Raw genomic sequence first — 67,386 nt, 5'->3', positions numbered from 1 at the left:
CTTGCTCACTTGCAGAAGGAAGCCCTGACTGACACTTGGCTAACCGCATGAAGGTCAGAATAGTGCTAGCGTCATTTGATAGGATACAAAGCCAATCTAGGGTAAGAAAACACTTTAAGAGGAGGATTGGGGGAAGAAAAGGGACTTTACAAAGTCAATACTATGATTACGTAAGCAAATTGCAGCATCAATGCTGTGAAATTATGAACGGCACAGGTTTGAGTACTGTTTTAGCCATTAACTGCCAGTGATGAGTTGCTGCCTCCTGTGCAAGCTAATTTATTAATGCAACAGAATAGTTTACCTAGCTATTCTGTGCTAAAATGTCCATATTTCTTGAAGTTAATATATATGAGAATTCATGATAGATCCAGGAAGGAAGCCAATATCTAATAAAATTGTAAATGCTAAACCCAGAGTAGTGGCTTCATGCCTGTAATCCCAGCATTTGGGGGACCAAGATAGGAGGATTGCTGTGAATCCCAATCTAGCCGGGATTACATATTGAAACCCTAAAAGGAATAAATGAATATATTTACCACTGTCACTGTGTATAGTGACAAGGCCTGTAATCCCAGCACTTGGAAAGCCGAAATATAAAGATGATGACAGTCCAGACCTGTCTCAAACAAAAAACAGGGACTGGAGAGATGGGCCAGTGTTTAAGAACATTTACTAGTCTTACAGGGGACCTGGGTTTGGTTCCCATCACCCACATGGTAGCTAGCAAACATCTTTAATTCCAGTTTCCAGGGGATCTGAGAGTCCTATTCTGGCTTCTGAGAGCACCAGAAACACATATAGTGCAATCATATATGCAAGCAAAACACTCCTACACATACAAAATAAAAATAAATAAATCTTTTATTATTGTATTTGGTTGTGTGTGTGTGTGTGTGTGTGTGTGTGTGTGTGTGTGTGTGTGTGTCAAGGACAACTTTGTGTAATTGGTTTTCTTCTTCCACCTTTAGTGGGTTCATGGAATCTAACTGAAGTTGTCAAGATTTTCACAGCAGCCAGGCAGTGGTGGCTCACGCCTTTAATCCCAGCACTTTGGAGGCAGAAGTAGGTGGATCTCTTCAAGTTTGAGGGCAGCCTGATCTACACAGTGACAGCCAGGGTTACATAAAGAAACCCTGTCTCAAAAAATAAAAATTAAGATTTAATTGCTTGGCAGTGGTGGCACACACCTTTAGTCCCCCAGTACTTGGGAGGCAGAAGCAGGTGGAGCTCTGGAAATTCAAGGCCAGCCTTTGTCTACTTTGTTCTAGGACCACCAAAACTACACAGCAAATGCTTTTACCCACTAAGACATCTCACTAGCCCCAGATTATAATTTTTAAAATAAGAGTTATAGCTTTAATAGCAACACTCTAAGATGTTTTCCTGTACTAGGTATTTTAACTCTTATAAAGAGGTTATGCATTAGACGTCTGTTGTAGAATATTAATTTAAGGTGTGTTACTTTTGTTTATGCTTTGGAATATTTGTTTAATGGTGCAATGCTGTGTTTGATTAAATAAAATTCACCTTCAGTCAGGAGGCTGGGTCACCTACTAGCTGACAGGCAGTTGTAGGGAGGAGCCAAGTGGAGAAGGGTTTATAAGGAGGGGTGAGAATGAGCAGGAGGACTTCTTGGGAGACTCTAAGAGGTGAGCTAGGTGAGCTGCTTGGTATTCAGTCTCTCTAGGAAGCAGGATTCTGCCTCAACCTTTGAATCTTGAGTTCTTTAGTGGGACAGATTTAATTAAATTTCCTTAGTAGCTTTGAAAGAGTCGGTACCTGAGGGAGCAGAATTCCCTTAGGCTTTGGCTCCTGCGGCCTAGATGCTGCTGGTGGCAGAGTGACAGTTGCTGAATAGGATAGCCATAGTTTAAAAGGCAGTGACAATCAAAAAAGAAAAACAACAGACTTGTGTTTTCACTGTATAAGAACATGAGGGATGGGGGGCTGGAGAGATGGCTCAGCTGGTAAAAGATGTTTGCTACTCTTTCAGAGGACACCAATTTATTTCTCAGCTCCCACTCAATGTCATAGGGGCTCAAATGTCCCTATGACTCTAGCTCCAGGGTATCTGAGACCCTCTTCTGGCCTTCCTATACACCTATCATGTCCTCAGACACTCAGACATACACAAAGATAGTGAAACAGGGTTTCTCAGCTTGGCTGTCTTGGAACCTGCTCTGTAGACCAGGCTGGCCTGGAACTCAGAGATCCGCCTGCCTCCGCCTCCCAAGTGCTGGGATTAAAGGTGTGTGCCACCACCACCCGGCTTAAAATAAGATTTTTTTTTTTTTTCGAGACAGTGTTTCTCTGTGGCTTTTGGAGGCTGTCCTGGAACTAGCTCTTGTAGACAAGACTGGTCTCAAACTCACAGACATCCGCCTGCCTCTCTGCCTCCCGAGTGCTGGGATTAAAGGCGTGCGCCACCAACGCCCGGCTAAAATAAGATGTTTTTAAAAGGAAAGAATATGAGGTACAGATGTGTCCTACTCAAGATCACCACTAGATCCGTGTAGAACAGAATTAGAATTCTACTCACTGAGCCTGCCTGAGATATTGTTGAGAGAAGCCAGTAAACTTCAAAAGGACGTGTAGACAACATTTAAGACTTGAGGACTTGAAATTTTTTTCTTTTCTTCTTTTGAGATGTGGTCTCAATGTGTAGCCCAGGCTGACCTTGAACTCACAGAGATCCAATTCTGCCTCCTAGGTTCCGGACTAAAGGTGTGCACCACTATACCATGCTTTCAACTTTTAAAGAAATAGATTGATTTTTATTTTGTGTATGAGTGTTTTGCCCACATGTATGTAAGTGGAACTGGAGTGACGGATACCATGTAAGTGCTGGCATCCTCTGGAAGAGCAGACAGCATTCTTAAATCTCGGAGTCATCTCTCAAATTCCTCAACTTTATTTTATTTATTTATTTATTTATTTATTTATTTTTTGGTTTTTCGAGACAGGGTTTCTCTGTAGCTTTGGAGGCTGTCCTGGAAAGAGATTGACTTCCACAGGGGTTCACACACACACACACACACACACACACACACACACACACACACACACGCACGCACGCACGCACGCACGCACGCACATATACTCACACCAATATACAAGGATGTACACCCACATATAAACACTTATACACATGCATACATGATGTGGAATATTACTGTAACTAGGCAAAAGATGTCATACTTTTTTTATGCTGCATTTGTTTAATAATGTAAGGATGTGTTGCTTTGACTGCCTAATGCACTGAATGGTCTAATTAAAAGCTAGATGATCGGGGTGGTGGTGATGGTGGTGCAGGCCTTTAATCGCAGCACTTGGGAGGCAGAGGCAGATGGATTTCTGTGAGTTCGAGACCAGCTTAGTTACAGGACAGCCTCCAAAGCCACAGAGAAACCCTGCCTGGGGGCGGGGACCTGGAATGGCCCTTAGCTAGCTAGGTAGTAGAGGGATAGGTGGGCCTGGCAGGCAGAGGGAATAAGTAGGAGGAGGAATCCAGGCTCAGGTCAACAAGCAGAGAATGAGGTAGAAAGAAGGGGAGACACCCAAGGCCAGCCAGGCAGCCGCCAGACAAAATGAAAGAAATGTAAAAAGCCCCAAGGCATAATGTAGATGAAAAGAAACAGGTTAAACTAAGTTGTAAGAACTAGCAAGAAATGAGCCTAAGCTAAGGCTGAGTGAGCATTCATAGCAAATAAGTTTCCATGTCATGATTTGGAAGCTGGTTGGTGACCCAAAAGAAAGCCTGCTACACACAGACACTAAGTAAAATATAATTTAGAAAAATAAAGTATAGGGGCTGGAGAGATGACTCAGAGGTTAAGAGCACTGACTGCTCTTCCAGAGGTCCTGAGTTCAGTTCCCAGAGACCACACGGTAACTCACAACCATCCTCACAACCATCCATAGTGAGATCTGGTGCCCTCTTCTGGCCTGCAGGGATACATGCAGACAGAACACTGTACACATAATAAATAAATCTTTTTAAAAAAGTGTATATTTTACAATTTATAAAAACAAAAAATGGCACAGTGACAAAACAATACATGTGGAAGCAAACCCTTTGGATTTTATTTTTTATTCTCCTCTCTCTCTCTCTCTCTCTCTCTCTCTCTCTCTCTCTCTCTCTCTCTCTCCCTCTTTTTTTGAGACAGGGTTTCTCTGTGTAGCTTTGTTGACCAGGCTGGCCTCAAACTCTCAGAGATCTGCCTACCTCCCAAGTGTTGGGATTAAAGGCGATGCACCACCATCGCCCAGCATTTTTTATGGTTTTCTTTTCTTTCTTTTTTTTCTTTGGTTTTTTGAGACAGGGTTTCTCTGCAGCTTTGGAGCCTGTCCTGGAATTAGCTCTTGTAGACCGGGCTGGTCTTGAACTCACAGAGATCGGTCTGCATCTGCCTCCTGAGTGCTGGGATTAAAGGTGTGAGCCACCACCGCCCGGCTAGGGTTTTCTTAAGACATTAATTACACATAACAATGTGTTCCAAATGACAGTTCTTGAATATGTGCTGTATTTTGATCCATAGCCCTTTCTATCCCCCTTCACTCTGCTGACCCCTCCCAGCCTTGATCACCTGCACCCTCCTACCTATGGACTTTAAGAGGTGGGGCAGATTGCCAGTGAGCAAGCTCTCCCACCTCCTGACCTTTGGACTTTGACCTAACTTTTACTTTCAAGGCAATCGAGCAGTAACCTTGGGGAAAGGATAGAACATTCCTGCCCCTCCATGCTAATTGGGGGTCATAGTTCCTGTTTAGGAGGTAGCAGGATGATAGGATGTAAGAGTCATGCGTAAAGACCTTGGCAGCTTCTCAGCGTATGGCACACTTGACGGAATCTCCTATTTCAAAGGGGAAAAAACACATGGTGTTAAGTCTGTTAAACAGTGACTAGGACAGATAGGCCTGCCATTCTCTTGTTCTTTGGACTTTCCCCTCTCAATTAAAATTTGTAATTCTGTTTTTTAGACAGGGTCTCACTATCTAGGCCAGGCTCATCTCTAACTGAGGCTGACCTCCTGTGTCTGGTTTACAGTTCTTTGCTCCTGCAGGATGTCAGGTGGTCTAACTGCCGTGCTAGTGTGTAAACTGCACAGGGCAGGGGCTGCTGTTTCACCTCCTCTTGTCCTGGCACTGTCCATGGGATAGCATTTGTTGCTATCCTTTTGTACAATTATCTGTCCCGTTTGAACACATATGAAGAGTCAAGCGTCTTTGCAAGTATCTGTCTTCTCATTTAGTATTCACAGCAGCATCCTGTAATCCCAGCACTTGGGAGATAGAGACAAAAGGATTGGGAGTTCAAGGCTAGATTTAGCTGCATACCAAGTTTGAAACTAGCCTGGACAACAAGAAAGCTTGGGTCGGGGGTGGGGGGTGGGTGGGAGGAGACAGTCTTCACAGCAACCCCAGGAAAGGGCTTTGTTTCCTTTAAATATTTTTTGTTTGTTTTGGAGAGGCCTTTTTTGTTCTAGACACGCACCCTTATCAACTGAGCCAAGTCTTCAGTGCCTCTACCTTTTATTTAATTTTAAAGATTTATTTATTCATTTACTTACTACGTGTAGTGTTCTGCTGCATGTATACCTGTGTGCCAGCAGAGGGCACCAGATCTTATTATAGATGGTTGTGAGCCACCATGTGGTTCCTGACACTTGAACTCTGGACCTCTGGAAGAGCCGGTAGTGCTCTTAACCTCTGATCCATCTCTCTAGCCCTATTTTATTTATTTATTTGGGTTTTTCGGGACAGGGTCTCACTGTGTAGCCCTGGCTGTCGTGGAACTCACTGGGTAGACCAGGCTTACTTCAAAATAGAGACCTATCTGCTTCTGCCTCCCAAGTCCTGGGATTGAAGGTGTTGTGCCACCACTGCCCTGCTATATGTTTTTTTGTAGAAAGGATCGGATCTTATTATGTAGCCCAAGATTACATTAAGCCTGCAATCATTAAGGCTAGATATTTTTTTTTTTTTTTTGTGTGTGTGTGTGTATGTGTGTGTGTGTGTGTATGTTTGTGTGGTGTGTGTGTGTGTGTGTGTGTGTGTGTGTGGTGTATGTGTGTGTGTATGTGTGTGGTATGAGTCTGCTTTAAATTTAAGTGTGTGTGTCTGTGCGGGTGCACTTGCAGAGGACAATTTTTGGTTGTTCATTTCTCCTTCCTCTATGTGGGTCCAGGAGACCAAGCTTGGTGGCCAGTGCTGAGCCATCCTGGTGGCTCCCTTAAGTTACTCTATTCTTCTTCCTCAGATGACATGACACAGTGACCAAAAATGACCAACATAGTCTAAGACTGCAAAGGTAAAACCTGGGGGTAGAGGTTGGAGAACAAAGAAGTTCCAAAAATAAAGGGATTGGCCAGGCATGGTAGTGAATGCCTGTCATCTCAGCACTCAGGGAACTGAGGCAGGAGGATCAAGAGTTCAAATTCTGCTTAACAAGTCCCAGAGATACTGGGGTCTGTAGCCATCTTTTTTCCTTAGCTTTTTGAGACAGGGTTTCTCTGTAGCTTTAGAGCCTGTCCTAGAACTTGCTCTGTAGACTAGGCTGAATTCACAGAGATCCGCCTTCCTCTCCCTCCCGAGTGCGAGTGCTGGGATTAAAGGCATGCGCAACCACCACCCAGCAGCCACCACAACTCTTATGAAGGAAAAACTTTTAATTGGGATTGGCTTACAGGTTCAGAGCTTTAATCCATTGTCATGGCAGCAAGCATGGTGCTAGAGAATGAGCTGAGATCCACAAGACACACCAACCCTGACTTGAGTCTGAGACCTCTCAAAGCCTGCCCTCCCAGTGACCCACTTCCTCCAATAAGACCACACCTACTCCATTAAGGCCACACCTCCTAACCGGACCACTCCCTATGTGTCTAGGAGGGCTATTTTTACTCAAGTCACCACACTACCATTTAAAAAATAGTGTGTGTGTGTGTGTGTGTGTGTGTGTGTGTGTGTGTGTGTGCGCGCGCATGCTGCTGGCCAAAGACACCAGAAAGGGGCGTCAAGTCCTTTGGAACAGGAGTTACAGGCTTATATAAACCACCAGATTTGAGTGCTGGGATCTGAACTGAGTCCTCTGAGAGCAGCAAGTACGATGCCTGCTGAGTCATCTATCTAGCTCCATGGGAAACCACTTTTGTTGTAGAAAAGTCAGTTTGGTGAGGAATAGGGAAGTTAAAACAACCTGAATTGCTCCTGCTGAAGGGAGTGTGTGCTAGGCACAGTGTGAGGCTGAGGCAGAAGGATTGCTACAATCTGAGGCCAGAGCTGGCTACACAGTAAAGCCTAGTCCTGTGTGGGCTACTCTCTTAAAAACAAACGAACAGGGCTGGAGAGATGGCTCAGAGGTTAAGAGCACCGACTGCTCTTCCAGAGGTCCTGAGTTCAATTCCCAGCAACCACATGGTGGCTCACAGCCATCCGCTATGAGATCTGGTGCACTCTTCTGGTGTGCAGATATACATGAAAGCAGAATGTTGCATACATAATAAATAAATAAATAAAAATAGAATAAAAAAAAAAAAACCAAACGAACAAACAAAGAAAGAAACAAAACCAGTTTCTTCATATGTATGGGCTGCAGGAGCTAGTCACTTCATAATGGACTCCAGAGGGCACCCTGTCACTGATGCTTGGAAGAAGGGGACCCCACTAGCATACATAACTTTTAGTTTCATGTCTCAGTTAAACAAACAAAGGCTTGGGAGCCAGGAGAGGAAGCACACACCTATAATCCAGGTATTTCGGAGGTGGAGACAGAAAATCCGGAAAGCAAGGTTACGCTTGTCTACATAGCAAGTACCAGACTAGCCTGGGCTACATGAAACCCTATCTCAAAAACTAAAATTTAAAAAAAATGTTTTTTTTTTTTTAATTAAATTAAATCCTCTGGGCCAGGCATTGAAGGATACACAACCGACAAAGCCTGTTATCAGGCTGGCAAGATAGTTCATCCGGTAATGACCGTTGCTGCCAACCTGAGTTCTTGAGTTCAGTCCCCAGAACCTACATGGTAGAAAGAGAGAGCTGACTCCTACAAGTTGTCATCTGATTTCCACATGTGTGCAATGTCACACATGCATGCACCAATGTACACACACAAAAGAAACCAGACACCTCTGTCCTCACACCAGTGAGGAGAGAGCCACAGAGAATAGCACCCTCTAGAGATAAACGCTAAGGAGTGGTCTGAGGGGTGGGGTTTGTGAGTGGGGGTTGTGTGATTGTGGCCAGGGGAGGTTTCACCGAGAACGGGCCTCTGAAGTAAGGGCCTGAATGCCATGAGTAAGTAAGTGTGGAGATGGCCGAGGAACACCAGTGAGAGATTAGCGCATGGTGAGAGGGGAAGGCAGGAACAGCTGGGCCTGCAACTGCCCGGGTTGCAGATCATCGTGGGACTAACAATTTCACTTTGTTATAGGAGTCAGTGTATTCTAGGCAAGGACTTTCCCACTGAGCTACCCCGATGGACTTCTTTGTTAGGAATTTTATTCTGACATTCACACCACAAAGACATTTGCTCAACTATGTTCATAGCAACATTATTTATAACAGCCAGATCTTGGAAACAACCTACATGCCCCTCAACTGAAGAATGGATAAAGAAAATGTGGTACATTTACACAGTGGAGTACTACTCAGTGATAAGAAACAATGACATCCTAAAATTTGCAGACATGTATGGACAGAACTAAAAAAAAAAAAACAAAAAAAAACCATCCTGAGTGAGGTAACCCAGACCCAGAAAGACAAATTTAGTATGTACTCACTTGTAAGTGGATACCAGACATAAAGCAAAAGATACCCAGCCTGCAATCCACAACCCCAGAGAAGCTAGAACAGATGGAAGCAGATGCATAAATCCACAACTTACCATTGGGCCAAGCTCCTAGAGTACAATCGAAGTGAGGGAGGAGCAATAATATGAACAAAGGAGTCAAGACCGTGATAGGGTCAGAAACAGCTGACCCACGCTAGTGAGAGATCACTGACTCAGATCTGACAAACCAGGAACCTGCATAAGACAGAACTAGGCTCCCTTAAAATAGGTGACAATGGTGTGACTGGGACATTATATAAGGCCACTGGCAGCGGGTCCAAGATCTATATGGAGAGATGCCTTGCCCAGCCTAGACACAGGGGTGTAGGGGATGGAGAGGTGCCTTGTTTCTGCCTCAACAAGATGATAGGGCAGACTTGGTAGACTTCCTAAGGGAGGCCTTACCCTCTCTGAGGAGCAGATGGGAGGTTGGGGTATTGGGGAGATCAGGAGGAGAGGACGGAGGGAGAACTGGGATTGGAATGTAAAAAATAATAAAAAAAGATTAAAAACAAACAAAACAATTTTATTCTTGGGGCTGGAGGGCTGGCTCAGTAGTTAAAAGCACTGACTGTTTTCTGCCAGAGGATCCAGGTTCAATTCCCGGTACCCACATGGTAGCTCTAATTCCAGAGAATCCAATACCACTTCCTGCCTCTTTGGACACTGTGCACACACATGATACACAGACAGACATGCAGGCAAAACAGGTATTCACTTAAAAACAAATAATAAATTAAAAAATCTATTTTATTCTGTGGTCAAACGCCTGGAGGCCCACGGTCTCCGAGGTGACTTTGCCTCCCTTCAGTTTGACTCTGGTGCTATTTCTAGGCCCGTTCCAGCCCCTACCTTCCTGGAATTTAGTCTGTGGGGCTTCTAGCAACAGGACTGCCTGGGGAGACTTGAGATTGACACCCAGAACCACAGCCCTCACCCTCTCCATCATCCACCTTCACAAGTGAGAAGAGCTAGAGTGAGCCATCTGCAAGAAGTGGGGGAGACAGACAGAGAGAGGGGGGAGGGGGAGGGAGGGAGAGAGGGAAGAGAGAGATGGAGAGAGAGGGAAAGAGGGGAAAAGAGAGATGGAGAGAGAGGGAGAGAGATAGGGAGAGAGGGGGGGGGGGGGAGGGAGGGAGAGAGGGAAGAGAGAGATGGAGAGAGGGAGAGAGAGGGAGAGAGAGAGGGAGAGAGGGGGAAAAGAGAGATGGAGAGAGAGGGAAAGAGGGAGAGAGGGGGGAGAGAGAGAGAAGGGGAGGAGGAAGAGAGGGGAAGAGAGAGGGAGAGAAAGGAAGAGAGGAGGTCTCTGAATCTCAGAAGGGTTACACAGGAGAGCTTGGAGCTGGGGGCCACAGGGCAGATTTGAGGAGGAAAGTGATAGCTTAGGGCAGAGGCAGCCCCCTGCCAAAGGCTGCAGTAGGACAAACCTGATCTGTGAAAGAAACAGCAAGGAGGAGGGTGTGGCTGGCAGCCAGGGGTGCGGGAGAAAAGGAAGCAGCAGAAATGTCTTGTTTTATAAAGCAAGTCTTTTGTGAGATTTTATTTCTATCTAGAGTGTGTGGTTGTCTGATTCTCTGGCAGAACAGTTATTGCTCTTAACCAGTGAGCCAGCTCTCCAGGCCCTAGAAATCTATCATTAGTCTGTCTGTCTGTCTGTCTATCTATCTATCTATCTCCCCCCCTTCTCTCTCTCTGGTTTTCCGATACAGGATTTCCCTAGCTGTCCTCAAACTCACAGAAGTCTGCCTGTCTCCCAAGTGCTGGGATTAAAATGTGTGCTACCACCACCCAGCTCCTAGAAATTTCTTAAAATTGTGTCTTCTCTCTCTAGATACAACTCGAGACATCCCTATGATTTAGAAATAATAACAATGCCAAGTTTAAGAAGTATCCCTTTCTGAATATAATTGGGTTTTTTTTTTGGGGGGGGGGAGTTGTTTGTTTTCTTTCAAGACAGGGTTTCTCTGTGTTTAGCCCTGACTGTCCTGGAACTTAATTTGTATCCCAGGCCAGCCTTGAACCTGAATATATTTATGAAGGAATGTTAAGACAAAGACAGAGCTGGCGAGATAGATCCAAGCGCTGCGCTAGCACGCACAAGCGGGTTCAGTCTCAAAGGTTAAATGAAGGGACAGAGATGTGGCAGGAAAGAAAGACTTTCAGTCTAGGAGATAAGCAAGATAGTACACGTGTTCTGTAGCTGGTTCATTCTGCTTACATCATCATGACAGCCTGTGTTAGCTCATGCCAGTTATTCTCCATTGTTAAATATTGAACAGTGTCTGTCTTATCACACACACACACACACACACACACACACACACACACACACACTCCCACTCTCTCTCTCTCTCTCTTGTGTAGATGAAGACTTGTGTCTTGATGGGCAGCTGAAGAAGGCTGAACTCTGGATTCTCATAATCAGCCTTCTCAGGTTCTGAGTGCTGGAAACAGAGGCAGGAGCCTTCATTTCCAGGCTTACATGGATATCTTTGATTGATTTAACCAACTCATTACTGCTATATATTTATTTTTTATTCTTCTTGTGTTGTGCGGTGCTGAAGAGCAAATCCAGGGCCAGGTGTATACAAGGCATTCACCCAGCTGCAAAGATTTCCCCTCCAGCCCGTATCTGCCTTTTCTTTTAACTTTTAGAAGATATATAGTTTGACTTGTTTTTATTTGTGCGATGTATGTATATTTTACACATATGCACAGGTGTGTGCCCCTGTACATGTAAATATAGAGCATTGTTCATCCTTATTATTTTTTTTTTTTTGAGACAAGTCTAGAGCTTGCTCTTTCCTCTAAACTGGCTTGCCAGTGAGCTCCTAGGACCCACTTATCTCTGGGATTATAGATGTGAATCATTGTACCTGGCTTTTATTTTTAATTTTTATTTATTTATTTATTTTGGTTTTTCGAGACAGGGTTTCTCTGTGGCTTTGGAGCCTGTCCTGGAACTAGCTCTGTAGACCAGGCTGGTCTCCAACTCACAGAGATTGGCCTGCCTCTGCCTCCCGGGTGATGGGATTAAAGGTGTGTGCCACCACCGCCTGGCTTGTACCTGGCTTTTAAATGGTGCTGAGAGTTCAAACCCATGTCCTCAGCAAGCACTTTCCTGAGCCACCTCGCTAGCTCATCTCCCCACCCCACAGCCCATCTCCCCGCTCCCTAAACCATCTTCCTTTTTATATTAAATATTTTCTGGAATCAGGCATGGGTTCACGTCTTTAATCCCAGAACTCAGGAGGCAGAAGCAGGTAGAACTCAGCCAACCTGGTCTACAGAGCAAGTTTCAGGATAGCCAGGGCTACACAGAGAGATCCTGTCTGGAACATCCTTATTGTACTGACTTTGAGGTAGCAGATTTAGGAATGATGTTGGAACAGGACTTCTTCCTGGTATGGCCAGAACTGGACTTGAGAGTTGCCTTCTGGAAAATGTTTGATTAACTGCAAATGTTCTGCATGGAGGAGAGAAGACTGACAGGTAACACAGACCCTATTCAAGTTTCTTCAGGGCCTTCCAGATTCAGATGAAACAGACTTGCCCTGGCTCTCACTAAAGGTGGAAAGTAGGTTACCAGCAGGCAAATTTTTACTCAGAAAGCCCAAGGCAGAGCTGTAGGAGATTGTAGGCAAAGTTGTCTATCTAGACTCCAATCAGCTCTGTCCCTCCAGCTGCTCCCCAAATAACCACACAAAGACTTATTAATTATAAATGCTCAACCAATAGCTTAAGTTTGTCTCCAGCCATTCTTACAACTTAAATTAACCCATTTCTATCAATCTATGTGCTGTCCCAGGGCTCTTTTTACCTCATCTATGAACTTCCCATGTTGCTTCTCCTGAGTCTGGCTGAAGACTCCTGTGACTCCACCCTCCTTCTTCCCAGCATTCTCTCTGCCCCCAACATCCTGCCTACCTATCAGCCAATCAGCTTTTTATTAACAATGAGAGCAACAGATCTTCACAGTGTACAGGATTTTTCCACAGTAGGAAATACAATGGCTTTGCTTGGAGAGTCTCTGCAGGAACGTACACAAAAGCTGGCAGAGCACGTATTGGGAACACAGAGGGACTTGTATACATCTAGGGAGGCTGGACTTAGGTTAAAGCCCTTTCAGGTATAACATTCCACTAGACAAAGGTATTATGAAATATAGAAAAGCCAAGTTGATGCAATGCCTAGAGGCTGGTGAGGTTTTGGCATTCCCAAAGGGGATGCACCTTCTGGGCAAATAGGACAGGCCAGTACGGTGGGGAAAGGAAAACAGAACCCAAGGTTAAAGGGAAAGCCTGGGCCAGGTTCTATATTTTATTTATTTATTTATTTATTTATTTATCTTTGGTTTTTCGGGACAGGGTTTCCTCTTGTCTCCTTCTAATTTCTTGGAGCACTGTGGTGATCCCCACACGGCTGTCAGATCCCTCCTGGCCAAAGCTCCTGTGTCATCATGCTCAAGAGTGCAGGGAGCAGGCAAAGCACCTTGACCTGAGTACTGCCATTTTGACTTCAGACTCCATTTTACCTGCAAGGTGAAATAAAGTTCAGGTTTCCAAGCCCTAGGGGAGCTGAGAACTTCCCAATGACTGACCAACCTCCTCCTCAAACCATAGAAACAGTCTGTTACATGTCTTTAGTTCTCTAGAAACAGTGTGGCTTTACCTAACAGCAGAAGGAACAAATGAATCTGATTGGTTGGACTAAAAGGCTTGCACTGTATGTCGGTTGAAAATGATGGAACACTCAAGGAAAGTCCCTAATCTCTAAATCCTGATTGGTGAAAACTGTAACTGTAACTTGGCAATAAATGTTTGTGAAATTGTGCTTATAAACCCAGACTTCTACCCCTGCTCAGAGCTATCAGGAGAAACAAGGCTCCCAAGTCCCTTTCCTGAAGCCCTGATTGATCAATGACCCACCTATGTGGTGATTTAATAAAATCTTTAGAACCCATAATTGTCTCTCTCCTTTGTGGTGCATAAGGGTTGTCAGGGCCTGATGGGGGATGTCCTTCTGTATATATGTTTCTCTTATTGGTTGATGAATAAAACACTCTTTGGCCAATAGAGGCAGGAAGATAGGTGGGGCTAGGAGACAAGGAGAATGCTGGGGAAAGGCAGGGAGGTGCCGGAAGAGGAGCCATGTAGTCCTAAAAGGAGTAGCAGTTCCAGGCATTCTCCAGTAAGCCAAGACCCTGTGGAAATACATAGGTTTATAGAAATGGGTTAATATTTAAGGAATAGCTATCCAATAAGAAGCTCTAGCCATTGGCCAACAGTTTTATTTATTTATTTATTTATTTATTTACTTATTTTTTGTTTTTCGAGACAGGGTTTCTCTGTGGCTTTGGAGGCTGCCCTGGAACTAGCTCTTGTAGACCAGGTTGGTCTCGAACTCACAGAGATCAACCTGCCTCTGCCTCCCGAGTGCTGGGATTAAAGGCGTGTGCCACCAACGCCTGGCTCCAACAGCTTTATAATTAATATATCTTCCATGTATTTATTTGGGGCTGAAGGGCAGTGGGACCTGGTGGGACAAGAAACTCAAGCAACAGGGGCCCATAAAATGGCTTTGCTTCATCTTGGTTTAAAGTCAGAGAGTTCAAAACGATCCTTACTCTTCCAAGGTTACAGTCATAAGACCTAACGGTTTAAACTGTGGCTACTGTAAGATATTTGGTCTTGGTCATGGATGTCTTATCTGCACAACAAGAGACTTGGTGTAAGATGTGTAACCCTCAAGTCCGGATAACAGGAGATTTGGGCTAAGGCCTGGTTACCAAATGTTTGGAGAATTAAGGAAGAAAGTCTTTCTTCCTTGTATCATGACAAAGAATCTTTTGCCATGTTCCCCTTTTTGGTTGGGGTATAAAAGAATGTTGGAGAATAAACTTGGGCATTCAGTATTCACTGGGTTGCCCTCTGACTCTATTCTGTGTCTCTGTCTTTTCCTTAGCATCTTTACCTGACATTTCTCAGTCCACACTCCCGCTCTCAGGTACAAACCGGGCAAGTCGGCTGGCTCTGACTTAAGCCCCACAAAGACAGGTTACTACAGATTGGCACCACAAAGTGGGGCTACTAAAGATGGTACCACTACAAACAGGCTAGGTGTAACAAGAGGAAGTGGTAGGTGGGGAGCATGAGCCAGGACACCAGCTGACTGTAGCCAGCAGCATGCCCACCCACCCCAGGTGCATGCTTCTGGAAAAAACGTTAAACTGGTTTACCCATGGACTGTGAGTGATCAAGCCTGGTGGGACCAGAAGAAATTTAAGAAGGCCCCAGCTGGCTAGCCTGGCCAGAGTCTGGTCAGAGGTCTATAGGCCCCAAGTGTGGCCAGAGACTCCCTGCCTGCCACACTTTGGTTTATGCAAGATTTAAGAGCCACAAAAGAGGAAGGTTCAATATGCTAGTAGATGGACCGGGACTAGGGCAGCCATTAGGCATGGATGCCATTCATTTGCTATTGCTAGTCTTTTAGTTTTAAATTTACTGGTTTTATTTGTATGAGCATTTTTGCCTTCTTGTATGTATGTGAACTGTGTGTGTGGGTGCCTTGTGCCCATGGAGGTCAAAAGAAGGCATCCAGTCTTCTCAAACTAGAGTTACAGATGGTTGTGAACCCTGACGTGGGTGCTGGGAACTGAACTTGGGTCCTCTGTGAGAGAACAAGTGCTCCCCCCACCCCCCAAGGCAGGGTTTCTCTGTGTAATAGCCCTAGCTGTCTGGAATGGAACTAGCTCTGTAGACCAGGCTGCCTTGGAACTCACAGAGACCCACCTGCCTCTGCTTCCTGGGTGTTGGAATTAAAAGCATGTACACTGTTGCCTGGTGCAATAGGTGCTCCTAACCACTGAGCCCCTGTTATTGTTAGCCTTCTTTGTAGACCCCCTCGTCCAGTTCACAAGACACTGGCAACTATTTCTCTGTATGTAATGCATTGTTCTCTTAGTTTAAAAAGAAAAAGATTTATTTTTGGTCCAATTTTAACTGAAATACAGTTACATCACTTCCCCCATCTCCTCTCGCCAACCCCTCTCAGTTTGTTTGTTTCTTTTCCTTGCAGTCCTGGCCCCTAGCTTGCATGCTAGGCAAGCACCTGCCTGCTCTCCCTTTCACTTTTATTTCATTTGAAAATTTCAGTTTATTCAGAGAAGATCTCGCTCTTTTTTGGTAGTGCTGTGGATGGAACCTAGGGCATCATGCATGCTAGGCACGTGGTCTACCGCTGAGCTGTATCCTCAACCCTCCTCTCGCTTTGAACTGGCCAGTCCTCTCTGTAATTTCCAGTTCGAGTTCTAGAAGGAGTCAGCTCATTGGCTGACCAGTCATGGTCACACTTTATGGGGCAGAACCCTTCAAGGTCATCCCAGCTGTGCTGCTCACTCAGGCCAGATAATCCATTGTGTTTGCACCAAGCCACAGGTCCCCGGTGTTAGCTCAGAGCTGTGACTTTGAGGAAAAGCCCTCCAACCCCACTCTCTCTTTTCTTTCTCATTAATTTAATTTAATTTTTAGTTTTGTTTATTTTTTGAGACAGGGTCTCACTATGTAGCCCTGGCTGTCCTGGAACTCTGTAGAACAAGCTGGCCTTGAATTCATAGAGATCCACTTGCATCTGCCTTCCAAGAGCTAAGGGTAGTGTGTACCATGTCACTTGGCTGCTGCTTCTTCTTCTTCTTCTTCTTCTTCTTCTTCTTCTTCTTCTTCTTCTTCTTCTTCTTCTCCTACTACTACTACTACTACTACTACTACTACTACTACTACTACTCTATATACAGTATTCTGCCTGCACAATGGAAGAGGGCAACAGATCTCATTATAGATGGTTGTGAGCCACCACATGGTTTCTGGAAATTGAACCAGGGTCCTCTGGAAGAGCAGCCAGTGCTCTTAACCTCTGAGCCATCTCTTCAGCCCTTGGCTTCTTTTATTTGTTTTTCTCTCTGTGTGTGTCTCTGTCTCTCTCTCTGTCTCTCCCTGTCTCTGACTCTCTGTCTCCCCCCCCCTCTCTGTGTGTGTGTGTGTGTGTGTGTGTGTGTGTGTGTGTGTGTGTATGTTGTATATCTTGGGAAAGATGAGAGTCTGTGGAAAGAAGAACAGAGACACCTCAAGGATGATTTTAGCCTTTTTAGCTGTAGGGGACTCAACCTCTTTAAGAACTGAGACCCTTTTCCTTAGCCTCGGCCTTCTTTATTGTTCTCCAATTTATACCTTAGTCAGTTGATTTCCGTATCCCCAAAGCATCCTAACTAAACTTCCAAAGGGACAATGCGAAATGCAAATTCTCATAAGGAATATGGCAGTGTGCTGCATTTTTCCCAGTCAAGTTTTGCATAGGCTTTGTATGATTGGGAAACTCAGACACGATTAACATATGTTAAACAAGACAAAAGGCAGATTAAGGCTACATGTAGACATTTAGGAGCCAGCTGCAGCTGTGTAGGAGTTGCCCTGCACGTGCACATGGGCACAGCAAGTGTGTGTGTGTGTGTGTGTGTGTGTGTACACTCTCTTCCGCCGTGTGGGCCTCTGGGATGATCTTAGGTCGCCAGGCTTGGCTGTAGGTGCTTCACCTGCTGTGCTGTGTTACTGGCCCTCTTTTCTCCTGTTTATGCACTGCTTGAAGCAAAACCAGGGCCTCACACACATGCAAGGTGTATTAGTCAAGGTTCTCCAGAGGAAGAGAACTAATAGAATGAATAACTATATATATATATATATATATATATGTGTGTGTGTGTGTGTTGTGTGTGTGTGTGTGTGTGTGTCTGTGTTGTGTGTGTGTGTGTGTGTGTGTGTGTATGTGTGTGTGTGTGTATTCATGTGCATATATATGGGTTTTTTTAGAGTGGTTTACAGGCTGTGGTCAAGGTAGTCCAACAATGGCTGTCTACCAATAGAAAGCCCAAGAATCTAGCATGTTTGAGCTGGTTTTCAGTGTAGGCCAAAATCCCAGAGAAGTAGGCTCTAAGGAATGAACTTGCCAGTGAGATCAGGGCAAGCAGGGAAGGACAGCAGCCCCCTTCTCCCATGTCCTTATACAGGCTGCCAGAAGAAGGTGTGGCCCAGCTTAAGCTGCATTTCCTCACCTCAAAAGATCCGGATTTAGGGTGTGTCTTCCCACTTCAAATGATTCAATGAAGAAAAATCCCTCACGGGTACACCAGCCATTTGGGTTTTAATTAATTCCAGATGTACTCAAACTAGCAACCAAGAACTGCCATCACACAAAGCAAATGCTCTTTCACTGAGGTATAGGCCCAGCCTTGGTTTTGCTGTGGTTTTGATTCAGCATGCCACCATGTGTCCATGCTGCCTTTGAACTCACAGCCAGGAGAGCTGGCATCACCAGCGGGTGGCACCATGCTAATGGAGAATTGTAGATCTGATCCGTACTCTCTCTGACTGACAAGTAACAAAGACAAGAGGAACAGTCCTGGTAGTAACAGATTTTGCAAGCATGTTGCCATTTCCTGACTACAACTGTTGACTTCAGTCTGAGCAGTGAGGTCACCCTAAAAGCAGGGCTTCTCAAAGATGCCATTGCCTCACCAGTATAAATCAGGAATGAAGAGTGTAGGTCTACAAATGGGTTTCCAGTCAGGCTGTTCCCTGTGGGCACAGAGCCCTGGCCTGAACACCACAAATAAACAAAAAGCCAGGGCTAACTAAGGTGCTGATCCATGAGCAGCAGCCTCAGCAGGCAGGGTCCAGTGAGTGGCTTGTAGGATTCCTATTCTTGCATTGGCTTTTGATATTCGACCGTAAAGGCTTCCCCGGGCTGCACGTGCCGCAGTCATGTCCTGAAGCAACTGTACTGAAATTCACTTGGGGTTTCTTAATGTCAGATTCTGTTCCAAACAGGTATTCTGGCCAGGTGGTAGTGGCACACACCTTTAATTGCAGTGCTTAGGAGACAGAGGCAGGCAGATCTCTGGGTTCAAGGCCAGCCTGGTCTACAGATGGAGTACCAGGACACTGAGGGCTACACAGAGAAACCCTGTCTCAAAAAGCCAGCACCCCACCCCACTCCAAAAACAGGTGTTTTGTAAATCAATGGCCCATGTGGCATATACAGAGTCCAGAAGAACACCCTGTGTTGGTCTGTATCAAAAGGAATTTGCAGGGGCTGGAGAGGCGCTCTGTCGGTAAAGAGCACTGACTGCCCTTCCAGAGGACCTGGTTCAATTTCTAGCACCCACATGGCAGCTCACAACTGTTTGTGACTCCAGTACCAGAGGATCTGACACCCTCACACAGACACACTTGCAGGAAAAACACGAGTCAATGCATATAAAATAAAAATAAATAAATCAGAAGGAGTTTGCAGAAGTTAGTCTTGGTTACCATCTAAACAAACTTAAAATGTTCCTCACTTAAATTTGTGGTGCATTTTTATACTTTTATTTTTCTAAGTCAGTTAACTGTACTTTTAGAGAAAAGGTATTTTGTATCTGCCTTTGTAACTTCACCACAATAAAAACTGTACGGAAAACAACAACACATCAACAAAACACTGTCATCCCCACCAAACAAATAAACAAAAAGCAAGGGCTAACTAAGGGTTTGACTAGCAAGGGATTATGAGTTAGATCAGTAAGCACAAGATCCTGGGTTCAATCTCTGGTACCATAAAAGAAACACAAGAACCCAGCTTTTTCTTTCTCTTTCCTTGACAGAGCCTCATGGATCCCAAGCTAGCTGGGCACTTTTGATCTGCCTGACTCAGCCCCCAAATGCTGAGATTACAGGCGTGTGCTACCATGCCCAGCTGTCAGAAATCCACAAAGCAGAAGAGTCACATGGCTAACATGGCAGTCCCTTTGAGGGAGAGGAGCTATGGTTATGACCATCAGATCCAGGGAGCATCAAAGAAAAGGACAAAAAAAAGGGATGGAGATGAGAAATAGTTCAAAGGCCCTGATAACTGACTAGGAAGGTGTGTGTGTGTGTGTGTGTGTGTGTGTGTGTGTGTGTGTGTGTGTGAGAGAGAGAGAGAGAGAGAGAGAGAGAGAGAGAGAGAGAGAGAGAGACTTGCTGTCTCAGGACTTCCCCAGTGTGGTCCCAGCCTGAGATCTTTGTGGCCAACTTCCTCAGGGGAATCACTTTGTTGGTTTGACCCCTGACTTCTTGTAACTCATAAGCCTCACAGTTCTTAAAGACAAGGGGGAAAGAAAAAAAAAAAGAGAACACTGAGAATTTGCTATGGGCATGGTCTGTGGGTAGAAGTACAGAGGCACCTCCAGGATGAAGTTAGCCTTTTCCAGCTGCAGGGTTGATTCCTCTAAGTACAGAATGAACCCTTTTCCTTTGCCCAGGGCTTTTTTTTTTTTTTTTTTTTTTTTTTTTTTTTTTTTTTTTTAGGGCTTTCCCCTAAACATCTTAATTAAGCTTCCAAAGGGACAATGACAAATGCAAATTCTTGATAAGAAAATAACAAGTTTTGCATTGGCACCTTTGGGAAACTCTCAGACACAATTTACATATGTTAAAACAGAAGGAGCTAAAGACAAAAGGCATATTAGGGCTACATTCGGACACTGAGGAGCCAGCTGCAGCTATGTAGGAGTTCTCCCATCAAGAAATCTGCCTGCCTCTGGATCTATGTGAGTTTGAGGCCAGCCTGGTCTCCAGAGCGAGTGCCAGGATAGGCTCCAAAGCTACACAGAGAAACCCTGTCTCGAAAAACCAAAAAAAAAAAAAAAAAAAGAAAGAAAAAAAAAGAAATCTGCCTGCTTCTGCTGTTCTGCTGGGATTAAAGGCGTGGGCCACCATCGCACCATCCTTTTTGTAATGAGAACACTCATCCTGTTTCTCCAATGAATTTTGGAAATTCCTAGCTTGCTTGATGTGACAGGCTCAAAACTGAAAGAAAATCTGGTTCTCTTCGGCCTCAGGGTGAACCACACTTTAAGTTCCTCCTGAATCCAATTGAGATGACTGTTTAGGGACTGGATGCCACACACCCTTAAAACCCAGCACTCAGGAGGCAGAGTCCGGGGGATCTCTGAGTTTGAGGCCAGCCTGGTCTACAGAAAAAGCTCCAGGACAGCCAGAGCTACACAAGAAACCCTGTCTAAAGAAAGCAGGAGGGAGGGAGGGAGGGACAGATGAGATTTAGGGCTCAGGCTGTAAAGTTAAGGTATTTGAAGCCATTTTGGGATGAAACAAATATATTTTGCAAGTGAGGAAGGCGAGTGTAACGGGGCCCCAGACCTTAACACAACTGACTTCTGTGAATCAGGCTGTAAAACTTAGCATGTAGACAATACAACCTGTCTAAACTAAAACAAAGGCTGACTCCATCAAAGTCCATAGTTCTGGGAAATCTCTAAATGTACTAACCTAGCTTTTGGCGTCTGTAGTTCTGTTTCTGACAAACTGTTCTTGATAACTGAAGTATGTCAACACAGGACACGATTTTGTGCTTAAAAGCTCACCTGAGAAAGACTGAGGGCTGCACAGGGATCCTGAACACCCAGGGTAGTCACTTTGGGCTAATAAAGACTTATATTGGCTTAAATCTGTGTCTGAGCAGTCTTTGGTAGATACCCCACAACAGCATGCATATTGAGGGCCATGGGGTTTAAATATTTGTGTTTCCCTCAGAATTTTTGTTGTTGTTTTTGTTTTTGTTTTTTGAGACAGGGTTTCTCTGTGTAGCTCTGGAGCCTATCCTGGCGCTCGTTCTGGAGACCCAGCTGGCAAAAGAACTCACAGAGTCTCACCTGTCTCTGCTTCCCGAGTGCTGGGATTAAAGGTGTGCGCCACCAACACCCGGCCACTCCCTCAAAGAATTTATACTGAAATTTAACCCCCAGTGCTAAGATATATAGAGGTATGGTCTTTGGGAGACAGAAACAAGAAAGTGCCATTTTTGAGGCAAGTGAAAACTCTCTATGACACAAAGTATTTTGTTCTACAACCCAAGCAGACTGCAGAAACTAGACTGATAAATTAGTAAATGAATATCCTCACCAGGCATGATGGTTCACACCTATAATCCCAGCCTGTAGGACTCTGTGGGAGGAATATTACTTGGAGTTTGAAGCTAGCCTGGGCTGTAGAGCTAGACCCTGTTTCAAAACAAAAACAAAGAATCGGAGAGATGTAAAAGCCTGCCCAAGACTGATGACCTGAGCTGGGTCTCCAGAACCCCTCCTAAAATGTCAGATGTCAGACGTGGTGGCCAGTATCTGGATGGAAACTGCTGGAAGCTGACCAACAGCAGGCAGCACAAGAGATTTCTGCCTCAGCCAGGTGGAACGTAAGGACAGACTTCCCAAGGCTGTCCGATGACCTTACACACACACCTACTGTGGTGTGCTCTTGCCCCTCCCCCACACACACCAAAAGGACAGGTGAGGCAGCACCTTTAGTCCCAGCATAGCACTCTGGTGGAAGAGGCGGTCAGTTCCCTAAGAGTTCCGGATCAGCTAGGGCTACACAGTAAAGCTGTCTCATAAGTAAATAAATAAATAATTTAATTTAATTCAATGAAAACAAAAGAAGTTACTTTTTTGCCTTCATCCATATCTTGAAGTGTATTTCCCATGTTTTCTTGTAACAGTTTCAGTGTCTAAGACTTGGATCTCCCTTGAGTTGATTCTTCTTCAAGGTGAGAGACCGCTCTCATACCACCCTTCTGCAGATAGACATCCAGCTTTGCAAGCACAATTTGTTGACTAAGCTGTGTTCTTTCCACTGCACATTTTTGACACCTATGTCAAGAAGTGGCCAAATCAGTCACTACTAATATATTCAGACTGGGTATATTGCTCCTGTAAGGCCAAGGGAGGAAGACTGCTGTACTGGGCCACTTGAGACCCTATCTTAAACCAAAACCAAAACCAAACTCTGTCTCTCTCTTAAAATATTTCCTCATAGCCAGACATTGCTGACACACACCTTTAATCCCAGCACTTGAGAAGTAAAGGCAGGAGATCTCTATAAGTTCAAGGCTAGCCTGGTCTACAGAGTAAGTTCCAGGACAGCTAGGGCAGTTACCCAGAAAAAGCCCATCTTGAGAAAAATAACAAAACAAAACAAACAAAACTTTTCTCATATATATGTTCATGAAGTTGTACAATCATCTCTACAATCTAAACCCAGAACATTAAATATTAAAGAGATTAAACTCATTAGCAGCCCCCCTCTCTTCTCTCTAGGCTTACCTGTCTGAGAGCTGGGACTGTAGTTCATTGTTAGACAACCAGCAGCCTGAGGTGCTACGTTTGAGTATCAACATCACACATACAAAAAGGTTATACTTATTCTGTGCGTGTGACTCAAATGAAATTCCACATGTGAGCCCTGTGCCCGGCTGCTTTCACTGAGTCTGTTTCAGGGTCTGCATCGTAGCATGAGCTAGCAGTACCTCTGTCCCGACTCCATACCCAAGTGCGGGGATTACAGGCGGCCATGCCCAGTTCTGTTCTTTCTTTAAACACACTAATATTGTTGAGCATCCCTTCAATTCTTTGTAGGCCATTTATATATCATTTTAAAAGGAAGTTCTGCCTGGGCTGGGGATGTAGCCAGTGGGAGAATGCTTGTTTAGCACATAGGGCCTGGAATCAATCCACAGCACCATAAACATAATAGGAACTGAGGGGTGTAACTCAGCCACAGGCAGCAGCCATCAGTTTGAGCCCTGCACTGCACACACAAAAAGAATTACTTATTTTTAACTTTCAAAAGTACATTCATTCATAAAACTTTGATTTTAAAATTATTATGTGTGTAGCATGAACAGAGCATACACGGAGGTCAGAGGACAACTTTGACCTTACGTGGGTCCTGGGGGTGGAACTCGGGTTGTCCGGCTGGCACCTTTATACACTGAGCCATCTCGTGGGCTCAGTAATTGAATTTCTTTTGTTTTCTCTTCTTTCTTTTTTTTTTTTTTTTTTTTTTTTTGGAGGGTTGAGACAGGGTTTCTTTGTGCAGATTTGGCTGTGCTGTAACTTGCTCAGTAGACCAGGCTGGCCTCAAACTCACAGAGATCCACTTGCTTCTGCCTCCTGAGTTCTGGGATCAAGGCGTATGACAACAATTGATTTTTTTAAAAGGAAAGAAATTTTTAAAAAGACACCCTCCAAAGGTGTCTTTTGTTGTTGTTGTTGAGCTGTTCTTTGTGTCTGAGTTCTTCACATACAGTCTTGAGTACATCACCGTCTGTCTCTTTACAAATGTTTTCTCCCATTCCAAGGATTTTATTTCATCTTTTTTTTTTTTTTTTTTTTTTTTTTTTTTTTTTTAAGAAACAAAATTAGCTCTGAAACACGCCATTCTGTAGCTTGCTCCAGGCTACATCTCTCCCCATCTTTTTGCCACCCACATTCTTCCTCTGTGGTTCAGCACTAGGCTTTAGGGTTATTTCCTGAGCAACCCTCTATCACCCTGGGGGAGGGGATGTTGTTTTTTTGTTTTGTTTTAGATTATAATACAGTTACAACACTTCTCCCCTCCCTTACCCCCATCCGAACCCTCTCTCTCATACCCCTCCCCCTCTATCTTGCTGTGAGGAGTCTTCCGGGGGCTGAGGCTGCTTAGCTGAAGTGGCTGTCATTTAACCGCCTCGCTGTCTGCTCTGGGAAGATGCGAAAGCGCAAGAAGGCGCAGGAAGCGTATCTAACCTGCTTGCACTTCCTCTCTGAATAGAGAGGTTTCACAACCCCCTCCCTCCCACACCCACCCAGTGTCACCAGCCTGGTGGCCCTGAGAAAGTTACACTGCAAGGGGCCCCATGCAAGAGGCATCGCCATTTCCCTCTTCCACCCTGTCTAGGTTGCCAGAAAATCTCAAGAGCTCTCAGAGACTGAGGCTGGACTCACCGGTCCCTCCCTGGCGCCGATGAGTTCTCACAACACCGGGCCCAGACTGTTGCTATTGGGACTCCAGCTGCTTGGTAGGAAATCCAGGAGGGATGGGGACAGGGACATCGGCTGTGACAGGAGAAACCAGAAGGCTTTGTAGAGCTGAAGGAAACAAGGGCCACTCTAAGCGGCAGGTGGCACAGGAGATGTGGGGCCCAGGAACCTCAGAGAGAGAAGTGGGAACCCACACGAAGTCAAAGCACGATAGCAAGGAGAGAAAAGGGCGAGGAAGGAAGCAGGGGAGGCGGAGTGGGTCTTCCAGGTTTTAGGTAGATGGTTGGCGGGACCGTGGTTGGGGAGGAGAATTCAGGGTTGGATTACTACATCACCACTGGATTAGCTCTCCTTGCTCGGAGGTATCACCTCCCTTCGCCTGAAAAAATAAGGGTACCTCATCCCTGACATCCCAGGACACAGGGTTCTAAATGTGACTGTAAGGAAATTTGGGCCAGCAAAGGACAGTTTAGAGTCTGAGGATGGCACTCTAGCTGGGAAGGGGAGGGTGTTAAATTCTAAAGGTACAGGAGATACCCTGGCCTGGTGGGTTCCAGAGCTTGAGTTCAGCTCCCTACTGGGCACAAGATATGGAGATTCAGTGAAATTGATCTTAGGGGTTCTCAGGTGCTGGGCTGTGAGGACCCCAGAAAAGAGCAGCATGTGGAGTAGTAATGGCACCTTGGGGCACCCTCTTTTGGCCTCTGCCTGGAAACTTGGTCATTCTCTGCCTGAGGGCCCCTTTCCCTGGCTTCTTTCTCATGGGCCTCCAGCTTCTTACCCTTCTTTGCCAATAAGTCCAAGGGGAAGTTGAGGCTTCAGGGCTCCGGAGGAGTTGTCTGTGCCGTGGGAGACAGACTGTGTCATCTCCTGCTCTCTAGTCTAGGCTCTGGAGGGAAAGTCCTGGCACCAGTCCATCTCTGCTTGGGTGTAGGCAGCCTCTGGGTTTGGAGGAAGAGGCCTTGGGGCAGCACGTGGGATGTGGGGTCCAGACAGGAAGCCCTGATTGAGTTTGCCTCCCTCAGCTGAGGCCTGGAGCTACAACCTGGACACGAGGCATGCTCAGAGTTTCTTGGCACATGCTGGAAGACACTTTGGGTACCGGGTCTTGCAAGTCGGAGATGGGTGAGCTGCTACCCTTTCAACTCCCCTCCATCACCAGGAGAGTATGCAGGGCTCCACATCCACCCAGGGTCACAAAGCTGGGGGTAGGGTATCACATATCAGGGACTGGCCTGATTTCTGCACGTGTCTGCTAGGTGGCTCTTCTAGAACAGGGACAAAGCTCTACAATACCACAACGTGAGGGTGATGGGTGTATGCCACATGAGTGTCTAGGGACCCTTTCCCCTCCCCTTCCTAATTCATAACCTAGTTGAGCACATAGTAGGCAAGTTTGGTCTCTGATGGCATTGTTGGTGGTGCTGCTGTTGTTTGAACACTAGGTCTGTGTGCTTGCCAAGCTCTCCATTGAGCTGCACGCTCAGACTTCATTTCCTTGTTGCTTTGTTTGGAGATAGTCTGTATGTCAGGCTGCTTTCACACTGAGCATAGTCTTGAACTTCTGATCCCCTGACCTCTACCTCTGGGATTCTGGGATCACAGGCAGGTGCCACTGGACCTGGTTTCTTTTTAAATTTTATTTTGAGACAGGGTCTTAGTAAATTTCCATGGCTAGCTTGGGACTCATTATCCTCCTGCCTCTGTCTCTGAGTAACAGAGATGACAGGCCTGTGTCATCAAAATAGCTTTAGAGTTGATGACTCAGTGAACGAGGTCCTATGGTGTCCATCTGACAAACCACTCTTCTAGACTGCAAATGGAAAGAAGCTTAAGGTTCTAGAATGTTGTTATTGGGCTATTGGGAGAGAAGGGGCACAGAGGAGCTTCCCTGAAGGGTAAGAGCTGCATTGCCTTGGCAGCAAGGTTTTAGTTTCCAATTATTGTTGGTGGTGTGTGTGTACATGAAGCCTATAGTGTACATGTGGAAGTCAGGACAACCTGCTGGAACCAGTCAGTTCTCTCCTTCTGCCTTTTGGGTCATCGAGATCAGATCAGACTAAGGTTGTCAGGCTGCTGAGCATATTTACCCATGGAGCAGCCAGTCTTGCATCTCTCTGAAGCACTTGTTAAGATACGTAGCCGGGCTTTCATGGCGCACACCTTTACTCCTGACACCCAGGTGTCAGAGACAGTCTGATCTCTCTGAGTTCAATGCCACCCTGGGCTACAGAGCTAGTTCTAGGACAGCCAAAGCTACAAAAAGAAACCCAGTTTTGAAAAAAACAAAACAAAACAACAAAAACAAAAGAGCCTTGTGTGGTGGTGAATGACTTTAATCTCAGCACTTGGGAGAGAGGAAAGTTCGATCTCTGTGAGTTCAAGACTAACCAGGTCTACGTAGCAAGTTCTAGGCTAGCCAGGGCTACCTATATAGTGGAACTCTGTCTCAAAAAAAAAAAAGAAGGAAGGAAGGGAGGGAGGGAGGGAGGGAGGGAGGAGGGAGGAGTGGGTAGGAAATAAGAAAAGAGGGACTAGGTAGGCAAAGGCCCAGGCAGCTTCATCTCACAAGTGAGATTTTCCATCAGGGTTGTTGTGGGAGCTCCAGGTGAGGGGAACAGCACAGGAAGTCTCTATCAGTGTCATCCAAGCAGTGGCTCCTGCCAACAACTCAGCCTGCATGGTGAGTAAGGAGGGAAGGGACAGGAAATGGGATCCCAGGGAAACTGAGGCTGACCCCAACACACCTGATGGCCCGAGTGCCTCCATACTGTCTTTCTGGTGCATGCAGGTTCTAACTATACCTCCAAATACTTGGGAATGACCTTAGTGACAGACGCCACTGACGGAAGCCTTTTGGTAAGAATTTTGTGTGATGCAATAAGGACCCAGAGAGCAGAGCACTAGGAAAGAGAGGCCAAATATGGGGATATAGACCTGTAATCCCAGCACAGGGGCAGCTGAGACAGCTACATAACCAGACCCTGCCTCAGAAAAAAAGAAATAGATAAAAGAGCTGATAAAGTGCCAGCAGCATCAGAGATTACGATAACCCCGATGCTTTCTGTGAACTGACTAGGAACCAGTGCCTTCCTTTTCTTACACAGTATGGGTTGGCCTCAAACACACTGCACAGCTGAAGTTGACCTTGAACTACTAGTCCTCCTGCCTCCAACACAGCTACACAGCACATCTAGGTGCAGGCTACTTACATTTATTTTTAATGTTCTAATAGTTGCAAATGTGTGCAGTTAGTGGGTTGTTGTTGTTTTCATTGATACAGGGTCTCGTTATGTAGCCCAGGCTGATCATCTCTTGCTTCAGCCTCCCCAGTGCTGGGATTACAGGCACGTGCCTCCATGCCCCATGTGATTCAGTGTTTAATTGTAACTTGTTTACTTAATGACTATTACAGGTCAGGCTCTGTGCTAGATTTCATGGGGTGAGGCTGTAAGATACAAAGAGGTGCAAAGGACAAAGCCCAGTCTGTAAATTGCAGTCTGACAGAAAAGATAGTAGTTACGAATGCAAAGAGCAGTACTGTCTATTCTGGAAAAGTGAGGTTTTGATGTGGTAAATGAAGGGTGTGTGGTTGGGAGGGGTAGCCCTGGAAATGTGGGGCAATGCCCAGCTGTGCACAGAACATGTGCTAAACTAAGGAGGTTAGAGCCACCCCAAAGGTGGTGAGCATCCATTGTTATAGAACACTAGCACTGGGGATGTGGAGACCCTTAGAGGCAGAAATGCTTTGCTTTAAAAACCATTTGGGTTACATGTGAAACAAGCCTGTTCCCTAACTTGAATTAATAATAATAATAATAATAATAATAATAATAATAATAATAATAATAAGAGAAAAAAAAACATTTGAGCTGGGCATTGTGGCACCCACCTTTAATCCCAGTACTCAGGAGGCAGAGGCAGGCAGATCTCTATGAGTTCGAGACCAGCCTGGTCTACAGAGTGAATTCCAGGACAGCCAGGATGAAACCCTGTCTTGCAAAAAAAAAAAAATTTTTTTTGGAAATGAAGGAGGAAACAGGATTCTGAAGGTTCTTATTCTCTGGTGATAGTGCCTGAAAGACACATAACATGAGGAGGCCTTAACTTTTTCCCTTTGCTGCCTTCAGGCCTGTGATCCTGGACTGTCTCGGACCTGTGATCAGAACACCTACCTCAGTGGCCAGTGTTACCTCTTCCCCCAGAGTCTGGAGGGGCCTATGTTACAAGGGTACCCTGCTTACCAGGGTAAGGAACTGGAGACCCTGTTGGTAAAATACCTCTGAGGAGGAGCTGGCTTCCACAGGAGCCAGCCCGTAGACCAAAACTTTGTCAGTCAGGCCTGTTTTCATGTGGTCTTTGCAGAATGTATGAAGGGCAATGTCGACCTAGTATTTCTGTTCGATGGCTCCATGAGCTTGGAGAAAAATGACTTTGAAAAAATCTTGGACTTCATGAAGGATGTGATGAGGAAGCTGAGCAACACTTCCTACCAGGTACACCCACACAACAGGATGCCAAGATGCCCACCTGCCAGCGGTGGTGGCACAGGCCTTTAATCCCAGCATTTGGGAGGCAGAGGCAGGTAGATGTCTGTGAGTTCCAGGCCAGTCTGGTCTACAAAGCTACACAGAGAAACCCTGACTCAAAAAACAAAATAAAGTAATATTCCAAGATGCCTGTCTGAACTGGCTTACGCCATTAGTGGGAAATGTATTGTGAGGTGTGTGTCCAGAATGCACAGGCACGGTTGTGCCTATACCACCGGCAACATAAAGAACCAGTGGTCAAAAGATGCCCAGTTCTCTGTGGCAGTTTTTTGTGCACGTCTCTATGTTTCCTCTCCACTTACTCTGTAGACAGGCTTCAGTCTCTCTTTAGATTTCCTGGCCTGTAGCAAACTCCTAAATTTGCATGATTAAGTTCTAAAAGAGCACTTTAAACTTCCTCTCAACTGAGTCCTCCTGCAAGTCCTGGTTCTAAAGAGATTCTGACTGACCCAGCTGTGTCTGGCAGAGCTAACTGTCTAGTTTAGGGGCTTCACAGACATGGTTACTGGCGCTGTCCGTCCTGGTGAGTTAGGTGGGCCCAGAGACCAGGAGCCCAGTGCTCATGGCTAGGTAAGAAAGCAGAGGTTTCATTAATTTTGTTTTTACATCTGTTTATATGTATCTTAATTTTTCAGAATGATTTGGGGCAGGGATGTGGACTTGGGTTTCTCAGGGTCTGCATAACAGGCAGTGAGCTGAGTGGCAATGTTTGTCCAGCAATGGCAACCCTGAGTTCCAGTGACTCCATACCGTTTCTTCCTTTCTTTCCCAGTTTGCTGCTGTTCAGTTTTCTACATCGTACAAAACAGAATTCACTTTCTTGGATTATGTTAAACAGAAGGACCCTGATGCCCTGCTACGTAATGTAAAACACATGTGCTTACTGACCAATACCTTTGGTGCCATCAACTATGTAGTGTAAGTTCCCTTCGGAGGAAGACGTGTCCATGTCTCCTCATCAGTTCTATGTGACCCAGAACTTCCAGCAGTGTAGTGCAGGAAGCCAATGGGCAGGTGCAGAGTGTGACGGTTTATTCTATCAATTCAAGTGAAGAGAAGCATGTGGTTAACCCATGCCTTAATTGCAGCCCCGGGAGGCTTCTGCAGGAGGATTCCAGGTTTTATGAGTTTGAGGCTAGCCTAGGCTACATAGTAAGACTGTGTCCAAATAAACAAATAAATACATTTTTTTTAAATCGGGGACTGGAAACATGACCCAGCTGTTAAAGGATTTGTCTTGCAATAATAAGGACTAGAGTGTGTATCCCAATACCCACATAACAAGCGTTCTTGTAACCCTAGTTTAGATGGAGACAGAGACAGAAGGATCAGCTGGGGCTTGCTGGTTTCCAGTCTAGCTAAGAACACATGAACCCTGGGTTCAAGAAGAGATCCTGCTGCCAAAAAATATACAGAGAATGATAGAGGAAGGCACACTAGGTCTTTTATGGCCTCCGTACAAGTGCTCAAGCATGTGTGTATACACACATGAAAATCTTTAGAACAACTCCCACAAGCCTACCTTGGGCCAAGCATAAGGGTGCCTCCTTGTAATCCTAGCTGCTCAGGGGACCCAAGCAAAGATCACTTGATCCCAGGAGTTCAGTATGAGTTCAGAGAACATAGTGAGACCTCCATCTCCAAAAACTAAACAGCAGCCAGGTATGGTGTTACATGCCTTTAATCCCAGCACCCAGGAGACAGAGGCAGGAGGATCTCTGTGAGTTTGAAATCAGCCTGGTCTATACAGGGAGTTCCAGGACAACCAGGGCTCCATAGAGAGTCCTTGTCTCAAAAAACCAAACCAACCAAGCAAACAAAGAGTAAAATGGGCTGGGAAAAAGTGGTAGCTATGCATTTGGTGACATGAGTTCAGATGCCGAGACTCCATGTGTAGATCTGAGGTAATTGTACGTCCCCGTAATGCCAGCACTGCAGTGGCGAGATGGCAAGAGACAGAACCTCCCAGAGGCTGCAGGGCCAGCTAGCCTGACGACATGGGGCAGCAGCAAATGAGAAAGGTCTACCTCAAAAAAGATGGGAGCTGAGGACCCACACCAAGGTTGTCACCTGACCACATGTGTGCAGTGGCGTGTCCACATCCTCAGACATGAAGCATCCACACATCATCCACACAGATATGCACATAAATAAATGTTTTTAAAGACTAAAGCAGAAGCAAAACCTTACCTTGAAACATTAGTGTGGCCAGCAGGGGTGGGAGCTCAGACTAGTTTGGGGACCAGAGAATTTGCATCCCCATTTCCTCCCATGACCCTCCTGGACATAAGCTCAGACTGTGAAGAGAAGGAAAGGTCCCTACCATTTCACTTTCCCCCTCATTTTCTCTTCTGTGCCGTATGAGTGTAAGTTGAATGTAGACCGAACAGCAGGCACTGTGCCTTTAAAGACGCTCCGGGTGATCTGTCTCTCCTGGGGCTGAGTTGATCTGCGTGGCCATTTCTTTTCCTCCATAGAGGCTGCAGTGGGGACAAGGCCAGGCCACATTGGCTTGGAAGTTAGCAGTCTCAGGCCCTCAATTCAGATGTGCAAACCTCAATTCCAGTGTCCAGGAGAGAAAATGTCCTTAGTGAGCCTGATTTGGGTGTTCAAGGTTCACTCAGCTGTGGCCTAAATCTACTTAAGTGTGGTCAAATGACACGAACACAGACGCTGGAGTCTCCTCACTATGGGAAGGGGTGTTTACTTGTTTATTTGTTTGAGACAGAGTCTTGCTATGTAGTCTTCACTGGCTTGGTATTTACTATGCAGCCCAGGTTTGCCTCAAACTCATGGTAATCCTCCTGCCTCAGCCTGCCATTTGCTGGGATGACAGGCATGTCCACCTTGTCCATCTTTGGAAGAGGTTTTGTTAGGGGAAGAGGTCCCTACAGGGTGGACAAGACATTCTAAAAGGTGCCGAGTATGAGAGGGAAAAAAGGTGGTTATGGAAATGTGTGCCATAAATACTTTGACTTCTGACTGTCCTGGGCAGCACCCTGTGACTGAGTCAGAACTTTGCCAGCTTTTTCTGCACAAGACCAGAGAATAAATCCTGTAGTGTTTTGTCTGTAGATGGCATCTGCCACATATTCGTCACTGTTTGACTTTATATCCTTTCAGGATTAAAAAAAAAAAAGTTGTTCTTAACTAGTAGGCTGAGGACAGGCTGTCTGTTGCAAGCAGAGGGCTGTTTGTCAAGCTCTAGGCACTAGGCATCCATATCACTAGTGAATGAATCTTCTGCCCTCTGGGAGCTTAACATTTCAGTAGGATCAAGAAACGTAATAAACAAGAAAAATAAGCAAGTTTTATAATGCAGCAGATGTATGCACTATACAGAAACGTAAAGCGAAGCTGCATAGGAAGGTCAGAGAGGGAACCTTGGCAGAGAACAGCTATTTGAGACGGACTTTCTTTCAGATAGCCCCATGCTGGCCTCAAACTCACTGTGCAGACAAGGCTGGCTTTAAACTCCTGATCTTCCTGCCTCACTCTCTCAAGTGCTGGGATTACAGGCATGTACCACTACACCCAGCTAGAGAGGGGTCCTGTTGATAAGACTTCCTGGATGTGAGCCTGAGCCACACGGGCCCACAGGAAGCCAGAGTTCCATCACTGTCACAAACAGATAAAGAGAAAGGCTTCTTGCATCCACAGTTTTGGCAGCTTCTATGTGTGCTTTAGGGATTGGAACCCAGGGCCTCATAGTGTAGACAATCATGCTACCACTAAGTTCCCACCCTTGGCTCAGTTTTGGAAGCTTCAGTCTGTGGTCAATGACCAGGTTTATTTCTTTGAGCCATGGCAGCACATCATGGCAGGAGAGCGCGGCAGAAAGAAACTGCTAAGCTAATGGCTCAGACATCAAGGAGGGAAAGAGGAAGGAGTCCTGCTATCCCCTTCAATGCCCTCAAGACCTCACTGAGTTCCACTTCCTAAAAGTTCCTCCAGCTGCCAATAGTGCCACTCAGGAGACCAAGCCTTGGGGAGGACACTCAAGAGCCAACTTCAGCAAATTTGGAATATTCAATACAAACCAAATGTGGTGGCACATGCCTCGAATGTCAGCACTCAGGAGGCAGAGGGAGGATTGCTGCAAGCTCCAAAACAGTCTGAACTACATAGGGAGTTCCAGGCCAGCCTGGATTACATAGGGACTTTAGTTAGCTAGATCTTACATAGTGCAACCCTGTCTCAAAAAGAGTGTTGGAGAGACAGCTCAGTGGTTCAGAACATGTTTTGGAGAGGACCCAAATTTAGTTCCCAGCACCCACACTGGGCAGCTTGTGACTCTAGCGCCCTCTTCTGGCCTCTGTAGGCACCTGCACTCAGGTGTGCATGCCCACACACAGACACATGTGAATACACATAATTAAACTAAACCTGAAAAGTTTGAAGGAAGAAAAGGGAACCAGGCTGTCTCTGTGACTGGAGAGAATAAAGAAGACGGGACATGGCAGCAGGTGTAGTCAGAGGTGTGGTGGTGGCGGTTCAGACGAGTGAGGAGTCAATGTGTAGTGAGATCTGGTCCCCAGAATAAGTCATCAGAAGTTTTGAGCAGAGAAGCAATGGTCTGATGTATGTTCATTTGTCTTTGTTTTTGGAGATAGAGTCTCCTGCTTGTAGCCCAGGCTGGTTCCTAACTCACAGTCCTCCTGCCTTGACCTCCCAAGTCCTGGGATCAAAGGCATACATATACATATGATGGTACCAAAATCCGATTTATATTCTTAAAGAGATTGTTCTTAGGTTGAGTGTTGTGGCACATTCCGGCACTCTGGAGTGGAGGCAGGTGGATTTCTGGGAGTTTGAGGCCAGTCTAGTCTACATAATGAGTTCTAGACCAGCCAGGGCTACATAGTAGTGAGACCCTGTCCCAAATACAGATAAATTAAAAAAAAGAAAGAAGACGATTTTTTCTGCTGCAGCAGAGCCAGACGTGGTGGGGAAGGAAGAAGTGACTGATGGATTGCTTGCTTAGAAAAAGTGACTCCAAATTTCTCTGGCTACAGAGTCCTTTTCCCTTCTGGAATTTCATATATACAAACACCTATAGCTGTCTAAACTGTGGTTGTCATGTGATCAGAATGGAGGGCAGGCAAAACCCAGAGTCACCCCTCCTCAAACTCCCCCATGGTTGCACATGAACTCTGGGATGTACCTCTAGGTTACCCAGAACAGAGTGAAGCCCGCCAATCCAGAGGGAGAAGGGGTCTAAAGGTTGGGGTATGTGCCAGGAGAACACTTGAAGGCTTAGAAAACCTGCTTGGTAGATTAGAGAAAGGCTTTTGCTTGGTTGGCTGGCCAATGATTCAGTGAGCAGTGGAGGTGGAGGCAGGTGGGGGTGGTGGCACTTGGGCTCTGCTTTGAGAGGAATCGAACATTCCCCTTCCTTGGACACAGGACAAACGTGTTCAAAGAAGAGTCTGGTGCCAGGCCAGATGCTAACAAAGTGCTAGTCATCATCACAGACGGCGATGCTAGTGACAATGGAAACATCGATGCAGCCCAAGACATTACCCGCTACATCATCGGGGTATGGTTCCCAGGCCCATGTGGTCCCCTCTCTTCACCTGAGCTCCAGGCTCCCTCCTCACTGTGCCAAGTTCGTCTGACTGATTTCGGGGTGCCCCAGCTCGCCATCTCCTTCCTCACAGGTTGGAAAGCATTTTACGTCCAAAAACGCGCAGGAGAGTCTTCACATCTTTGCCTCCAAACCCACAAAGGAATTTGTCAAGATTCTAGACACATTTGAGAAGCTCAAGGGCCTATTTGATGACCTGCAGAGGAGGATTTACACAATTGAGGGTGAGTGCCAGACCCTGGCAGCTGGTGGGGAGGAGGGGCTGGAGAGACAGCTCACCCACCCTCATGGATTGTGGGCCCCACGTGACATAAGATGGGCAACCTGGCAGGAACTGGGGGAGGAGCCCACAGGCACTCATTCCTGACCTAGAATAAGAGGATTTGGATGATGTCAGCAGTGACACTGCGACCAAAAATGACCAACATAGTCTAAGACTGCAAAGGTAAAACCTGGGGGTGGAGGTTGGAGAACAAAAAAGTTCCAAAAATAAAGGGATTTGGCCAGGCATGGTAGTATGTGTCTGTCATCTCAGCACTCAGGGAACTGGGGCAGGAGGGTCTGTACCCATCTTTTTTTTTTTTGGTTTTTCGAGACAGGGTTTCTCTGTGTAGCTTTGGAGCCTATCCTGGCACTCGCCCTGGAGACCAGGCTGGCCTCGAACTCACAGAGATCCACCTGCCTCTGCCTCCCGAGTGTTGGGATTAAAGGCGTGCGCCACCACCGCCCAGCAGTGTTGTGCCTCTTGTTCGCTGTTCCTACAGATGTGTCCTTCTCATTGTTGCTTTGGTCTACTCTGTCCCTCAGGCACAAACTTACGAGACCTGACGTCCTTTGACATGGAACTCTCCTCCAGTGGGATCAGCGCAGACCTTAGCAAGGTGCACAGCGATGAGATGATGAGATAAGGGTGCTGTCGGTTCAGTTGACTCAGAATGACACTCAGCCTTTTCCTTCCTTCCCTGAGCAGGGCCATGCAGTTGTGGGAGCAGTTGGAGCGAAGGACTGGGCCGGGGGCTTTCTGGACCTGAATGAAGACTTGCAGGATGCCACATTTGTTGGGAATGAACCACTAACCTCAGATATGAGAGCCGGCTATCTGGGTGAGCACCTTGCTTTTCTGCTGGTTGGGAAGGCCAGAGAGTAGCTCAGACTAGCTTTCAAAATAACAGTGGAAACTAACTTTCTCTCTCTCTCTCTCTCTCTCCTTCATTCCTTCCTTTCTTCTTTCTGTCTTTATTTCCTTTTTGAGGGAGAGGAAGGTTTGAGGCAGGGTCTGATCTAGTTCAAGCCTGTTATTTTAGCTTCCCAAGTGCTAGATTACAGGCGTGAATATTTTTGTGAGACAAACTGTTACAGATTCTAGGATAGATGGTATGTGAGTGCCACAGGGCACGTGTGGAGGTCAGAGGACAACTTGCAAGAACTGGTTCTTCTTTCTACCATGTGTGTCCCAGCGATGGAACTCAGATTGTGAGCTTTGATGGCAATTGCCTTTAACTGCTAAGCCAACTCACCAGCCCAGTTTTATTTAATTTCAAGAGTTCTTTTCAGCTAGGCATGATGATGTCACAGGCCTGTGATTTCAGCACTTTGGGAGGCCGAAGCAAGAAGACTGTGAGTTCAGAAGCCATCGTGGCCCAAACAGAGAGATTCTGTCTGAAAAAGAATGTGGGGTTTGGGGGAAATTAGGGAGTGAATTAGAAGATTAACAGTGCTTGTTGCTCATGCTGAGGACTATAGTTCAGTCCCCAGCATCTGCACTGGGAGGCTCACACCACCTGTAACTCCAGCTCCAGGGACTCTGATACCTTCTGACCTCCCAGGGTGCATGTGCACTGTGTGCTCTCTCTCACACTCTGAAGCCCTGCTGAGGTCTCACCCTGCACAGCTCCAGGCTGCTAGTTCACCTGAGGAGTTCTCCCCAGGCTGCCCCTGCAGGCCTCACCTTGATGCTCTCAAGCAGACTCTGTACAGTGAGCCTTCTCTCTCTCTTGCTGCTCTTCTGATGTCAGCTCTCACTAGTGGGATGCTAAAGCTCTTACGTCTCTGGTCTTATCTGTGGTCTTATCTGGTTCTCAGAACCACTTCCATGCTGTTCCTTTGCTGTTGTTGTTATTTGTTTGTTTGTTTTTTAAAGATTATAAACAGATTAAGAGGCTTGGAGTGATTTTCGCCAGGTTATACAGCAAAGAAGTCCTAGGCCTGGGAGTTAAGCCCTGCCTCTGATTCCCAGGGTGTCCTTCAGGCTTGTGCTTCATGATTCACTGATCAGGAATGAGATTCAGCCTCCTTGCCCTCTTCTGTGCTTTTCTTGTTTTCAGTTATTCTAAAAAGAATCAGACAGACTTCTTTTTAAAAATTAATTATTTTTAGTTTATGTGCATTGCTGTTTTGCCATGGGTGTGGGGTCCCCTGGAGTTAGATAGTTGTGAGTGCCATGTAGATGCTGAGAATTGAACCTGGGTCCATCTGGAAGAGCAATCAGTGTGCCTAACTACTGAGCCATCTCTGCAACCTGTTGGATAGACTCTTGAACTGTATTTACTTCTGCTTTTTGTTTGTTTGTTTGTTTGTTTTGAGGGGAGGGAGACGGTGACAAAGTTTCCCACTGGAACTCATTGTGTAGACCAGGCTGGCCTCAAGATCAAAGATCCACCTGCCTTTGCCTCCCAAGTGCTGGGGTTAAAGTGCCCAGCTCCATAATTACTTATGTTTACTTATTGTGGCAACACCCAGAGCAGCAGCTGGGGGGCATGTGCCTTCTTTTTCCTGCCAAGCCTGATCAAGGTTTGATTTTGGCCCCAGCTGTGGTTTAGAGGGCTTCACAGCCTGCTTGATCTGACCTTGCCCACAGTGCACAGGTGCCTGCGGTCTTCTTCACAGTGCTCAGGGGAACTGGGTGACAGTTCTTCTCCTGGGGTGCTCTTCTGCCTCCAGAGCCACAGCAGTTTGGGACACCAGAAAGTGGGTGGCATGTGATCACCTTGGGATGCCTGTGGATGTCATTCAGCATTGCTTGTGGTTTCAGCTTTGAGAGGGGTGGGGGTTTCTTTTTTCACTTTTGGTGCCATCTTGGTGAAAATTTATTTTTTGTTTTGAGACATTTTGAGGCATCTGTATTTTTATCGTATGTGTATGGTTTTGTCTACATGTATGTCTGTGTACCGCATGCATGCAGTGCTCTTGAAGGCCAGAAGAGGGCATCATATACCCTTGTGCTGTGAACCACCATAGGTACTGGGTCTCAAACCTGGGTCCTCTGAAAAAAAGCAGCCAGTGTTCTTAACTGCTGAGCCAGCTCTCCAGCCTAAAAAGGGTTTTGAAGTAACACGCTTAAGAATGGCTGCTTCTCACGTGTCCTTCCCTTCCTTTTTTTTTTTTTTTTTTTTTTTGTTGTTGTGCGTGGACGGGGCTGATGTGGAACTTGCAGATTCCTCCTAGAGTGTTGAATACAAGTGTGCTCCAGCACGTCAACTTTGCCAGGGTTTCTCTGTGAGGCTCTGGCTGTCCTAGAACTTGCTTTGTAGACCAGGCTGGCCTCGAACTCAGAGATCCACCTGCCTCTGCCTCTCAAGTGCTGGAATTAAAGGTGTGCACCACCATGCCCAGCTCTTTGCCTTCTTCTGAGAATAGTTTGTGAGTTACTTATCTTGTTGCTATGACAAAAATCCATGACAAGGCAACATACAGAAGGAAGGGATTATTTTTGGCTCACGGTTTAGGAAGGGACACTGTACACTGGTGGGAAAAGCATGGCGGCAGGAGTTTGAGGTGGTTGGTCACAATTCATCTCTGAAAAATAGATTATTATTTTTCCTTCAGTCCTGGGCCTCGGCATGAGATGGTACTGCCTACATCAGGTTGGGTTTTCCCTCCTTGGTTAAACCTTGTGGAAAGGGTGGGAGAAACGGCTTCAGTGACTTAGAGCACTGGCTACTCTTACAGAGGATTGGGGTTTGATTCCCAACACCCTCTTGGTGGCCCACAACCATCCGTAATACCAGTTTCAAGAGATCGGACACCCTCTTCTGGTCTCCATGGTTGCTAAGTATACACATGGGACACCTATGTATCTACAGGTAAAATACTCATATGCATGAAATAAAACAGATGGTGAACAGCAGGTATTCTGTGTCCATCAGCATATGGCTGGCTATTCACTGGGTCAGGTTGTCCACAACTGAGAAGTTCACGGGTGGTAAGGCTATGCAGTGCATATGGCCGCCTCTCTTAGGGAAAAGGTCTTCTGGCTATTTCCATGTATCTTGGTTATGAGCCCAATGTCCTGGGCTCTCCTCCTCCCAGCAGACTTTGTGCTTGTAACTCCAAGCCTCTCGCCTCTGTCTCACTAGGTTACACTGTGGCCTGGATGCCCTCCCACAGATCCTCGTTACTCCTGGCAGTGGGAGCCCCACGATACCAGCATGTGGGACAAGTACTGCTCTTCCAAGCACCCAAAGCCGGAGGAAACTGGAGTCAGATCCAGAAAATAGAAGGGACGCAGGTGAGAGTGACGGGAAGGGCATCTGCCCGTGCAGCGTGAGTGATGAGTCCTATGCCCGGCAAACACTGTACTGTGTGGGATGAATCATGTTTGCAGCTTAGAGACAGCTTCTGAGGTAAATCGTTGTTTCTCCACTCTCCACCTTAAGACACGGACCCTCCCGGGGCTCAACTCCTCTTACTTCACATAAGCTCAAGCGTACAACCTAGACCTGATCCTGCATTTAAGATAGAGGAAGGTGGACATGGTGCAGCTGAGGGGGTGCATGCTGGCCCTGCTGACTCTTCTTGGATGCCTTCCTGCTCCCACAGATTGGATCTTATTTTGGTGGGGAGCTATGTAGCATTGACTTGGACCACGACGGTGAGACAGAGCTGTTGCTGATTGGAGCACCCCTGTTCTATGGGGAGCAGAGAGGAGGCCGAGTGTTCATTTACCAAGGAAGACAGGTGAGAACCAGGACTCCCACTGAGGCAGTCCAGGGGTGAGGCAGGAAGCTGTTGTCTGGTCTGGGTTATCCTGAGGGGCTACTCCTTCGCTATGACAACCAAACCCTTTAAACAACTAACAGCAGCTGATATGATAGTCTTTGGGGTCTATTGTACAAGGGCCGGTTCTAAGCATATTATACACATGGCCTCGTTTCATTGTTTGACTGCCACCTAAGCACCTCCGAGCCTTCTGTTACAGATGTGAGCACAAGACTAGGGATGCTCCCTCATTTCCCAGAGCCACAAGTTCATGTAAACAGAAGCAAACTGGGCTGTCAGCCTGACAGTGGCATTGTAATGCTTTGGGGGACTTGGCCACAACTTTCTTTTGTGCTCTTCAATGTATGGACCACAAAGCCACATTCTGGGAAAGTTTGCTGAGGTTAAGGGGTTAGGGTACAATCCTTCTTCTTCCTTGAAGGTGTTCAACATGGTGTCAGAGCTGCAGGGTGACCCTGGCTACCCACTTGGGCGGTTTGGAGCTGCCATCACTGCCCTGACAGATATCAATGGGGATGGGCTGACAGATGTGGCCGTGGGAGCTCCTCTGGAGGAGCAGGGGGCTGTATATATCTTCAATGGGCAGCCTGGAGGACTCAGCCCCCATCCAAGCCAGGTAAGGTACCCTGCCCGCCCACGCATGCGCCTTGAAGCCTCCAAGCTCATGGCCCAGTCTGAGCCTTGACTTCATTTCCTGCACCTGGCCTCTCCCAGCTTAGCATCCATTTCTCTCTTGCTCCTTCCCAGAGAATACAAGGAACCCAGGTGTCCCCAGGAATCCAGTGGTTTGGACGCTCCATCCATGGGGTGAAGGACCTTGGAGGGGACAGGCTGGCAGATGTAGTTGTAGGAGCTGAGGGCCGGGTGATTGTGCTGAGGTAAGATGGGCTTCCTTCCTGGAGCCTGGGGACACTGTACTGCAACCCTCGGAGGCCAGCCCTCCTTTATGGTTTCCATGTCTTACCCCAGGCTCAGCAGTCGCTACTCAAACACAGAGAAGAGATTTGAACCCAAGTCTCTCTGGTCCTAAAACCATTGTATGATGTTAAAATCTGCTGCCTTGGGTTCTTGGAACCGAAATTTCTCCATTTTTGAGGTGGTGGTGACATTTCCTGCTTTGTTAGTGACATGGCACAGGGGGTAGATATCGCATATTATGCCTTTAAAAGTTATGTTCATGCCGGGCGTTGGTGGCGCATACCTTTAATCCCAGCACTCAGGAGGCAGAGGCAGGCGGATCTTTGTTGGGCCTGGTCCACAGAGCGGTTTCCAGGCCAGTCAAGGATATATAGTGAATCCTTGACTCAAAAAAAAAAGAAATTATGTTTGTTTATTTATTTGTGTATTATATGTGTGTGTACATGTGGGAATGTGTGCTCACATTCACACATGTGTGTGTCATGGCACAAATGTGGAGGTGAAAGTACAGTTTGTAGGAGTCTGTTCTGTTTCTACCATGTGGGTCCTGGGGACCAAACTCTGGTCATTAGTCTAGACGGTTAGCACCTTTACCCCTACTAAGCCATCATCTCACTGCCAGGTTTCTCTTTTTTCAAAGATCCTTTCTTTATGGAAAAGTGGATCACAAGGCTAGTGAACTAGGGACTTCTGACAGTGACACGGCAAGAGAGTCCTCTGTCCTCTGCTGGACGGTGCTCCCAAATGTGCGTCACAGTCCCAGTGGGGTGTGCTCCAGGGAGAGACTTTTGGTTTTCTGCTCTGCAGCTCGAGGCCAGTGGTGGATGTTGTCACTGAGATGTCCTTCTCCCCAGACGAAATCCCAGTGCAGGAGGTGGAGTGCTCCTTCTCAGCCAGCCAGGAGCAGAAGGAAGGAGTCACACTCAAGGTGTGCTTCCAGATCCAGCCCCTCACATCTCAGTTTCAAGGTCAGCACCACCCTCCTGCTCCTAGAAGAGCTCCCAACATTGGGAGGATCCCTATCATTCAATTCTTGCCTTCCTCCGTGCCCAGGTCACCTGCATGTCAACCTGAGCTACACCCTGCAGCTGGATGGCCATCGGTCCAGGAGCCGAGGTCTGTTCTCAGGAGGGAGTCACGAGCTCAGTGGGAACACATCTGTCACCCCAGATAAATCCTGCATGGACTTCTCCTTTCACTTTCCGGTAAGGGAGCTGATGCTGGTGTTCTGGGAAGGGCTGACCGCAGTGAGAAGCAATGAGGGTACAGGCTTAGCTCTGTCACCATACAGTGTGACAAGTGACATTGACGTCTTTGTTTGTTTGTTTTGCTTTTGTTTTTCAAGACAGGGTTTCTCTGTGTAGTCCTGGTTGTCCTGGAACTTGTTCTGTAGACCAGGCTGGCCTTGAACTCACAGAGATCCACCTGCCTCTGCCTCCTGAGTGCTGAGATAAAAGGTGTGAGCCACCACACCCAACCCCCTCCCTCAATTAATTAATTAATTGGGACTGATTAGTGATGTCTGGCAATGAGGATTGAAAGCTTGTACTGGGAAGCACATTATAAACGCCTGATACATAACAAATGTGTTTAGTGCACTTATGGTATACAGTGGGAGATGATAAGGTCTTAGCACATAGCAACTAGGGTGTTATCACTGGTGAAGTACAGCTGAGGAGTGCTCTCAGTTGGACAGTCGTGGTTTTGATTACATCCATCAAGCTGCTGTATTCTCACCCTCAGGTCTGCATTCAAGACCTTATCTCTCCTATCAATGTCTCTCTGAATTTCTCTCTTTTGGAGGAAGAAGGAACACTGAGGGACCGAAAGATGGTAAGACTGATGGAGGCATGGATGTTTTAAAGGGAAGGCTGGAAAATCTATTTAGCAACAGTAAAGTGAGTATGTGTTACTTAAGCAAGAAGGGAATTCATAGGAGTCTGTATTTAAAACTGCTTGGGGAAGAAGAGAAGCCAGTTTTTAGTGAACCTGTTCCAGGCCCTGCTGGGCATCAGCCCTAACCACGCTACTGCTCTCCAGCACTGTCCAGCATACACTCCAGGGAGAAGTTCAGAAGGCCTAGCCTTGGACCAGGCCTGTCCCTTGATGTTACAATGACAGGGCATCTTAATTAGCCTTCTCTCCCGTGTGTATCCAGTTCAAATTGGAGTGCTATAAAACTAGAGGGTAAAGTATCTATTGTAATTCCCAAGACCAGACACTGCCTATGCAGGGCGAGAAGTGTGATGCCCTCTTTTGAAATACTTGACAGTTGGCTGCAGTTGAGAGGCAGCAGGGTCTGGGGGAAGAAGGTGACCTGTGAGCCTGATTGTGGAGCTTCCTGGTAAAGCCTCAGTGGGTTCTAGCCCCACTGTCTCCTGGAACTGCTTTCTGCTATGTAGAGCGTCTCCTCTTAGCAGGGCTCCTCCAGAGCCAGAGGAGACCTGTGGGGTGCATAGGACGGGTGCATCCCCACCCCCGGCCATCCTGGGATTTGGAGGTGAGGGCAGAGTACTTACCAGAAACAAACACAGTGTGCTGGCTTCTCCACATGCACCTGAGCAAAGTTGGCGGAGGCCCACTATGGCTATGCCACCTCTGGGCACTCATTCTGTTCTGGTCCATGAGTGGGACCCTGTCCTGGAGGAGCTCACAGCCTGCTGCCAGAGAGGCCATGGTGACAACCCTCTTCAATGGCACTGCTGTCAAATCATGGGCCAGGCCCTAGTAATGTGTGCCAGAGATCTGAGGGGGTAAGGCAAATCCACCCATAGAGGTGACCCAGAGGTGCCCAAGAGAAGGAGAGGTAAGTGTTCAGAAAGATCATAATGTGGCATAGGCAAAGGACACTGGAGACTGGGGGTGATGGGCACAAAGGGGAAGATGAGGCCAGATAGATTTAGGAAGCAGCTAAGAGCATTGTAGAAACATTAAAGAATTTTTATGTGAGAAAATGAAATGCTGTACATTCATGGGCTAAAATTTTTCTTATTTATTAATTTTATTTTATATGTATGAGTGTTTTGCCTGCATGTATGTATTTGCACTACATATGTGCCCATGAAGGTCAGAAGCAGGTATCAGATCCCCTGAAACTAGAGTTTTGAGCTACCATTTACAAGGGTGTTGGGAATTGAATCCGGGTCCTCTGGAAGAGTGGTCAGTGCTCCTAACTGCTGAGTTGTCTCTTCAGCTCCTCATGGGTGGTTTTAGTGCCCAGTGTCAGAAACCCAACTAAAACTTGGTGTAAGCAAGAAGGGGTGTTGATCAAACCAGACTAAAGCACAGGCCTAACTTCATGTGTGTCTGTATCCAGACACCTGGACAAAGGCATCAAGAGTCTTTCCCTCTTTTCTCCCCACTCCCTCCTTCATACAGCCCAGACTGGCCTGGATCTTGCTATGATGCCCAGGTTGTCTTCAAACTCCTGGTTTACCTGCTTCCATTTCCTAAATCCTGATTACAGGCATGTGGCCTGTTGCCAAGCTTAGGAAGTTCTCTTTGTATTGTGTGTAGCTTATTGGCCTTGTACCGCACTTGGTCAGACTTCTGCCAACCAAGTAAAAGAGAGAGACCTTCCCATTGTTGTCACGTGGTCATATTCACACCCCTAACCCAGTGCCAGGGACCAGGCCTAGATGGCGTTCATACCCAATATGCATGGAAGCAAACAAAGCCCCGTAGGGCAGGACCAGATATTTAGGACAGGGGGAAGAGACATTGCTACTGCCACATGGACGTTTAGGCAGCTAGTTCCAGCACTGATGTGGGCTGCATGAACCTGGAGGCAGGGAGGATGCTGTGGTGGTGGGCCCCACCAGGCAATAGTCAGGTGTGAAGCAAGGCACTCTGGGAATGTGGAGGAGGAGATGCATTAAAGACAGTCTAGAGCAGGATTTCCAGGAGCTTGAGATGCACAGAGAAGCAAAAGACAGTGGCCATTTGCCCTTCAGATATGGTGGATGATGGCACCCTGAAGCCCTAGAGAGCACAGCTCTGTCAGGAAGGGGGACTAGAGAGTTCAGCCTTAGCATGTGTGGGACCTGGGCCTCTGAATCATACAAGAAGCGACTAGGTCTGTTCTAGGCCAAGATACCTGCTAGGCCTACTCAACTTCAAATAATAGAGGTCTACATTAAAACTGGCTTTTTGTGTGCTTGGCTTTTGTTTGTTTAGATATTCCCTCTTCCCGTCTCACTCTGTAGCCCAGGTTGGCCTGGAATACTTGATAATCCTGCCTGCTGCTTCAACTTCCTAATTGCTGGGGTTATAGGTGTGAGCCATCACACCCAGCTAAGAATGATGTCAAAAAAAAAAAAAAACCTCTTCTATTACATATAATATATATATATATATATATAGTGTGTGTGTGTGTGCATGCACGCTTGAGAGAGAGAGAGAGAGAGAGAGAGAGAGAGAGAGAGAGAGAGAGAGAGAGAGAGAGAGAGATCAGCTCTCTCTTTCCATTATGTGGGAAGTCTATTGTACAAGGCAGGAGTCAACAAACTATTTGCAAAAACCAAAAAAACTTTTGTTTTTAGGGCAGTGTGGTTTCTGTGGTGGTGGCATCTTGTGTTCCCAGATGCTTGGGCTACAGTTATCTCATCTGTGTACCTGGCCAACAAGGACAGAGCAGTGTACAGAGCTTCCCTTGAAGAATACTTCCTAAAAATCTACATAACACTATTACTGACATTCCATGGATCAGAATTTAGTCATATGATCATATTTAGCTTCAAGAAAGGCTAAGAAAAATAGAGATTTGCTGGGCAGTGATGGTGCAGGCCTTTTAATCCCAGCACTCAGGAGGCAGAGGCAGGGGGATCTCTGAGTTTCAGGCCAGCCTGGTCTACAGAGAGAGTTCTAGGACAGCCAGGGCTGCTATACAGAGAAACCCTGCCAGGGGAAGTGGAGACTGACATCCCTGGGAGGCCTGCTCTTTTCTGAAGGGAAATGGAGGACCAGTGGTTCTGGGGGAGAGTGGGGGGGGCTGAGAGGAGTGGAGGGAGGGAAGGCTGCAGTCAGGATGTATTGTACAAGAGAATAAATAGAAAGAAAAAAAAGGAAAGTAAAAAGTGGAGACTGTCCTTAAGGCAGGAGGTGAAAAGCCCTGTTTGGGGACTACCAGCTGCCTCTAAAGAAAACCCAGTACATCAGAAGGGTACTTGAGTAGGTCACAGTCAACATCAGGACGGCCTTCCTGGGAATTGTCATTAGGTCTGGGTTGTAGAAAATGAGTAGATTAGGCAGAGGCAGCAGGGGTGGGATGGGATGTGCGGGTGGTGTGTGCTGATGTGGTCAAGGGGTGTGGGTGATGGGCCTCGCTTCTTTCAGAAAAACAACTAAGGAGTTCAAGGCCTTGGACACCCATTTGGCTCATGGTTCCACAGGTGTGATGCTGAGGTGGGTGGGGAGCAGTCAGCAGAGTCCACTAGGACTCTATCCACATAAAGTCGGGAGGCTGGAGTCCTCTAGATCCAGCTGTGATAACCTCTGAAGTCTTCCTAGGCTTCCACCACCTTTAGAACATAATGTCAGTGCCCGGGCATTGCTCACAAGGCTCAATGGAACCTGGACTCTGCTGGGAGAGCCCACTGCCTCTCTTGCCTCAGGGCCTTTGTAGCCTCTAAATTTCCATCTCCATTTCCTTCACCTGGATGCTTCTTCTTCTTCTTCTTCTTCTTCTTCTTCTTCTTCTTCTTCTTCTTCTTCTTCTTCTTCTTCTGCTCCTCCTCCTCCTCCTCCTCCTCCTCCTCCTCCTCCTCCTCCTTCAAGTGCAATATCTGTTCTGGCAACAGATATTGGATAGATAATCAATTAATAAAGAAGAAAGGTTCATTTGGGCTCATGACCTCAGAGGTTACAGTCCATGGTCATCAGTTGCTCTGTTGCTCTGGGGTTGTGATGAGCACATATCACGGTTGGGGATGCATGGTAAAACCACCTACCCACAGCATTGCAGCTGGGAAGAGAGAGGAGGAAAGAGTTGGGCTGCCAGTGACAACTTCAAGGGCACACCTCTAATGACATAACAGTCATCAACTAGGGTTAGCACTTAGAGGTTCTGCCACCTTTCAATGGCAGCATAGACTGGGACCAAGCCTCGACACATGGAGAAGTGGGCATTCGAGATCCAAATGCAGCAATTAGTGGGGGTGCTATTGCATCAGGACACTTCCTTGTCGGGGTTAGGAGTCCCTTTCCATGCTCTGCGTCATCATTTTCTCATCATAACCCTTCCCCATGGTGGACATTGCCTTGTCATTTCTCCCTCCATGTCTGTTTTACAATCGAACACATTACCCAGTGCTCAGAAATGGGGGGTGGGAGGGCTGGTCTGGAGGAGAAGTTCAGGAAATGCTGGGGAAAATGGTATTGAATTTCTAGGAGTTGAAAAGCAGGCAGAGGCAAACCGCAGAGAAAGGCAGGTGAGACCAGATGCTGAACAGCCAGGAGCTCCTGCCAAGGGTGGAACTGTAGTCTGCTTTGTCCCAGTGCAGACAAAGGGAGGGAGAGGCACCCCTAGCCTCATCCTCCTACTGTGGAGCTGTCATTAGAGAAAGATCGTGTGTGTGTGTGGGAAGATCACAGTCATTCTAGATGAGCCCCAAGCCCTTCTGGTCCCATCACAAGAACTGCTCACTCACCTGAGTACTGTCTTCATTTCTCCATGCTCAACAGGGCAGGGACACGCAGCCCATCCTGAGACCTTCAATACACACAGTGACTAAGGAGGTAAGAGGGAGGAGAGGCAGACACATGGGCCCGGGGTTCCTGTCCAGCTGTGCTGGGTCTGGGGCCTGAGCCTTCTTCTGGGTCCTGTCTTGGCCTTTCAGATCCCGTTTGAGAAGAACTGTGGTGAGGACAAGAAGTGTGAGGCAAACCTGGCCCTGTTGTCCTCTGCCAGGTCTGTAAGCCTTTGTCCCTTGACCCCTTCTTCAATTCAGCTCCATCTTCTTGAGGTAGCTGCAAAGAATGCTGAGGCAGTGTCAAAAGACCCGTCAGGAATGGGCTGTGTCCACTCTGGGTCTCACCTTCCTTCCCTGAGAAAGGCAGCTGTTAGCAGAGCTTGAACAGGGATTTATAACCAGACGATCTGTAGTCCGTAAGGTTAAGGTATCTTTATTCAGATAAACACCAGCCAAACGCAAGCCAGAGCGTGCCCAGAGGCAGCAAGCCAGAGAGAAGGGGCTCCCCATGTGTCTGCGGCTCCTTAAGAATCCCCCCTCCCCGTCATCCTCAACCTCCCCCTGACCACGCCCACACACCTGTAGCGGCTCCTAGAAGGCGGGGCTACAGTGTCTCCCTATAGGGATTAGATAGTGTTAGGGCCCTGAGCCTAAGCATAGGAGCTGGTTGGTGTGTGTAGTTGGCCAGCTCCCTCAGCTCTGAAATTCTCACCTTATGCTGTCTCCTGCCGTCTTGGCCCCCATGACTTGTTTTCTGGTCACCTCCCAATCCTCCAGATCCCGAGTCCTGCGTCTGACTTCCTCCGCCAGCCTTGCTGTGGAGTGGACGCTGAGCAATTCAGGAGAGGATGCTTACTGGGTGCAGCTGGACTTGAGCTTCCCTCCGGGACTCTCCTTCCGAAAGGTGGAGATGCTTAAGGTGAGCCCAAGGGTACCACCTGCAAGTAGTTTCCTGCACTGGCTCCTGTTCCTGCAATGAGCTTTGGGTAGCCCGGATGGCCAGAGTGGGTGGGACGGCTGCTAATGTGTAAGGCTCTGAGGGTCATGTCCGCATTCCCAGCCTGAGCTGAGGCATAAGCTCTTTGGCCTTGGAGTCTCTTTTTAGTGCCCCCCCCCCAAAAAAAAATGAGGCTGGTGAGATGAGATGGCTCAGTCAGTAGGTAAAGGATTGTTTTTGTACACATGAAGACCTGAATCTGGTCCCCATGTAAAAAGCTCACACGTGTGTGTACCCTCATACATATACATACTTAGAAATAAAATTAAAAGGAACTAGAGAGATGGCTTGGCAGTTAAGAGCACTGACTGCTGTTCTAAATGACCCAGGTTTAGTTCCCAGCATCCACGTGGTGGCTCACAACTGCTGTGACTCCAATTCCCAGGGTTCTGTTGCCTCTTCTGACTTTGATGGGTTCCTGTATGCATGTGTTGCACGCACGCCCACATGCACACATGCACACACGCACTCAACTACATACTCATATATATAAAAACAAATAAGCATGTATATATTTTGTTTTGTTTTCTTGAGACAGGTTCTCACATGTAACCCAGGCTGGCCTTGAACTCACAGAGATCCACCTGTCTCTGCCTCCCAAGTTCTGGGATGAAAGGTGTAAGTCATCATGCTCAGCTATAATAATGCCTACTAAAAAAATAAAAAGTAAGAAGGAAAGGAAGAGAAAGAAGTTCATGAAAGAGGCTCTGGGGTGATGTCTTTAGCACACTTGGTAACATAAAATTCCATCCCCGGGAGATGGTTGAAGTCCTTCTGAGCAGTGTCGTGCCTTGTGTTGAATAGGACTTTTAGTGTGCTAGCCTAGCAAGCATGAAGCCCAGCGTTCCTCCCAGCACTGAATACAGCTGGGAAGGGAGGTGGCACCTGTAATCCCAGCACTGAGACAGAGGTGGGAGAGCTGGCGGGTGTGAGAAGGCCAAGCTCTCCTTTGGCTACATAGTAAGTCAGAGATTAGTCTGGGATACTGAGACTCTGTCTCCAAACAGACAGAACTTTTAATGCTTCAAATGTTTTTAAAATCATAAGTGATAACCATGGAAGCTTGGAAGGGACAAAGAAGTTCAAAGAGTTTTATGGACATCTCAGCAATCACTACATGCATGTATGTATGTATTTGCAACACTGACAATTGAATACAGGGCCTTGAATATGTTAGGCAAGTGCTCAGATACTAAGCTAAACCCCTAGCTGAGCAATTCCTGTTCTTATCCTTTGGGATTATCCTTTTAGTCCCTAAGTGTGTGGATTTTTTTTGTTTGTTTGTTTTGTTTTGTTTTTGTTTTTCTCAGTGTTCATTGGTACTTTGCCTATATGCGTGTCTGTGTGAGAGTGTCAGAAGCCCTGGAACTGGAGTTACAGACAGGTGTGAGCTGCCATGTGAGTGCTGGGAACTGAATCCAGGTCCTTTGGAAGAGCAGTCAATGCTCTTAACTGCTGCAACATCTTTCCAGCCCCACTAAGTGTATTTTTTATATTTTATGTATATATCAAACATATATACAATTACATTATGTACCTATTTTGTATTTGTTTTAACCAGTTGGCATTTTTTTCTCTCTATAGTTATTTTCCCCTATATTTTAATTTTTAAAGTTATTATTATTTATTTGTTTTACACATGTCTGTATGAAGGTGCACACATGTGTCAGCACTCACATGCTATAACACACCTGTAAAGGTCAAAGGAGTAATTTCTCTCCTTCCACCATTTCATTCCCAGGGATTAAACTCAAGTTGAGACTTTCAGCTTTTTTCTTTTTCTTTTTCTTTTTCTTTTTTTTTTTAAATTTATTTATTAGTTCTAGTTAGGGAACAAGCTTGTTTCACATGTAAGTCCCTTCTCCCTCTCCCTCCCCTCACCCCCATCCCTCCTCCCCACCCCCAGCCTACCCCCACCCCATCCACCCACCACTCCCCAGGCAGGGTAGGGCCCTCAATGGGGGCTCTGCAAAGTCCACCAAATCTTCCTGTGCTGGTCCTGGGCCCTTCCCCATGTGTCCAGGGCCAGAGTGTATCCCTTCACATGGGATGGGCTCTCAAAGTCCCTTCTTGCACCAGGGAAAAATACTAATCCACCACCAGAGGCTCCCTGGAGTGCAGAGGCCTCCTTATTGACATCCATGTTCAGGGGTCTGGATCAGTCTTGTACTGGCCTCCCCGACAGCATCTGGGGTCGATGTGCTCTCCCTTGTTCAGGCCAACTGTTCCTGTGGGTTTCTCCAACCTGGTACAGACCCCTTCGATCTTCATTCCTCCCTCTCTTCAACTAAATTCCCAATTTCAGCTCAGTGTATATCTGTGGATGTCTGTCTCTGCTTCCATCAGCCACTGGATGAGGGCTCTGGTTCCTGGGTCAGTTAGCGGAAAGGGATGGAAGAGTGGGGTGCTACCAGATTCAGGGAGCAGGGAGCTCCTCCTCGCTTTTTTGTTTTTCTCAGACAGGATTTTTTTGTATGTAGCCCTGGCTGTCCTGGAACTAGCTGTGTAGATCAGATTAACCTCGAACTCACAGAGATCTACCTGCCTCTGAATCCTGAGTGCTGGGATTAAAGGTGTACCTCACCGCTGGCTGGCTTACTTTTAGCGGCGAATGTATGTAAGTTTTAGATTTTTTTTTTTTAAAGATTTATTTATTTATTGTGAATAGTGTTCTGTCTGCATGTATCCCCAAAGGCCAGAAGAGGGCGCCAGATCTCATTACGGATGATTGTGAGCCATCATGTGGTTGCTGGGAATTGAACTCAGGACCTCTGCAAGAGCAGCCAATGCTCTTAACTGCTGAGCCATCTCTCCAACCCAAGTTTTAGAATTCTAACCCTTCCTAGGCATGTAGCTCACTAATGTTGAGTCTCTAGTCACATTGTCACACAACCATTTTTCCAGAACTCTTACATCCTCTAACGCCCGTTGAACACTAGGTATCATTCCCTGTTCTTGGTCTCTTGCCAACTTCTCACTTACTATTCTGTGAATTTAAATATTAGAGTGCACAAAGCAATGGACTCACATGTGTCCTGCATAGCTGGCTTATTTCAGTTTACGTGGTTTGTTTTGTTTAATATTGTATCCCAGTGTTGCCCAGGTTGGACTCAGACTTTTGGGTTCAGCAATCTACCTGCCTCAGCCTCTTGAGTAACAGCAGCTGAAGACATACACTGCTAGGTTCAGCTATGCCTTCGTCTTTTCCTTCTCTGGGCCTGCCTCTCTGAGTATGTGTCATGGCACAACACAGTCCTGAGAGCTACAAGCCCTGAGAGTTAGTGGCCTCTGGGGAACCCTGGACCTTGTTCACAAAAGGCTTCCTCATTCTCAGCCACACAGCAGAGTTCCTGTGAGCTGCCAGGAGCTGGCTTATGAGCCCCGTCTCCTGACCAAGACACTGGCCTGCAATGTCAGCTCTCCCATCTTCAAGGCAGGCCTGCAGGTGAGTGTTGGCCAGCTCTCCCACCAGGGCCTGAGCTGGCAAACAGGGAGGAGATCTTGGTTCTGGGGAGGGAGCAGGTAGTTGGCCAGGAAGAGTCTACCCTGTCATACATAAGTGGGTAGTATCCAGAGCTGTTTTGCCTCTCTGAGCCTAGATTTGGGATGAGACAAACCTGAGACTGAGTCAATTCCTTTTGTGGCCTTGCACACCTCACTCAGCCTCCAGAGCTTCAATTTCTTCATCTATCCAGTGGGGATGAGACCTACCCAGGGCCAGAAAGCACACACTCTATAGTCACTGTAGGGCTGATAACCCAGCTGGAACCAGGTTACCTCTGAGACACCTCCATCTTCTCACCTCTGTTTCCCCACCAGGTCAGCCTCCAGGTGATGTTTAACACACTGCTCAACAGCTCCTGGGGAGATTTTGTTGAGCTGAATGGCACTGTGCACTGGTAAGCAGGCCCATCCACATGCCGGGGCTGGGGTTAGATGGTCAGGAAGCCTGGCCATGCTCTTCTAACGGTGTCCCCCCACCTTGCCCCATGCAGTGAAAATGAGGACTCAAGCCTCCTGGAGGACAACTCAGCCGCCATGCGCATCCCCATCCTCTACCCAGTCAACATCCTCATTGAGGAGTGAGTGCCACTGAGCTCAGCCACTCCCTCCTTCTACCCCAGTCTTCCCACATGGGTGTCCTTGTCACCCAGGGTCCCCCCACCAGCAGCCCTCTTCCTTCTCAGATTCAGTCAGAACTCATCCCCACCACAACAGGCTTCAGGGTTCCAAAGTAGGAGACTCTTTCAGAGCTCTGTGCGAATCCAGTCAGTCCACAGTGTTCATGTGTGGAGAAGCATGCTGTCAGCTGACTGGTGGCAGGCTCTGTCTGCAGCTTCCCTTACCCCTGTGAGGAGCCTCTGCACCCTACTGATGGACACAGGTTCCGTGAAGGCTGGTGTTTGCCCAAGGCCATGCAGCTAGGAAGGACTAAGCTCAAGTTTGTCTGATTCCAAAGCACCTGGCTGTGTCCAGTTGCACTAGATTCCCTCTCTCTTGGGATTATAGTGCTGGAAGAATGTGGAGGAACATTTCTAGAATGGCCTTTGCCCTCCAGCCCCTTACCATCTGGTCAGAGCAGACTCACACACATGGGGTCAGTGTCGCCAGCCTGCAGTGGTATCAGCCTCAAAGGGTCTCTGGTTGGATGTTCTGGTTATTATATAGAGAGCACAGTGGTTTTTTGAAATTGGGTGGATGTGGCGAGGACGTTGCTGATGTCTGAGCTCAAGCCTCCAGTACTTCTAAACATAGCCAGGTAGTGTTAACATGAAAGATGGTCCAGGTGTTGGAGAGAGGGAAGGTTCATGGAGAAAGTTGCCTTGGCCTTCCATCTAGAGGCAGGAAGCTGAGGGCCGGGAAGGAGACAGCGAGCAGAGCATAGACAAAGGCAAGGAGGCAGGCTCCAACACCGACAGCGTGTACAAGAGAGTAGTGGGAAGGCAGTTGGCATGAACAGGTAAGCCGCAGGCAGGGTGAAACTGTGGGAGTCAGAGGGCTGTGCACAGGGGAAGGACACGTAGGAAGAGATGGTTATCTAGACAATGAGCTGTGTTGAGACACTAATGAAGGTGGCATGTGGTAGTGAAGACATGGCTCCCAAGGTATGACCTTAATTCCAAAGCTTCAGTCCTATCTCTCTATTGGCCTTAGTAGGACCACATGACAAGGTGCCTGTGAAATTCCTAGCACAGTGCAGGGGGCTCAGAGGCTTCTTGGGGTCTGGGCTGTTTCTCTTCTACCTTCCATCTCTAAAATTCTCTTTCTACAGCCAGGAGAACTCCACACTGTACACCAGTTTCACCCCTAAAGGTCCCAAGACCCAGCAAGTCCAGCATATCTACCAGGTATGAACTCCCATGGGGAAGGAAGGGTCCTCGAAACCACACTTTCTTTTATTTTTTTAATTTTATTTCTTTATGTGTATGGGTGTTTTGCCTGCATGTATGTCTGTGTGTCACTTGCACGCCTGGTACCTCCAGAGGCCAGAAGGTGTTTGGTCCTCTGGAACTGGAGTTCTAGATGGAGGCAAATTGCCGTGTGGGTGCTGGGAACTGAACCTGGGTCCTTTGGAAGAGCAGCCAGTCCTCTTAACCACACTTGCAAGAAGGCACTAGGGCAGGCTCAGGTATGGCCCATCATTATGTACTGCGAAGAAGACAACAGGCTCTAGAATTCACCCAGGCAGTGCCTCGGGTCACACAGGGTGGGTAGTAGTTGGGGTAGTTGCCATTCAAACTTTTCAGTCTCTACCCTTTCCCAGGTGAGGATTCAGCCTTCTGCCTATGACCACAACATGCCCACACTGGAGGCCTTGGTTGGGGTGCCACAGCCTCACAGTGAGAGCACCATCACACACACATGGAATGTACAGATGGTGAGTACCACTCAGAAGAGGGCAAAGTGAGCTGCTCCATGGTGGGAAACAACTCTTTTGAAGGGAATATTGATGGATGGACCACAGTTCCATGAACTCGGTGACGTCTGAGTTAGACAAGGGTTATCTTGGGTGGGGGGTCTGAGTTCTGTGGGGAAGGAAGAGGCTTCAGACCTACTGAAGACCCCACCTCCAATCCCTAGGATCCTCCTGTCACTTGCCACACTGAGGACCTGAAGAGGCCATCTAGTGAAGATGAGGTATGGGTGTGTGTGCTGAGGACTCAGGCTGGAGGTGGGCAGTAAGCTGGGGACGGTGCACCTCTCTGACTGGTGCTCTTGACCACAACAGCCTTGTCTACCTGGAATTCTGTTCCGCTGCCCAATTGTCTTCCGGCGGGAGATCCTCATCCAAGTGACCGGGACAGTGGAACTCGCAAAGGAAATTAAGGTAGGGCCTGCTTGTAGTTGGCAGTGAGGAGTGTTGAGGGTCCATTTGCCTTAGGAGTGGTGGGGAGGGGCTTCCCACAAGGGCTCTCTCCATTTGTCTCTTCTTAAGTAACACCCAGGTCTGCATAGTTGCAAACAAACTACAACAAATCACCTGGATTTGTTTGAAATTTATAGGGTGTTTGTGTGTGTGTGTGGGGGGGGGGTTGTTGTTTACTTTTATTTTGTTTTTTTGAGACAGGATTTTTTTTTTTTATCACACTGGTAGTCACTCTGTAGATCTGACTGGCCTGAAACTATGTCTGCAGACCAGGCTGTCCTGAAACTCACAGATATCCACTTGCCTCTGCCTCCCAAGTGCTGGGATTACAGGCATGGGCCACCACACCCAGCTTTGTTTGCTTTTGAGTCACTATGTAGCCAGACTAGCCTCCAATTTATGATCTTCCAACCATTGCCTCCTAAGTACTGGGGTGAGAGCCATGTACCATGGTTGCCAAGGGTAGTTAATTCTAGGAAATCCCCCTCCTCACTGAGGAGTGAGTGACATGTTAGACCATCACAGTAGAGTAATAAGAGGAGGCAAAGAATTGGGTCCTCTCCTTCCCTGTGTAAGTGGGCAGAAGTCTGGGGTCTCAGTCCTGTGCTGACATTCTCCTCCCTCCACAGGCCTCCTCCACGCTCAGCCTCTGCAGCTCACTCTCCATCTCCTTCAACAGCAGCAAGCATTTCCACTTGTATGGCAGCAAAGCCTCCATGGCCCAGGTATGTACCTCGCAAGCCTGCAAACAGACAGCAGAGAGGTTTGGGAACCCATGCAGAGCTCATACGGAGGGGTCAATGGGAGAAGGGAAGCTTGGCCCCAGTCGGAGCCTACTCTAATTCAAATCCTTGTGAAACAGGAGGTCCCACCTCACTGGGAAGCAAGCCAACCGCAGAGTCACTTTCTGAGATGTTACAGACACAGGTGTCTGCTAAAGATCAGAGCAATGGGACCTTAGCAAAGGGCCACCAGCCCTGCAGTGAGCACAGAGGCCCAGGCCTCAGGGATCAGGCAATTCAGTGTGGCTAGAAGATGGATCTAAACACAGAAAGCAGGTTCTTCTGGGCTTTGAGTGCCAGCAGAGGTGTGTCCTCCTGGTGCCAACAGGAGACCTCAGGGCAGCCTATGATACATGTGGCCAAGTGACTGGTGAGGGGTGGCTGACATATCTGTGGGAAAGCGTGCTGTGATGCGACCCACACATTAGACTGGGGGTGGACTGGGCACACAGGGGCCTTTAGGGTGGATGGGACTTTCCTGCCCTCACCCAGCTCTCCTCCCCAGGTCCTCATGAAGGTTGATGTGGTCTACGAGAAGGAGATGCTGCACCTGTATGTGCTCAGCGGCATTGGGGGGCTGGTGCTACTGTTGTTGATTTTCCTAGCACTTTACAAGGTAGGAGCTTCCAGATGGTTAAGCATCGCCAAGACAGCTGGGGCAAAGTGGGGGGGGGGGCTGGCTGGGGCCAGGGGAGCACATGGTGGGCCAGGGAGTATAAGAGACAGAAAAAGCCTCAGCCCACCCCATCTTTCTACAGATAGAACAAGTGAGAGAGACTTCACCATCACTCATCTCAACACTGGCCCAGCCAGGACTAGGTTGAGGGAGGAAAGAGGAAGGAGGGACCCATATACTGAGGACCTTCTGGTAACAGGTTCTGTACTAGGCCCCACAAAACAGAGACATGTAATATAAACATGGTTCCCATTCATATAAAGTTCACAGTTGAAACACAGGACACAGACAGGCGTGAGCACAATGAAGGCTATAACAAGGCCTGTGTACTCTGCAACCTGTAATGGAGGTGCCTAACTCAGACCTGGGAGGGCCACCAAGAAGAGGTGGCATTTGAACTGAAATGTGGACTCAAGTAAGAATTAGGGACAAAGAGGGCCCGAGGACAGGTGTTCCATGAAAAAGCTCGAGGGTTTCAGAGCAGACGCTGCATGCAATGGTGCGCACCTGCGGTCCCAGTATTTGGGGGTCAGAGGTAGACTCTCTGCAAGTTCAAGGCCGGCACAAGGTGTCCATGGAGACCCTGTCTCAAAAGTTAAGGTAGAGGGGCTGGAGAGATGGCTCAGTGGTTAAAAGTACTGACTGCTCTTCCAAAGGACCCGGGGGTTCAATTCCCAGCACCCACATGGCAGCTCACAACAGTCTGTAAGTTCCAGAGGATCCAACACCTTCACATACACATACATGCAAGCAAAACACCAATGCACATTAAAAAAAAATAGTAAGGAGTTGAGAGGCAAAAATGGGTAGAGCCACACAGCCTGTTGGGGCTTGTGTTTCCCACTTAATGCCTTGTCCTGTTGTCTCTCTCAACCACAGCCACCATCAGCTCTGCCTCCTCCTGAACTTGGCTTATTTTCTGTCCCAGTCAGTGCTCCATCTTTTATTTAACAACTTCCCTATTAAGGACCACGTAGGATCTACACTGTCCATGGTTTCTCATTTGCATCTATCTAAACTGTGTGACAAAAACAGCTGTCATTACCACTTTCCACATTTATCCAAATATTGTTAGAATTAATTCTTGAGATGGAGACCCTGGCCCACACACATGAACACACAGTTCTCAGAGGTGGAGACCCTGGCACACACACACATGAACACACACAGTTCTCAGAGGTGGAGACCCTGGCACACACACACATGCCCACACACAATTCTAAACTTTCAGGAGAGCGCGCATAGCACGTAATTAAGTAGCACACTATTGATTCTTCCTATTAGAAGATACTGTCAAATGATCCACTGAGATCTAAGCGTGTCTGTGGTAGAGCAGTGGCAAGCAAGGCATGCAGAAGGCCCTGGGTTCCAGTCTTAGCACTGAAAGAAAAATATCACCTACTTAAAAGATGTGACGTGTGTATGTATGTGTGTGTGCGGGCATGTGTGTGAGTGTGTGAGTGTGTGTGTGTGAGTGTGTGTGTGAGTGTGTGTATGAGTGTGTGTGTGTGAGTGTGTGTGTGAGTGTGTGTATGAGTGTGTGTGTGTGAGTGTGTGTGTGAGTGTGTGTATGAGTGTGTGTGCACCTTGTATATGCAGGAGCCCACAGAGGGAGGTTGGAAGAGAGAGTCAGATCTCCTGGAGTTATGAGAGGTGCTGGGAACTGAACCCAGGTTCTCCACAAAAGCATTCAGCACTCTTTACTGATGCTCTCCAAACCCCTGCTTGTGTTTTGTTTTGTTTGTTGAGACAGGCTTACTACAGCATTAGCCCACATTTTTAAAAGAGAATATCAGTATGTAGCCCAGATGGCTAAAGCTGAAGATCCTGCTGTCTTCCCTCCTGAAGGCTGGGACTGTGATGTTGGGCTAACAGGCCTGGCTGACACATGGCATTCTAATGAGTCTAAAGAATAAATCACCAAACTTAAAACTTTTAGTATTCACAAGATTTAAAAACATATCTATTTCTTTAATTTTCTTCTTTTTTGTGGGGGATGGAGGGGACAAGGTCTCGCCATGTAGCCCTGGCTGCCTAGAACTTCTGATGTAGGTCAGGCTGTCTTGAACTCATAGAAATCGTCCTGCCTCTGACTCTAGAGTGCTGGCATTAAAGGCGTGCACCACCACACCTAGACTAAATGTTTGTTTTTATTTTTTTTAATTTGTGGGTTGGAAAGTTGGCTCAATGGTTAAGAACACTTGTTCTTGCAAAAGATCCAGGTTCAATTCCCAGCACCCATATGGAGGGTCACCACCTCATCACATACCAGGCACACAGAATACTCATACACACAAAATAATAAAAATAAATCTGAAAAAATAAAAATTTTCCTGTTATTTTTGGGGAGTGGTGGAGGAAGCATGCCATAGTGTCCAGGTGGAGGTCAGAGGACAACTCTCAGGAGCCTGTTCCTTCCTTCCACTGTTGCTCTGGGGACTAAACTCAAGTAGTCAGGCTTGTGTGGCAAATTATTTTATCTGGAGCTACTGCCCCTTAAAAAAAAATACTTCTGAGAGGCAAGATATGCAGGTGCCATGTGACTGTGGCATACCCTATTTGTCAGAACAGGACATCTTCACATCTTGCAGGGGCATCTGGTCCCTGGACGTCTGCCCACTCAGTGTGTGCTTCTGACAGGTTGGCTTCTTCAAACGGAACCTGAAGGAGAAGATGGAGGCTGATGGAGGTGTCTTGAATGGAAACCCTAGTGAAGTCACCGACCCTCCGGCAGTATCTGGAGAAGAGACCAAAGATCCCGGCTGCTTAGAGCCCCTCCATGAGGGTGACAAGGACTGAGGCCTAGGTCTGATACACTGATGGCCCAGGACTAGACTTGAGAGCACTGGTGCTGACCCGTGTCAGCCATATGTTGATATATACCCTTATCTTGGCTGTTCCTAGTCCTAAATTCCCCTGTTGTGAGCATTGAGCACATCCCCACCTTCTCTACGAGTGCATGATAAGACTCTGCTAAGGGAGGCCAGGGGGTCAGAGGTGAAGCACTCTCTTCTGCTAGCCTGCCTTGCTGTCCCCGAGAGAGAATCTTTGATCCAAACTTGTAGAAACTGTCATCTCTGGACCCAGTCATACTCCAGCTCTCCCACCTGCCCTCAGATGTCCCCGCCTTCTGGATCTGCCTCATGCTCTCTCCTGCCTGGAGTCTAGCCTGGACCCTGCTGAGAGACTGCAAATGCCACTGTGCCATTGCATTGCTACCGAAGATGTCTTCTTCTTGAATCAAAGACAAAATCCCTGATAAGCCTAGGAGACATTGCAAAATGAGGCCACGGCGGCCTTCCCAGCCTCTGCTGGGGTGACCTGCCTTTCTTCCCCACTTCTCTCTCCTGCCTCTCTTTCCCAGGCTGCAGCTACTCCAGCCTTCCTGAGAGTCACTCTCCCTCCTGTGTTGTTGAACTGGACCTCATGTCCTCTTCCGCCTGGAACATTCCTGCCTCCTTCTGTCCTGGCTCAGGGAAGATTCCACACTGTACGCCTCACACCAGCCTGCACTTGTTCTTGTCCCCAGGTTATATTTGTTCTCTCTTTGATGATTTCATTCCTGCCTCGCAGTGAGCTCCTTGAGGTTAGGGCATACATACCTATGCTGTTCACCTTGGGAATCTCTGATGACATCACAGGGTAGGATTAGTAGGTGCCTGGTGCAGTTTCATTGTAAGTGAAAAAGAGAAGATAGAGAAATAGCATGGATGAGCCCTGGCATTTCATCCTTCATGCCTCTGGCTTTCCAGGCTCCTTCATACCGTTCAGCTCCCCGGCTCTCACACAGAAGGAGTTCAAGGAGTCCCAATACAAAGCATGTGCACAGTGGTTTGAGTGAGAACTGCCCCACATAGGCTCAGGCGTCTGAACACTTGGTCCCGCATTGGAAGCACTGTTTAGAGGGGTTGTGGAGAAGCGCAGCCTTGCCTAAAGTATGTCCCTGGGGAAGGGCTGTGAGAGTTTAAAACCAGTTCCTGCTCAGCTTTGTGTTCTCTCAGCTTCCTGCTGTCTTGCCAGCCACCTCCCACCAGCACAGACTCCCACCCTCTGGAACCATGAGCCCAAATAAACTTGATTCCATAAGTTTCCTTGAATGTGATAGTTTATCACAGCAACAGAAAAGTAAGGAACACAACATGCCTACATCGATTTTATCTGGTAAGTGTGGAATTATGTCCAATTCTGATCGTTTTTGTGCTAGTGCAGCCTTCCAGCCTGGCTCATTTAAATTTTTAGCAAGTTGAACCAAAATAATCAGCCCTGCCCCTATTCTCTTGTCTTAGGTTTTGTTTTGTTTGCTTTTCTGCAGCTACTGCAGCAATAAATCACCCCAACAAAGAGAAACTTCCAGGAGAAAGGTTTATTTTGCCTTACGCTTCCAGAAAGGCTGTAAGCCATCGTGGTAGGAGACACAGGAGCGCGAATGTTGTCGTGTCCCCCCCCCCCCCCCGGCATGGGCAGTCTGGAAGCTGAGAGCAAATAGGATGTGGAGGAGGGTGTAAAAGCTCAAAACCTGGAGGAAATTTCTGTCCTTACCACTAAGTCATTATTGCCAAGTACTACTTAGAAAGTATAAGGTCTGCTGCAAAGAACAACTGAACAGAAATAAGTGCTACATTTCTGCCTATAAATTCTGCCATTGTGAATGGTTGAATGCAGCTCTTCTTTGCATTCCTCTTGCTTTTCAACGATTTTGCTCCAAGCAGGCTTCTTCCTCAGGTACAGGGACCTGGCATAGTAAAGTGAGGCTTTCTTTGTTGGGAAGAGGACAGTGGAGGAAAGGGAGTTCCCAGGCTCTGCTGTCCCCTCCAGGTCTGCACCCCTGACTCTGCCCTCTCAGTTTTCCGTCCAGGTCTGGGAAGCAGGGAAGTCCGCAGAGGAACGGGGAGTCTGTGTCCTGTCCTCCTCAGCTAGCCCTCCCTCCTGTGCACTTTTCCTCCTCCCCTGCTGTTGGAACTGCCCTCTTCCCCCACTGCCTCTTCTGCACAAGCTTACCTCAGCCCTTGCTCACCTGCCTCACCCCTTGACTCTTCATTCCAAGTGCTGTGGGCACAATGAGATATATATAGGCCACAACCCTGTACCACATGGTAGCAGATACCTTGATCTTGAAATGTCAGTGTTTTGTGCTCTTAGATCAGTAAAGTCTGTACTTAAAATTCAAAAAAAAAAAAAAAGAAGAAGAAGAAGAAGAAGCTCAAAACCCACCCCTGACCCACTTCCCCCAATGAGGCTCCACCTCCCGAAGGTCCCATTTACTTCCCAAACAACATCACCAGATAGGGACCAAGTGTTCAAATATATCAGCCTACACAGATGTCTTTTCACACTCAACACCCCTCCGCCCTTTGCCATCATTGACCCTCAGGCTGCTAACCTTGGCCTGCAGCTAACATTGTGGGTTAATTCCAAACAAAAGCATGGGGAAAGAGACCAAATAGAAGAAGAGGCTAACAGCAACTTGACAGCCTTTAGGATATGGGAGTAAATAGGCTGGAGAGATGGCTCAGCAGTTAAGAACACATCTGCTCTTGCAGAGGACCTGAGTTCAGTTGCCAGCAACCATGTTGGGCAACTCACAGCTGCTTAAAACTTGGTTCCAGGAGGATGTAATACCTCTGGGTTCTGTGGACTCCTGCACTCTCATACATACCCAGCCACACAGACACAGACACACATACACATAACAAACCTCTAAAAACTATGAGAGTAATGTATGCTAGGAATTATGGTACCACCAGTAATTACAGCACTGGAAGGTTGAGGCAGGAAGATCTCGAGTTCCAGGCCACCCTAGTGTATCTGACCAAACTAAAAAAGATAGGAATACTAGGGACCGAAAGTACAGCTCATTGGTAGAGTTTGCCTTGAACTCGTGAGGCCCTGGCTTTGTCCATGGACTGAAAAGCAACAGCAAGAGAGGCAAGTGGACTTTCATCTTTTATTTAAAACAAGAATGGAAGCCACTGGTTGTGGTGGCGCACGCCGGTAGGATTTGCTGAAGGAGGCAGAGGCAGGAGGATCATGAGTTTGAGGCCAGCTTGGGCTACACATAGCCGGGTGGTGGTGACGCACTCCTTTAATCCCAGCACTCGGGAGGCAGAGGCAGGAGGATCTCTGTGAGTTCGAGACCAGCCTGGTCTACAAGAGCTAGTTCCAGGACAGCCTCCAAAGCCACAGAGAAACCCTGTCTCGAAAAACCAAAAAAGAATGGAAGCCATAGAGATCTAGAAGCCACAAACTGAGCCAGTCACTAATCCTCATCTGTGGTCAGTCGGACCCCAGAGAATGGATCTCAACACCCGGAAAAGAGAAAACTGTGCACCTAAGGCAAGTAGTGGGAGAGCCCCCAAGGTAGTGATCTTTGATGCTCCTCTGACTAAAGGGGGTACATGAACATTTCCAAGCCTGGCATGAAAGTCACAGGCCATCATCCAGTCTGTCTGAGCCTGCCTGTCCTATAGCCTCATCTGTGGAAAGATGGGATAAACTGGGGTCTGGTCTTGCTCTTAGACTCCCTGGCCCAGCATGCTCCTTCCTTGCCCCTGCCAATGTTTCTCCTCTCAGCCCAGCTGTCTTGGGGATGCTTAACCATCATAGCAAAGTCTAACAGCCTCTCCAGCTACACCAGCCGTCACTTGTTATGACCCCAAGGAACCATGGGAAGGGCTCATTAGCAAGACAATTGTAATGAAGAAATGAAATCATTTTTCCAGAAAGAAGAGATAATTCATTTTGTTTTAATTACATTCGTGTGTGTGTGTGTGTGTGTGTGTGTGTGTGTGTGTGTGTGTGTGTGTGTGTGTGTGTGTGTGTGTGTGTGTGTGTGTGTGTGTGTGTGTGTGTGTGTGTGTGTGTGTGTGTGTGTGTGTGTGTGTGTGTGTGTGTGTGTGTGTGTGTGTGTGTGTGTGTGTGTGTGTGTGTGTGTGTGTGTGTGTGTGTGTGTGTGTGTGTGTGTGTGTGTGTGTGTGTGTGTGTGTGTGTGTGTGTGTGTGTGTGTGTGTGTGTGTGTGTGTGTGTGTGTGTGTGTGTGTGTGTGTGTGCGTGTGTGTACCACAGTACATTCTTAGAAGTGGTCAGGAACATTTTTCCTTCCACTTCTATACTCTTTTTTTTTTTTTTTTTTTTTTTTTTTTTGGTTTTTCAGGACAGGGTTTCTCTGTGTAGCTTTGGAGCCTATCCTGGCACTCGCTCTGGAGACCAGGCTGGTCTCGAACTCACAGAGATCCACCTGCCTCTGCCTCCCGAGTGCTGGGATTAAAGGCGTGTGCCACCAATACCGGCTCACTTCTTTACTCTTAAAAAGCTGAAGAGATGCTTAGTAGTGAAGAGAACTCACTGCTCCTGCAGAGGGTCCCAGCAGTTCACAATTGCTCATAAATCCAGCTCCAGGGGAATCCAACGCCCTAGCCTTGGGGCACCTACACTCACATATGCACACCCAACAAAGACATATATCTAGTAAGTCTTCAAAAATATTCAGGAACCCCAATAGCCTTTTTGACATGTGTTAGATGCATTGTATTTATTAAGTCAGAAGTTAAAATGGAAGTAAAATAATTCAATACCATGTGCTGGCTTGTTTTCTGTCAACTTTACTCAAGCTAGAGTTATTTTGGAAGAGGGAACCTCAGATTGGCCTGAGGACAAGCCTAGGGTGCATATTCTTGATTGATGATTGGTATGGGAGAGCCTAGTCCACTGTGGTAGTGCCACCCCTGGTCTTGGATGCTACCAGAAAGCAAACTAAGCAAGCCAGTGAGCAGCATCTTCCACGGGCCCTGTCAGCTCTGCCCTGACTTCCCTGGATGATGAACTGCAAGCTGTGAGATGAAACAGACCCTTTCCTCCCCAAAGTTGCCTTTGGTCCTGGTGCTTTATTACAGCAATAGAAACCCTGACCAAGACAATCACCCAACCCATCATTTGTGAGCTATCAGAATAATAACGTCGTATGTCAGCATATGTCATGTGAGCCCTTAGAAAACCCTTCATTTAAAAGAAAAAGAATGAAGACGGTAAAGAACAGTGTGACATAGTGGTGCATACCTGTAATCCCAGCAATGTGGAAAACCGAGGCAGGAGGATAGTGAGTTCAAGTTCTGCACAGAAAGTCCCAGGGGAAGTAAACTGGGCCGGGCATGGTGGCTCATTCTTCTAATCCCAGCACTCAGGATGTGAAGGTAGACAGATGTCTGTGAGTTTGAGATCAGCTGGTCTAAATAGTCAGTTCCAGGCCAGCCAGGACTACATAGTGAAACCCTGACTGGGGGAGTGGGGGGCTTATTACACAGGGCTGTGACATTAAACAAGATGACAGCTGCAAATTGCTTAGCATGCTCCTAGCCTGTATTTGCCAACAGCACCAAACAGCCATCATTTACAGTGTAGGGCAGGGTACCACAGAGGAGCATGTGCTAGACCTAGTGCTGGAGCTAGAGTTCTCAGAGTTCTTCCATGACCTTGTGGAACTTTGGGAAATGTGCCCTAGCTAGGGGACTCTGGAGATCCCCAAGGAGCTACACAGAAGGAGGTGGCGTCTGGGCAGCTATGTCTCCACACTCATTGGTTTGATCTGTTTTTAGGAACAGTCTGACCTCTATCCTCAGGTTTCATATCTGCCAATTCAACCAACCACAAGTTAAAAGCATTCAGGACTGTAGGGATGTAGGCTAGTGGTTGAGTGAGTGTCTAGCACACTTGACGCCCTAGGTTTTATCTTCAGAAACAACAAAAATTTGCATTTGTACTAAATGTATGCTGAGTTTCTCTGCTCTTGTCATTATTTATATTACACTAGTTTTTGCAAGAATCTAGAAATAGATTAAAGTGTAAGGGGGTGGAGTTGTAACTTAGTGGCAAAAAGAACACTTGTCCAGCTTACAAGAGGCATTGGGTTTTATTCCCAATGCCATAAACAATCAAACAGTGTAAATGAGGGCACACCTAAGTCACCTGCAAGTACTATGCCATTTTTATGAGGGACTTGAGCATCCTGTGATTTTGGTGTTGTAGGGTGGATCTAGAATCAACCCCATTCCCAGATGCTGAGAGACAAATAATACAAAGGACCTGTGCACACAAAGCCATTTCTTTTCAAACAAGCACCCCTCCCACTCTACACACACACACACACACACACACACACACACACACACACACTTTGCCTATGCCTCCTGTCTTTCAAGGTCTTACAAGCATGTTTGGAAGCTGAGTTTAAAATTCCAGGGGGCAGGCAGTGGTGGCCCACGCCTTTAATCCCAGCACTGGGGAGGCAGAGGCAGGAGGATCTCTGTGAGTTCGAGACCAGCCTGGTCTACAAGAGCTAGTTCCAGGACAGCCTCCAAAGCCACAGAGAAACCCTGTCTCCAACAGCCCCCTCCCTCAAAAAAATCTATTCCAGGGGACTGGAGAGATGACTCCGATGTTAAGAGCACTTGCTGCTCTTTCAGAGGACCCATGTTCTGTTCCCAGATCACACATGGTGGCTTTACAACCACCTGTAACAATTCCAAAGGATCCAATGTCCTCTTTCGGCCCCCTCAGGTACCAGGCACACATGTGGTCCACATGCATGCAGGCAAAATCTCAGACACATAAAAACAAAAGCAAAATACTGTTAAAAATAAAATATGTAAAACTTATTTTAAAAAAAGAAAGAGGGCTGGAGAGATGGCTCAGCCATTAAAGGCTAGGCTCACAACCAAAAATATAAAAGAAAGAAAAATGTACAAACCTGATCCAGGAGTCAGCAACTCAGGCACTATTCCACAAAGTTCATACTGAGGAACCAATGAGTTTCGTGAACTTAATTACACAGCATAGCTGATGGTTACTTACAGGAATGTGGGTGCTCCCTGCAAAAAAAACGAGGCTGGTATACTTAACCTAGCAGGGATTGTGACTTTCCCATAGTTGCACACAGAGTGCCATTTTTCCCAGACTTTCCCAGCCTACATATTCTAGCCTCTCTCTGAGGCCACGTTCAATTGTGGCACAGTTATATACGATAGACCATACAGCAGTGCTAGATACCCAGGTGAGGGCCCCGTGGCCCTCCCTGTTCCTCTATGAGGTGTAAACAGTGAATCCCAGCTGGGATGCTTTTTCGAGAGTGGGCTCAGCTGAAGATGGAGACTGTTTGGCTCAGGGTATAATCATGTTCAAGGCAACTGTTACCAAGCCTGACGACCTGAGATAACTCCTCCTGCAGGTTGTCCTCTGACCTCCACAAGTAAGCCACAAGCCATGCTATGTCCATGCCCACATATATACACACTCTTACACACAAACACACAGAATAAATAACGAACTTAAAAATAAAAAGCTAGGTGATGAAGAAATGGCTCAGTGGTTAAGAACGCTTGCATTCATCAGGGAGAAATGACTGGCTGAGGAAAAAAAAAAAGACGACATTTGTTGCTTATAGAGGACTCAGATTCAGTTCTCAGCACCCACATGGTGGCTTACAACCATCTGTAGTTCCAGTCCCAGAGGAGCTAACACCTTCTCCTGGTACCAGGCACATTCTTATTACCCATACGCACATGCAGACAAAACACTCATTCTCATAAAGAATAAAATCTATAAAAGACAAACATTGACTCCAGGTAAGGCAGACAGCTCAGCCATGGGAGGCACTGGGAAGCAAAGGTAAGGGGACTGACTTGAGTTCAAAGTTAACCTGGGCTACATAGTGAATCCAGGTTAGCCTGGGATACAGATTAAGGACCTGCCTCAAAAAAAAAAAAAAAGTAGATAAAAATGCATTTTCCACCAGGACACAGGCTAGAAACTCTTATGAGTTTGAGGCCTGCTTGGTCTACATTGAGAGTTCCAGGTTAAGGAAGACCACATAGTGAGACTGTCTCAAAAATTAATTAAAAACTACATAGGTGAAACTAGAGATGTAGCTCAGTGTTAGAACATATTTGCCTAACAATTGCAAGGCCCTGGGCCCAAATACGTTCAAATATAAGACAAAATGATAGAATTGACTGTTTAAAAGCCAGGTATAATGACAAATGCCTTTCATTTGGGAGGCAGAGATAGGTGGATCTCTGTGCATTTGAGGTCAGCCTGATCTACATAAAGTATACC

At 47.1% G+C, this 67,386-nt stretch overlaps 1 protein-coding gene across 1 annotated transcript; it reads left to right on the top strand.

The window, feature by feature from the left end:
- Positions 1–24,702: 24,702 nt before the first annotated feature.
- On the top strand, positions 24,703–60,338 carry Itgal (integrin subunit alpha L). The gene is made up of 31 exons (XM_027404566.2): positions 24,703–24,757; positions 25,745–25,844; positions 27,308–27,402; positions 27,511–27,578; positions 28,850–28,967; positions 29,085–29,215; positions 30,042–30,187; positions 34,676–34,808; positions 34,930–35,080; positions 35,664–35,737; positions 35,827–35,959; positions 39,212–39,363; positions 39,675–39,812; positions 40,276–40,470; positions 40,602–40,732; positions 41,580–41,740; positions 41,826–41,977; positions 42,516–42,605; positions 47,454–47,507; positions 47,609–47,679; positions 48,239–48,380; positions 51,793–51,903; positions 52,278–52,357; positions 52,454–52,540; positions 53,731–53,806; positions 54,223–54,336; positions 54,540–54,596; positions 54,688–54,786; positions 55,455–55,550; positions 56,113–56,223; positions 58,924–60,338. The coding sequence occupies exons 1-31, from the start codon at positions 24,703–24,705 to the stop codon at positions 59,080–59,082; spliced, it is 3,480 nt and encodes a 1,159-aa protein (XP_027260367.1). The 3' UTR covers positions 59,083–60,338.
- The last annotated feature ends 7,048 nt before the right edge of the window (positions 60,339–67,386 follow it).

Source organism: Cricetulus griseus, chromosome 3 (assembly GCF_003668045.3).
Source record: "Cricetulus griseus strain 17A/GY chromosome 3, alternate assembly CriGri-PICRH-1.0, whole genome shotgun sequence".
NCBI lineage: Eukaryota > Metazoa > Chordata > Mammalia > Rodentia > Cricetidae > Cricetulus > Cricetulus griseus.
Note: the sequence above shows the minus strand (reverse complement) of the source record. Positions and strands in the feature narration are given on the sequence as shown.

Coding starts and splice junctions, on each gene's coding strand:
- Itgal (XM_027404566.2), top strand. CDS start 24,703: ATGAGTTCTCACAACACCGGGCCCAGACTGTTGCTATTGGGACTCCAG. Junction 39,813..40,275: donor TCATTTACCAAGGAAGACAG/GTGAGAACCAGG, acceptor TCTTCCTTGAAG/GTGTTCAACATGGTGTCAGA. Junction 52,541..53,730: donor GTCAACATCCTCATTGAGGA/GTGAGTGCCACT, acceptor CTCTTTCTACAG/CCAGGAGAACTCCACACTGT.